Below are 72,089 nucleotides of genomic sequence, written 5' to 3' on the forward strand. Positions count from 1 at the left end.
TTTTAGTTTATACATGATTTAAATGTTATTGGAATGTTTCTTGCTTTATGTGGAATTGCTAATTTGCTTTCTGTACAAGATATTCTTGATTATATGATTTAAAAATCAATAAATATATTTAAACATAAAGAGCGCCAACCGACGTAGCATGCGCTAACGATTCAAGAGCACTAAAAGGGAAATTCTATAAAAGGTGCCTAAAGATAGGTGCAAGATAGGCGCCTATATACCTGCTCTGTTTTAAGGTTTTGGGGCTCCCCTCTTTTCTGCTTGGCGGGTTGAGGGCTCTCAGAAACCAGGGCCTCGACCAGTTCTCAGTCTAGTCTGAATAGTTGATGATGGGGAGGGGGGAGGGGAGGTCTTGTAGTTGTTTTGTTCTGAAAATGATGACAGTGCACCTTGTTACTTTCTAATCATGTCCTGATCCTTGTATTGACCTGTCAAGTTCTTTGCTTTTTGTTTTGCTGTTTATCATCAATAAAGTGTTTCAACATAAGTAAGTGCCTAAGTTAGCTGCCCAACTTAATTAGTAAATTGGCTTCAATTATGAGCTTTAATAAGGATAAGAATATGAAAAGCTCTCAAAATACCTCAGCAATACCACTCAGCAATACCACTCAGGGCTTGATTACTGTCATAGCCCGAAGATTTAAGTATCCAATCGTCACTGGTCCATGTTTATTTAGAAATACTTTTGTGTATTTAATTCAAGGTTAAGGTTACTTTTACCTCATTCACCATTATCAATTTTCTTATAAGTACTTATAAATATTTAAACATGTTGATGTATTCAACAAAGCAACCCTTAGCTTTCAAGCTTGTAGCGCTCGATCAGGGGGTGATTAGTCTGACATGTTTCATTAGTCGCTGAATCAAGGACACCCCCGAAGAAAAACAGAGTGATTTACTTTACAATTCTCCCTATCCCTAGGGTTGGAATTTATATCAAAATATACTTATCACTCCCCATAAACCCTGAGCGTAAACGCCTCTCTCGCCAGTTTCACCCTGGGCCAAGATGGCATAAATTGTAGGCATGGATCCTGCATCTTAATATATACCCAAATTTTTAAATTAAAACCAATTAGCCCTACTAATTGCTTGTTGAGAAGCCAATCATCAGCGCTAATTGGCTCATTATTTAGTTAAGAAGTGTGTGCAAATTGGGAATGTGCCCAAATTTGCTCGTAGAAAACAAAGCACTATTTATAAAATTGGGGGGAACAAACGAGGATTGTTCCAGGACAGTTTGAATTACGCGCCAATGGGAGCTAGGCGGCACTGAGTAGCTTGAAAACTCACGAGTAACCTCCTATTTTTCTGTTTGTTGATATCTGTCTTTGTCAAGGTGTGTTTTCGTGATTGGCTATTTTTCATCATGTGCGAACTCAATTGGGTAAGACCGCTACAGAAACTTATGAAATGTTGAAAGTGGCTTATGGGGAACATGTCCTGAGTCATGGAAGGTGTTTTGAACACATCAAAAAAGTTCACAAATTTTGCGCAAAAACGCGATGACAGTTCTTCCCCAGCCACCTGACTTGGCCCCTGCTGACTTCTTCTTGTTTCCTAAACCTAAATCCACACTGAAAGGAAAGCGATTCGACACCATTGAAGACATAAAGCAAAATTCAACGCAGCGACTTTTGGCGATTCCTGAAGACGCGTTTAAGGTCGGTTTCCAGAAGTGGAAACGATGTTGGAAAAAGCGTATCCGTAGGGAAGGGACCCTATAGGATAAGCTGCAAGACGGTTTAATAAATTTTTATAAAATCAATCCTGGAACGTTTTGAAGAGACCTCGTACACCGCCAGTTTCACATCCACTCTGCCTATTATCTGCACCTGAGAATGCCTATACTTATAGCATGACAAAGTAGGGGTTTGATGTTTTGTATCTACTCCTTATGCATGTACTGTATATCCCTGGGCAATGTTATAAGAACCTACTAGAAGGTATAAAACAATGCTTGACATGCCCAAACCCCTGAAAAATTACACTAAAAATTGTGCTTGATGAAAGAACCCACATAATTTGCAACTAAGCAGTCTATTCAAACCTAAACCTGTAATGTTCTCTTTTGTGGTTTTCTCTACTTTTAATATCCAATATCTTGTAAATACATAGTGTAAAGCCAGTCCTATTTTGTCTTGTGAAAATCCACCTTTCTTCCCACAAAATATTATCCTTTGTGATTAACATGTTTCAGCCCTAATCCAGTGGCAAACGTTCTTTCATCAGATGAGGGTATCTGATGTTTTTCCAACGCAAGAGACCTCGTAATTAAAAGCAAATGAGTACACTGTGCTCAAAACCTGCTCCAACCTTTGTTCTCCTCCATCACTAAGAGGAAGTTTCACTTGGACAGGAAAGAAGGAAGGGACAGCTTATTATTATGACCCAATAGCTGGAGCTGGCTTGGCTATCATATTTTATACAGCCGAAATGCAAAACTAAAAGCATATTCTGTCATTAACTGATTAGTTTAAAAGGGAAATAATGCTTCTGAGAACCTGCAGTTTTAAGGAAATCAGAGACTATAAATCAGTCTAGTTATTCATGCATCAAAGGATTGTGCTTTGCCGTTGAAAGCCCCTTGAATTCATAATCCATGAGATGAAACATTTCTTTGCAGAATGTGGAAAATACTGAGAGTGGCTTGTATAACAGGGTAAGCAAGCCGTTACTGAACCTGGTGACTTGTTTTAGCGTTTCTCAACTCGGTCCTGGAGTCCCCCCTCGCCAGTCAGGTTTTCAGGATATCCACAAGTTTTAAGTTTATTAGGATTTTATATACCGCCTATCAAGGTTATCTAAGCGGTTTTTACAATCAGGTACTCAAGCATTTTCTCTCTCTGTCCCGGTGGGCTCACAATCTATCTAACGTACCTGAATATGCATGGAGGAAATTTGCATAGAATGGAGGCAGTGTATACAAATCAAGTTTATGCAAATTCACTGTGGATATCCTGAAAACCTGACTGGCAACGGGGTACTCCAGGACTGAGTTGAGAAACACCAGTTTAAGGTGTCATCGTGTGCCCTAGGGGCATTTTTTCGTTAGTGAGATGGAAGGTTCAAGCCAACCATTTGTGATTCACTATGCAGGAATCTTGAACCTAGACGACTGCTGATCTGAGGACTCATAATCCCTTTTTGTAACATGATGTTCTAATTAGGATTTAGCTCTGGGGTCAGAGGTTGTCAATCGTGTTGTTTGAAAATGAACTTCCTTAAACATGGATAAAGAATAAGCTTATTTTAACCAATCCTTGCTGAACTCCAAAGAACACTGATTCAGTACATAAAAGAAGCAATAAATCCTTCCCACCCCCTTTGTAACAACGGGGAAAAAAAAATGTGATGACAAATGTGAAGACGTGATTGAAAAATCTGGCAGTGTTTCTCCAGCACTATGACACCTCTTGGCTAAATTCTTCACTTGGGGTCTTTTTATTAAGGTGCGCTAACCGATTTAATGCGCACTTTAAATATCGGGTCCTGAGCTGACAAAAACTCTAACACAGTGCCTTGTTTTGGCATTTTTAATAACTTAAATGATATTCAAAGTTAAAAAATATATCTTTATTTATTTCTACTGATGAAAAAACACAAGTAAAGAAGTTAAAAAGTTTTTAAAAAATGACATAATGGATCAATGACGATCTGAGCGGCATTCTTAAAATGCAATAATAGATTGCTATGCTCAGTTCTGAAGATCCTAAAAGTCTAAAGCTTAAAATTTAAGATCACTTGGTTTGCATACTTGATGTGATGTACTGATATTTTGGATGAAAGGCAAGAGAGAGGAAACCTGACAGAGATATTTAAATACCTCTGTGGCATAAATGCACAGGAGATGAGTTTCTTTCAATTGAAAGGAAGCTCTGGAATGAGGGAGGTCATAGGAAGAAAGCGAAAGGGGACCTACTCAGGAGTAACCTGAGGAAATACTTCTTCACGGAAAGGGTGGTGAAGTCATGAAAATGCCTCCTGGTGGAGGTGGAGACAAAAACCTGCATCTGAATTCAAAAAAGCCTGGGAGAAAGTTGATGGCTTGGATGGGAAGATTAGATAGGCCATACTGTCTTTTACTTGTTTTCATTTTCCTCTGTTTACAATTTTCACTGCAACAAACTGGTTGATCAGGTCTACCATATCACGTATTGATTGTTTTAGAGCAGGGCTGCCCAAGTCCGGTCCTTGAGATTTACTGGCAGGCCAGGTTTTCTGGATATCCACAATGAATATGCATGAGAGAGAGATTTGCATACCAAGAAGGCAGTGCAGGCAAATCTCTCTCGTGCATATTCATTGTGGAAATCCTGAAAACCTGGCCTGCCAGTAGATCTCGAGGACCGGACTTGGGCGGCCCTGTTTTAGAGCATTGAGATTCACAAGGTCCGTAGCTGCCACATATATTTTTACATCCTGCAGTAGCAAACCTAGGGATATACAATTATAAATTGAGGTGTTTTAATAGTCTAGGCTAGGGGTGTCCAATGTCGGTCCTCGAGGGCCGCAATCCAGTCGGGTTTTCAGGATTTCCACAATGAATATGCATGAGATCTATTAGCATACAATGAAAGCAGTGCATGCAAATAGACCTCATGTATATTCATTGGGGAAATCCTGAAAATCCGACTGGACTGCGGCCCTCGAGGACCGACATTGGACACCCCTGGTCTAGGCCTAACATTCCTACATTCAAATTTCAATATACATGCAACCGTATCCAATTCAATTCAATATTGTTTAAGGATGTTCGGAATGCAATGCAGTGATCTTTCCTTCATATTTTTTTTTTTTTTTTTAGAAAAGACTGCTTCAATCGTCATCGATCCTTTCTAAATATCTATCCATGCTTTTAAATTTTATTCTATACAATTTACGTTTCTTATAAATTTTCTTAAAACATTGAGCCCAAGCACGTATCTTATTTTGCTGAAGTTCCGTCGGCTGGGGACTTCTACCGACATGTTTCGCCCCACCAGCTGTATCAGGGCTGTCCCCTCATATACCTCCACACTGCCAACAAGCCCCTTTCATTCAATGGAGAAGAATTCCTAAGCATTTAAACTTGCCTCTTAAACTGTTGGAGCATGTTGACCCTGTTCTAATTGTCAATGTGTTCATGTAAGTTGCATGCAATCACTGATACTGAGATAGCCAAAGCTATTATCTACATTGTTCAATTTTTTTTTTTTTTATTGTATGAACCAAAACTTGGGAATGGAGGTGGGCAAAGAAAATCAGTTTTATTAATTAGGTAGGTGAAAAGAACTTGCAAAGACATCCTTGGAGAATAACAGAGCTATTAAAGCTTGTGTTTGACTGCAGTTCTCTGTGCCAAAGAGTTGTAAGCAGAAAGTAAAGTACTGTACGGGTATTTCTAGCACTTGGGCTCATTTCAAGAAACAATAGGAGACTTGGAAGAAACCCCAGCTTTTCATGTGGAAAGGATTCACTCATAAATCTCTAAGAAGAGCTGATGCAGACATATATTTCCAAACATGAAAGGGCAATATGTTTTTTAACTGAGGTGAGTCAAGGGAGGTGCTAACAATCAGACATATATCCCTGAGGCTGTACCAAATCCCACTGAAATGTTTGAAGCTATCAGAAATGCAATGGGACTCTGTATAACAAGCTTACAAGAAGTCAGAAATACGGTACAGTAAATGCCACTGCTGGATAAAATGTAAATCAAACCTTTCGGTGTGAGAAGCTCTGAATCTTATATATTTTATTCATGTCTGCAGTGGTGACATTGATCTTAAACCCGTTGAAAGTATATTTTCTAAAATCACCAGGACATTGTGCTGTGCATTAGAAAAGAAAATTATTTTTGGAATTGAAAGAGAAGTATGTTGACTAGAATTGACACTTCTAGCAAAGACTGTAGCAGCAAACATTGGAAGATGGCTTAGATCAGGGGTGTCCAACCTGCGGCCCCGTGAAATATTTTGTGCGGCCCCGGTCGAGGGCGATGCAGTGTTTTCCTCTGTTTACCATCTTGCCTGCTCCCTCCGTCTTGCTGCAGCGTTTGCGCATTTGTGCGGCCCCAGAAAAAAATGTTTTCGGCCAATGCGGCCCAGGGAAGCCAAAAGGTTGGACACCCCTGGCTTAGATGGTCTTTGCTGGTAGGATTCATAAAGCCCCATGAATCTGGTTCATGGTAGTAGTGAGGGTCACCCTGGGGAGAGAGAATGAATAATAGAGGGAGTGATGATCTATGAGCGAGGCTGTGATTCACGACTTCAAACCAGGTGGCTGAACTGGGTCACATGGTGAACAACGAAGAGCAGAGGACAAGGAACCGTATGTGCCAGGATTCTTGACTTTGTTCTAGAGAATGACCCGGGGACAAACTTTTCCCCGTCCCCGCGAGGTTTATCGCTGTCCCTGCCCCATTCCTGTAAACTCTGCTTTAATCTCACAAGAGTTTGAGGCTTGTGCAGATGAGGACGGAGCTTAGGCATTGGTAGAATGAGGCATTATGACATCACAATCTGAGCTCTAGAATGTTGCTACTTAGGATTTTAGAGACTTGTGCAGATGAGGACAGAGGTGGCAGGAAAAGAACTCGCCAGGACAGGACGGGATAATGAGTCCCTGCGGGGACGGGGAAAAATTTGTCACCGTGTCATCCTCTATGCTTGCTGATTGTTCACCCACCCTCCCTCCCTGTAGGGAGTGTAGGGGAACAAGAGAAGCGGCATATGTTAAGATAGGTTGAAGTTTGGGTGGTTTGTTTCTAAGGTTGTAATATATCACAGGTACCTGATCTAGCAGATATGGAAGAAGTTAGAGGCACAGATCTGCTTTTGGGGTGGGGGGGTGTTGGTGGAGAATGCTATGCCTTAATGAGGTTGAACTTCTTCTATGGAGTCTTGCTTAGGTGATAACAAGGACTTGATGATGATGGTGGTGGTGGTGTCGGGTGAGAAGGATGCAAATGCTCTGGGCAATGTGTGGCCAGAGATCATTCTAACTCTGAGAAAGGACCAGTGGGATGATGGGGGGGGGGGGGGTAGGAGGTTTTGTTTATTGAATATATTTCCAAGTTGGCTTAGGTGGGCCTTGTACAAATAAAGCTGTATCCATGACTTCAGTATTAGACTATTGCAATAACTTGTATGCAGGCCTCAGTCTTGTATCTATCAAGAGAATTCAGTCTGTACAGAACACCGCTGAGTACTTTGCAGGGCCCCACAATTCAACCATGTTACGCCACTATTTTTTCAACACCATTGACTTCCACTTCAAGTTCACATTCAGTACAAAATCCTCATTCTTTCACGCAACACTGTCGATGCTATTTCACTGATTTATCTATCTGCTTTCCTCATGCCTCATGCATTCTTCTTGAGAGGTCCATTTTTTTCCCTTTCTTCCCTATCATGGTTTGAAGATGCGTCACCTGGCCATGCATTTGCATGCTAATCACAGCTCTGGCTGTTGCAAGGCAAGGCTCCAGAAAAAGGGTGTGGGGTGATAGACTAGGTATGGGAGATGAGGGGCTGGATGTTGGGGTGTGTGGAAGATTATGGAAAAGGGTGGATGGGAGGTATATGTGAGTGAGTGGAGGTATTGATTTTGTGTCTTGCTATACAGACATTGTGGCCCCTTCCACCATGCACTCAACTGAGAGACTAATGGGAAGAAAGGGGATGTCAACTTCTGAATCTAACCCCCTCTTTTACTAAGGTGCCAAATTAGGCGAGTGTAAAGCTGACCTAATGGAGTGGCAGCTAGGTCTACTGTAGGACGCCTAGCGATGACTACGTTTGCTTAGGTGCCTCTAAGCGTGATGCTATAAACGGCGTCTAATGGTTGACTGACAACCACTCCAAGTGGCACCTACAACATAGGCGCTCATAGAATCCGGCCCAAAATGCATTGCCAAAAGTTGTGTGCTGCTTATCCTCGGAACCAGTGTACGGCAAACTGTGTGCCGCGACACTCTAGCGCGCCTCCTGAGATTTCAGGTGCGCCGTGAGACACTGGGGAAGAGGGGAGGCGCCAGCCGGCTGCCTGCGAGACATGCCTCTCACGGCGAGAGGCGCATCCTGTGGGCAATCAGCTGGCGCCGGCGCCTCTCCTTTCCACGCCTCTTCCCTTCCAGCGCCTTCCCACCACTTGGCAGCTCGGGACCCCGCTGGAGGGCCTTTGCACATGCATGGACGTCAATGGGATGACATCGCACATGCACATGATGTCATTGCGTCAACGTACGTGCACTGACGGCTGCCTCGAGCCGCGGCCACTACGTTTAGTGTGCTGCGGCTCGACAAAGTTTGCAAGGCACTGCTTAAAACTATCAGTAGACCCCCCTCCTGTTGTAATCACAATGGGGTCCTTATACTAAGGCGCGCTAGCTATTTCAGTGTGCGCTAAATGTTTCAAAGTTTCAAAGTTTATTAGGATTTTATATACTGCCTATCAAGGTTATCTAAGCGGTTTTACAGTCAGATACTCAAGCATTTTCCCTGTCTGTCCCGGTGGGCTCACAAACTATCTAACGTACCTGGGGCTATGGGGGATTAAGTGACTTGCCCAGGGTCACAAGGAGCAGCGCGGGGTTTGAACCCACAACCCCAGGGTGCTGAGGCTGTAGCTTCAACCACTGCGCCACACACTCCAATGCTAACAAGTCCATTATAGTTAGCGTTTAGCGCGCCTTAGTATAAGGACCCCAATCTGCTTAGCATTTCTCGTCTCTGAAACTCAAACTCTGAAAGTATAGACATTGCACAAATGTTATATATCTAAATATGTGAAATCAGCAGATAAGTAGATGAATTAAGTGCCTCATTTTTTTTTTTTTTAAGATAATGACCCCCCTTTTGGAGTCTGTGGAAGGCTTCGTAATGGCTGATTGCTAATAGACTGCCTTCATCACCTTATAAATACTGTATCTTTCTTATCTGGACGGCTCTGTTTAATTAACTTGTTTTCCATCACATTTAATTGGCCGAGCCAAATGGTAATACTCTACCACCCCAAACACTTGGCTTTCAAATGCTTTTTATGAAACGCGGCGAGATCATGCTGCGAGAAAGATGAAAACAATTCCCGTGTAGATTATGGTTAAAGAAATGATACACAATAACCAATTTTGCAGGTGGACATAGGGTTTGTGCGCAGGATTCTAATTGACGTGTGTAAACCAGGAGTTTGTTTCTTCAGGGAACTGTTCATGACCACTTGAAGGAATGAGACAGATAAGTGGCTTTCTCCAAGTTTAATGTCTGTGATCAATGTGTCTGTCTGGATTTAAATAGGTGACATTTTTTTTTTTAACCTTCAAACTAATAAGCATCTAAATCTGTTTAAAAACAAGTTTTCTAATGTGGTAATGTGCATTAAAAATTAACATTGAATTCAGTCTTCCAGTATTACTGTACTATAAGATTTTGTAATCTTTTAAGTCAATTTAGTGCTCTGTGTATGTGTGCCACAATTATTTGTACATGTTCCATGTTTTATTGCCCGTTATAAGCTTTCTAACAAAAATAATTTATTCATACAACATAAAGGGCTAAGTCTATAAACAGTGTGCGGCCCTTGTTTGGGGGGGGAGATTTTCTTCTTTGGCTAAGTTCATCTGATCAGTGGCATACCAAGGGGGGATGGCCCGCCCCGGGGCCAGCCATGAGGGGGGGTGTTCCCGGCTTGGGAGTCATGGTCTGGGAACTTCCCTTCTCATAGCCCGGTACCAAGGCTCTGGATAGTCCCCGTGGCCCAGCATGTTCCCAGCCTTCTCTCCCTTTACCTTCCGTGAAGCTAAAAATACTGCCGGCCTCGGCAGCGATTCAGCTACGTTGTCCGCGGCTCCCCTTCCTGCTTTCCGCGTCTGCCAATGACGCAACTTCCTGTTTCCACCCGGGTGGATTGCAGAGGCAGACACGAAAAGCAGGAAGGGGAGCCGCGGGCGACGTAGCCGAGGCCGGCAGTTTTTTCAGTTTCACGGAAGGTAAAGGGAACATGCTGGGCCACGGGGACTATCCAGCACCTTGGCACCGGGCCGTGAGAAGGGAAGTTCCCGGACCATGACTCCTAGGCCGGGAACACCCCCTCATGGCTGGGGGGAACATTACTAAAAATATTTTTTTGCATTAGGGGCTGTCAAAAATGATGGCAGGGGGTGTCAAAAAACAATGGGCCCCGGATGTCACATACCCTGATGACCTATTTCAAGCCTAAACTGAGATGTAAACATCGATTTATTTATTAGCATTGATATACAGTTATAATCTAAGTCAGGGGTGTCCAACCTTTTGGCTTCCCTGGGCCGCATTGGCCGAAAAAATGTTTCTGGGGCCGCACAAACGTGCAAACGCTGCAGCAAGACAGAGAAGGGAGCCGGCAAGATGGTAAACACCCGGGGGCAGCAGAGAAAACACTGCATTGCCCTCGACCGGGACCGCACAAAATACTTCACGGGGCCGCATGCGGCCCTCGGGCCACAGGTTGGACACCCCTGGTCTAAGTGGTTTACATTCAGGTACTGAAGCATTTTTCCCTATCTGTCCTGGTAGGCTTACATAGTGCCTGGGGAAATGGGGATTAAGTAACTTGCCCAGGGTCACAAGGAACAGTGTAAGATTTGAACCCACAACCTCAGGGTACTAATCGCTGCACCATACACTCCCAGGACTCTCGGAAATACTTCTTTGCTTTCCGTATTTCAAATCATCATGTGCTTCCCCATATGAGCCTGGACACAAATCGGGATGGCCTGGGGCAGTTACTTTGCACATTAGGGCTGAGGCAATCCTGGAAGCGTTCCCAGAGAGGGGTTTTGAGGCATTTGGTTGTGCGTTGAAATTCAAAGCCACTATCTGGGGAATGTGAGACTGGGGCTGGGATTAGGAAAAGTGGGTTTAAGGGGCGGGGTAATTCATAATATATGAGAACACACCGCCTCCTAAATTAATTGTTTTAATTGGTGCCAAACGATGTGTCATTTAAAACCAAATATAAAGTAATTACCCCCCAAAAGGTGCCACTACATGGCCTCTGGTACTGGTGCCTAGGACCCTGGCAGATAGCGACGCTTGATGACGCCGGAGCCTGGAAGTGGGTGTGGTTAAGGGGCGACATCAGACTTCGGCATCACTATGCTCCTCTGGCTGCGATTCTGACAGGACCCTAGGTGCCCGAAATGTAGGCTTGTGAAACCATGCCCTATGTTTACAGCGCCTAGGATCCCGTCAAACCATGATTCGTGAAGCGGCAGTGGCGCACCCCTCCCCCGCCCTCTTCCCCCACCTCCCCTGCCGTATGGGCACCCTCTTCCCTTTCCCCAGACCTTCTCCGGCATGAGCAACATGCCGACATTGGTGTTGACTCACCCTTCGATGTCACTTCCTAGGCGCAGGTCCCGGAAGTGACATCAGAAAGAGCGCCGATGCCGCTCTGGGCAGCAACCTCACGCCGGGGAAGTAAAATGGTATGGGAGAAGGCAAGGGGCGCGCCAGTGGCAAGGAGAGGAGGGGTGCCACGCCCTTAGGAAGACTGCGCCCGGGGCGGACTATCCTCCCCCCACAGCCCCTTATCGCATCGCTGGGAAGCGGCACCTGCTGGTGATTGACGTGCAGCAGGCACCCGTTTTGTAGGCACCAGCGACGGCAGGCGCAGCTTACAGAATCAGCTCCTAAACGTTTTAGGGCCGTTATAACCAAAGGGGAATGGACGAGCTGTCTAGTGGTTAGTACACCCAGGCTAACAACCTGCAAAGCCAGATTCAAATCCCTCCGCTGCTCCCTGTCATCTTGGGAAGGCACTCAACCCTCTATTTCCTCCAGTACAAGATTAAATTTTAAGCCTCGGAGGGACAGAGAAACGCACGGCATACTTGAATGTAATTCTCCTTGATCTACTCCTGAAAAATAGGTGTGAATTGATCTAAGTAGATAAATGCTAATTCTGTACCTGGCACAGGTCTCTTGTCTTGTTCTCTGATGAACTAAAACAAAACAAAACAAAAAAGGAAGGAGAAAATTACGAAACCAAAAAGAATGTGTCCCAGTCTAGACAGCCTTTATCCTACAGGGTAAACACCAAAGATTAACCTCCATAAGTAGAGTCTTCAGTCTTCAAGGATTTTCCACATTATATTCCTATGGCAAAATCCCTTTAAAAATACAGATTTCAAATTTTTTCTTTAAATATACTGTATATACTCGAATATAAACCTAGCTTTGGGGGCCAAAAAATGTGACTCAAAAATGTGGATCTTAGATTATAGCCAAGTCTTCCTCTCTCTCAAACCCATCACAGGCCTCTCCCCGGGCCTATGTTAAGCCCCGGTGGTCTGGTGGTGAGCCAGGGCACAAGCAATCTTCCTATGCTCTTGCCCCATGCAATCTCACGACTCAAAATGGCTGACACGAGTTCCCACGGTGTTTGCTATGTTTATTTACTGGTTTTTCAAGAAGGGATTCACCCAAAACAGTTACAATACATTTATTTTATTTTAAAAAATTTTATACCGCCAAAAGTCAGTGCTTTACAGAATTAACACACATAAAAGTATCAAATACAAATAAAGTAAAACAAAAAAACTCAAAATCATCATACCTATAACTTCAACATCAGATGTCTCCCATGGCGATATTATCAGTATAATTCTTTGACAATTTCAGAATAATAGCTATTAAACCAGGTCAAAAATAAGTGTCAACAAATAACTTTGAATAGTAATCAGGTACTCTTAAGTATTTTTCTTATTTGTCCTTGGAGGCTCACAAATTAACTGTGGTACCTGGTGCAATGGAATGATTAAGGCCCAAATTCTGTAACCAGCGCCTAAAGTTAGGCAACTATTTCGGAGACGCCCAACTAAAGAGATGCCTAAATCGAATAACAAGCTCAATTAAGGTTTTTAATCAGCACTGATTGAAACCTAGGCGCCTATCAAGAAAGCGCGATTCTGTAACAAGGCGCCTCTAAAAATGTAGGTGGCCTTCAAAAACATAGGCACTATGCATGTTAGGCATGGGAGTGGATACATGTTAGACACCTTCTTACAGAATCACTGCTCTTAAGCGAGCTTAAGCACTCGCAGGGGTGCCTAACTTTTAGTTGTGCCTAGAGCTGGCCTATTTCTTGGGCGCCTCCAAAATAGGTTCCGCTCAGCGTAATTCACTAAACAGCACCCAATTGTACTTGAATCGCGCTGAACAGTACCTAATTAGACGCTTCTTATAGAATTTGCCCTTAAGTGACTTGCCCAGAGTCACAAGGAGCTACTTGGGATTGAACTCACAACCCCAGGGTGCTGAGGCATCAAGCTCTAACCACTCGGACACTCACTTTCACACTAACCTTGCAAGGCTGACATGCATTTGGTTTATAGTCAAGTCGCAGTTCGCTCAAGGAAAATATTCACCTGCGCCGTTTTGGATCCTCTTCACTGATAAAAGTCGTGGAGCAACTTTTTTGTTACAAAGATGGTGGATTATCTTCTCGTGATAATAAAGCCTGTATCAGTAACAACGGATTCCACAGTCCCTTTTGCTTTATATTCAAGTCAACCTTTCCCCCCCTTTTTCTTGGGGGGGGGGGAGAACGGTTACTTCAATTTATATTTGGATGGGTTTATATTCGAGTATATTCAGTATTTTGCTTAAGTAATTACCCTGTAAGTAAATGCTTGATGAGTTACGATATACAGTGGTACCTTGGTTTGCGAGCATAAGTCATTCCAGAAGCATGCACATAATCCAAAGCACTCATATATCAAAGCGAATTTCTCCATAGGAAATAATGGAAAACCAGACGATGCATTCCAAAACCCAAAAATTTTAATAATAGTGTACTTCAATATATAAAATAAAAAGGTGAAAGACGCCGAACCGCCAGAGGAGGAGGAAGAGGAGAAGAGCTGCAGCCTGGGTGGCTTCCCAGTGCTGCTTTTCCTGCGTGTATGATGTGCACACAAAACGCGCAAGTAAAATGCACAGGGTGAGATACGCTTTTAGGATGTGTTCATAGCATGTGCGCATAAGATGTGCGAGATGCCGGTAGAAACCTTCCCCCCCCCCCCATAAACTGTGCTCATTTGAAGTGCGGGGAGCTATACTTGTGCCATCCCACTAAACGACCACATGCGCGCGCGTTACGTATAGGCACGCACAACGTCGATGAGAGCGGCGTATTGATGCTGTGCATGTTTATACGGGATACGCACGTTTCTCGAGACAACGCTCGTTTTGCGAGTTATAATTTGTTAGAGCAGTGTTCTTCAACCACTGGTCCATGGACCAGTGCCGGTCCACAGAAATTTCCTGCCGGTCCACAGGGTCAGCACGTGCATCAGGCCCATAACAATGTTCTTCAACCGCCGGCCCACGGTGCGATCGATGTGGCGTTATCTTTGAGCCAGGTCTCTCTTCCTAACTGATTCACTGCACAAAGTCACAGGCAGCGGCTCCTACGGGCATCCTGCGCCTGAACCGGAAGCCTTCTCTCTGACATTGCAACGTCAGAGGGAAGGCTTCCAGATGAGGCACGGGACATGCAAGGTGCAATTAGTACTATTATGGGGGCGGGGTCTGGGGTGGAGATTGGGTAGAGATGGACGGGGTCTGGCCCACGACTTAGCCCAGTGTTCTTCAACCGCCAGTCCACGGACCGATGCCGGTCCACAGAATAATTTTTTTATTTCTGCCGGTCCATAGGTGTAAAAAGGTTGAAAAACACTGTGCTAGAGTGTTTTGCTCGTCTTGTAAAACACTCGCAAACCGCGCTACTCACAAACCGAGGTTTGACTGTATCGGAAATTGAAGCCTTGTTCCCTTGTTATAGCAGTCAAAGATAGTGTTTCTTCTCTTTCTTTCCTGCATGATGGTATAATTATGGAAAGCTTTCACTGCAGCTGTGCTCAGGTGTCATGTAAACTGACCTGTGTTTCCTCCAGAAATCCAAAAGAGCAAACAGAGGAAAGAGATTACAGACAGGCATATTGCTGGATGATGTAAAAGAAAAAAAAAACCAAAACGGGAATTAGTTTTGGCATAAATTACATCCTCCGGAGATGACGATAAAAATAGGTACAAGTTTCCAAAAGCTTATCATCTGTTCCATTAAAGGTGATGACAGAAATGGTTTACTGGTAGAGGATACAGTTAGGGAGTTTACAGAATTCAGCACTAGCAGGAGTCAAAAATGATAAAATTACTGAAACAATTAGAAACCTAACAAGGCATGAAATCAATGTGAAAAGGAATAATAAAATGAAAAAAAAAAATTGTTTTAAGCGTTGTTGGGTAAGGCCTACTTGATGAGGTCATCCAGTTATTGCTAGAAAATCCTGGAAATGTCTCATTTTCATATATTAGCATGAAGTGCAATTTATTTATATATTTAATTAAATCCACACACATACACTTTTTACTAAACCGCGATAGAGGTTTCTACCGTGATCCAGATTGCTAAATGCTCTGATGCAGCTCCAATGCTCTTCCATGGTTTAGTAGAAGACGGTCTTATTTATTTTCATAAATATACTTACTGTACAGCATGTTGGTATGACACATGCCTGCTTTGAAATAGTTACACTTCTCCCTCTGTATTCGCGGGGGTTAGGGGCAAAGCCGGCCCTTGAATACAAAAAAAACCCGTGAATAACTTTTTTCTATCATATTCATGGTATTGTGGTTAAACCTATCGTGAATCGTAGTAAGCAGGAACACGCTACAGGGCTTCAAAGAAGCTTTGGATAAGTACCTGGAGGACAAAGGGATAGAAGGGTACAGATAAGAATAGAGGTAGAGTCAAGTTATAAAATTAGTCAGAGACCACTGTTTCAGGCAATATGCCTGATGGGCCGCCGCAGGTGCGGACCGCTGGGCAAGATGGACCTATGGTCTGCCTCAGTGGAGGCAACTCTTATGTTCTTATGTTCTTATGAATGCCGTGAAACCACAAATAAAACTTATTGTTGACTAGTCTTTAAGCCCGTTACATTAACGGGTGCTAGAATAGATGTGTGTGTCTGTCTTTTTTTCTTTCTCTCTCTCTCCTTGGATGCTGTCTATCTGGCTGTTTGTTTTTTTCTTTGTCTCTCTCTCCTTAGACGTTGTCTGTCTGTCTCTCTGGCTCCCTGTCTGTCTGTCATTCCCCTTTCTCTCCCCCTGGTCCCCTGTTGTGTCATGCCTGCCTGCTCCGTGGCCCCCTTCTATTCCCCCCTCCCAGAGTAAAGCATGATTGCTGTCTGCTCCCCAGCACACCCCTCCCCCCAAAGCAGCCCCCTTACCCTCTTGCCCTGGCCCCCTGCCTGCCTGTATTGCTCCCAAACCCAGCTTCCTGGTCTCTTCTGGCCCACTGGCACGAACCGCTGCTGCCCCTTTTCAAAGCAGCCTGCTGAGGATCGCTGGCCGGCTGTAGTGAACCTCGCAGGCCGCACTCCACCTCGGTAGCACGTCCCCTCTAACGCGATCCCACCCCTTGGGATCACATCAGAGGGAACGTGCTTCTGAGGTGGAGAGCAGCCTGCGAGGTTCGCTACAGCTGGTCGGCAATCCTCAGCAGGCTGCTTTGAAGAAGAGCAGCAGCGGCAAATTTTGGGGCCTTATAATGAGGGAGGACGGGAGGGGGGAGTCGCTGGCATGTTCCCTGCCTCCATGTTTGAAAATGGAATTCAGCACGGAGGGACACAGCATGGCACAGCGATCACAAACCCCTAAGGGCCTGATTCTCCAAAGTGCGTCCCGATTTTAGGCAGCTGTAGGCGTCCTACAGCTGTCTAATCAGCCAATCGGGATGCACGTTTTTTTTAAAAAATGCTCCCCAGGCAGTGCGCCTATATTGAAGGCGCCTCCGGGAGCCTAGAGAGACCCGCAAGACGCCTAAGCTCGCCTAAGGGCCTTAGGCAAACCTAGGCGGCCCTAAGCGTCTCCCTAGGAGAGGAAAAGAAGCTTAAAATGTAGGCCAGCAAAATGCTGGTCTACATTGTAAGTAGACGCGGCCGCTATACTTATGGCAGCAAGGGATCTCCCTGCTGCAATAAGTATAGCGGCCGTGGTCGCGGTCGCCTGTCCCATCGCCGACAGGAGGATGCCCAGTCCTCCTGCCGGAACCCCCCCTGGAACCCCCCTCCCCCCAAACTGGTAATCGCGAGCAGGAGGATGCCCAGTCCTCCTGCCGGAACCCCCTGGAACCTCCCTCCCCCAAAACTTGTAATCGCGGACAGGAGGATGCCCAATCCTCCTGCTGAAAAGCCCTATGACCCCCCCACCCCCAAAACTAACCTCCCTCCCCCCAACTAACCTTTACATGTTGGTCGGCTGGATGGGTCTTGCTGCCGTCCAGCCGATGGGCCCGCCTCGTGGAAATGAGACGGGCCCGCCCCTTCCCGGCCCATCCCCGCTAAATCTACGACCTGATTGGCCCAGGCTCTAGAAGCCTGGACCAATCAGGCCTTAGGCATAGCGGGTCCGCCCATCCCCACTAATCCTAAGACCTGATTGGCCCAGGTGCCTAGCCTGGGCCAATCAGGTCTTAGGATTAGTGGTGATGGGCGGACCCGCTATGCCTAAGGCCTGATTGGTCCAGGCTTCTAGAGCCTGGGCCAATCAGGCCGTAGATTTAGCGGGGATGGGCCGGGAAGGGGCGGGCCCATCTCATTTCCACGAGGTGGGCCCGTCGGCTGGACGGCAGCAAGACCCGTCCAGCCGACCAACATGTAAAGGTTAGTTGGGGGGAGGGAGGTTAGTTTTTTTTTGGGGGGGGGGGGGTCGTCAGGCTTTTCGGCAGGAGGATTGGGCATCCTCCTGCTCGCGATTACCAGTTTGGGGGGAGGGGGGTTCCAGGGGGGTTCCGGCAGGAGGACTGGGCATCCTCCTGTCGGCGATGGGACAGGCGACTGCGGCCACTATACTTATTGCAGCAGGGAGATCCCTTGTACCATGGACGCCGGTTACAGAATCGGGGTTTAGTGTAGGAACGATTCTGTATAGGACACCTCTCCTGGGCGTCCTATACAGAATCAGGGCCTAAGTGCACATGCGCACTTAGGGTTTTATTATAGAGGATATTTGTAACTGTTTTTTTTTAAAAACATTACCTGTTCCTGAAGGAGAGCCAATACTGTATCAGATATAGGTTAGCATCTCTGCTTTGCTGAACTTTTATCTCTGCACTCTCCAGGAACAGCAGCAGGATTAATTAGGCGCACAAGCTTTCCCACCTCCTTTAGTTTGCTCAACCATGCTGAAGCATGCGCTGAAATTTTCCCTCCACATGCTAGCGTTTGCCGGACCACGTTGAAGCAAATGCTGAAAAAAGCGCCAAACTTTTTCATGGCACTCCAGGATGACGCGATTTAGGGGGTGGAGCCAGCAAGGTAAAAAACGCAAATAACCGAAGTCGCGAGTTCTGAACCGGAAAATACGGAGGGAGAAGTGTGGTTCTTTTGGGGCAGATTCTACGAACATTGCCGTAATTTAGGTAGAGGTAAGGTACCCTATAGCCATCTAAATGGTTTAATTTGTGCACTAAGGGGTTGATTCTCGAACCGTGCATACTGATTTTAGGCAGCGGTAGGCGTCCTACTGCTGCCGGCAGCCAATCGGGATTCATGCTTTCAGATCAAATGCTGCCAAGGAAGGATGTCTGCGAGGAAGGCATCTGTGGTGTATATACAGAGACACACAGGTATGCTTAAGCCCACCCAAGGTGGGCTTAGGCGTGATTTTACCCAGAAGGCATCTGTCCAGGAATGTACATCCAATTGGCACAGGACTGGGAAGAGGTGAATGGGCATCACACTTGCCCAAAGATTCTGTTAAGGTATCCCTTTGAGGGAGCGATGGCTACCGTTGCAGTTGGGGGGGGGGGGGAGAGGGGAATGGTGTCTTGGCCTTGTGGGATATGGGTGGGGCTTGTCCCAAGAGGGGGGACCCAGAAAACCAGGAGGGACTCTGCTCAACCGTCCTGGGAGCACTGGGCCATAGTTTTGCGGCCTGATATTCCTGGTCCCCACTGTAATAATACCGCTTACAAGATGGCTCACAAACAACATTATTCTCCTAACCCAGGATTTGGCAACCTGGGGAAATCAAGGTGTAGTAAAGCAATATACAGTATTACTTTGATGACTCCACCACCTCCCCCCCACTCTTTATTGTTTTATAAAAGCAAATTGCCCAGTATCAGTGTATATCACCAGCTGATCCCAAGACAGGTTGGTGATAATAATAATAACAACTTATATACCGCAGTACCGTCAAGTTCTATGTGGTTTAGAAAAGATTAAAAATACAATTGAATAAGAGATAGAAATAAAATGATTAGAATAACATTATACGAATCTAAATAGATTACTAAGCTTACAATTATCCATACAAGCTAATTACCTCAGGATGGATACACCTGAGGTATCTAATTTGCATATTTCTATAATAAAATCTGCAGCTAGAGGGAGAGTTTGGCGTAATGGTTGGAGCTGCAGCCTCAGCACCCTGAGGTTCTGGGTTCAAATCCCATGCTGCTCCTTGTGACCCTGAGTCATTTAATCCTCTGCTGCCCACTGGGACAGATAAAGAAAATGTTTGAGTTCCCCCAAGTGGTATATAAAAATCTCGTTCTCTTCCCCAAATTTATGGTGGGGATTTTTTTGTTTGTTTTTTTCTTGGGGGGGGGGGGGCTCATGTTTGTGTCAGCCTGTTGCTGTGGGTGAAGTTGGCATGAGTTCCAGATGTCTGATGCAAAAAAAAAGAAATTACAGCAGACTGTGATATTAAAAATTCTTGGACGGTCTCCCTGGAAGTTCTAATTTGTAGTGCATGTCTCAGCATCATGAAAAATAAAAAGAATATTAAAAAGTTGTAAAAATTATCATGATTTTTCAGGGGTTTTTTTGAGGGTTAAGATCAAATATAAGCTGATGGCGGTCACTTCTTGGCTAAGCTAGAAGAAATAAATCTTTTTAAATACAACCTGAAACTTTCTCAACACGCTTGCTCAAAGTCATCATTTTCCTAATCGGTTGTAACTTGAGAGGGGAAGATCAAACCAAGATTTGATGCCAGAATATTAATGTTCTGGTCTGTTGTCAAGTACTGCTGGAACAATACAGAGAACGTTTTTCTTCCTGCAGAGTTACACGGTGTTTTAAGTTTCTGAATGCCAACAAGGATGTTGCTATAGATACAAGGGTGAGGGAGCCTTTGGCTAAGAGATAAAGGGAACAACGTTTCCAAAAGGGAGGAGGGAATGATACTGTAACAGAACATTGGTATGAAAACAAAACACGCAGCATGATGAAGGCTTCTGCTCAAAAAAAGAGAACAAGTCATTTGTATAAGGTACTTCCCATGAAGACAGCATTAGCCACTAACCCCTGGAGTCAATATATAATGCTTTGAGTTGTGCGTACAAATTTGGAAATGCACCCAAATTTGCATGCAGAGCCAGGGGAGAGTGTGGCACAGTGGTTAAAGCTACAGCCTCAGCACCCTGAGGTTGTGGGTTCAAACTCACACTGCTTCTTGTGACCTTGGGTAAGTAACTTAATCCCCCTATTGCCCCAGGTACATTAAACCATTCTGAGCTCCCCCTGGGAGAACAGTATAGCAAGTTGAATAAATAAATAGTGTGACAAGTTTCAGCCTCTGATAACCAGAGCTGGTATTGTGACATCATAATGCCTCATTCCACCAATGCTTAAGAGCCAACCCAGTGGCGTACCAAGGGGGAGGTGGGGGAGGGGGGCGGTCCGCCCCGGGTGCAAGCCCCGAGGGGGCGTTCAGCTGGCCACTTACAGGGCAATAGTCCGCCGCCGGGGAAAGGCTGCCATTGCTGTCAGCAGAAAGAAGCTGGCACCGAATTCTCCCTCCCTACTGCTTCTCTTCCCCGAGCCGAGCAACTCTAGCTGTCCGACGTCAATTTTGACGTCGGAGAGGACGTTCTGGGCCAGCCAATCGCTGCCTGGCTGGCCCAGAAAGTCCTCTTTGACGTTAGAATTGACGTCGGACAGCCAGAGTTGGTCGGCCCGCGGGAAAAGAAGGAGGGCGAATTCGGCGCCGGCTTGTTTCCGATGGCCAGAGGCAGCCTTTCCCCGGCGGTGGTGGCAGCATGGAGGTGGTAACGGCGGTGGCATGGGGGAGGGAAGGGAGAAAGAAAGAAAGGGGGGGGGGAGCCAGGGATCCAGAAAGAAAGAAAGGGGGCAGGGTGAAAGAAAGAAAAAAATGGGGCAAGGGGAAAGAGAGAGAAAGACAGACATACAGAAAGAAAGGGGGCATGGAGAGAGAAAGAAAGAAGGGGATAGGATGAAACAAAGAAAAAGTTGGGGGAGGGAATGAAGTCTGGAGGAGAGGAAGCATACAGGAGGCTGAAAGAAGGGAAGAAATATTGGATGCACAGTCAGAAAAATAAAGTGCAACCAGAGACTAATGAAATTACCAAACAAAGGTAGGAAAAATGATTTTATTTTCAATTTAGTGATCAAAATGTGTCCGTTTTGAGAATTTATATATGCTGTCTATATTTTGCACTATGGCTCCCTTTTACTAAACTGCAATAGCGGTTTTTAGCGCAGGGAGCCTATGAGCGTTGAGAGCAGCGTGGCGCATTCAGAGCAGCTCCCTGCGCTAAAAACCGCTATCGCAGTTTAGTAAAAAGGGAGAGGGCATATTTGTCTATTTTTGTATAGTTGTTACTGAGGTGACATTGCATAAAGTCATCTGCCTTGACCTCTTTGAAAATCTGCAGAATATAAATGATAATTAACATTTTCTCTGCGTACAGTGTGCTTTGTGTTTTTAAAATTTTATTGTTGGTAGATCATTTTGACTTGGCCACGAAGGTAACGGGGAGGGAGAGAGGGGAGCTGCTGAAAGACATCTAGTAATCCTTGCAGACTTGACTGCAGGGAATTATTTTTGTAAAATCATGTTTTGTTATGTGACTGGCATTATTTAGACTTTAATTTCTATGAATGAATAGAATTAAAATGATATAAAATTACTTGCTTGTTTTTATGTGCGTGCGCTGAAGGAAAGTGGAGAGAGAGTAGGCTGAGGACGCTGAAGGGAAATGGGGAAGAGAGAGTGGGGAGAAGACGCTGATTTATAAATTGACAATTGTACATAATATTGTTTCTTTTTATACTTTAATATAATAAGTTCAATATAAAACAATTCAAGGCTTGTGTGGATGGAATCAGGTGGTTTGCGGGGATGGGGACCGAGCTTACGGGGATTGGTCCAATAAAATGGTATTTTCATATTTCTCATTATTTGTTTTATTTTTATTTGTTAATTTGTAAAGTGGTGATTGTTATGTATCAGTTTTTCAAATTTACATCTACTGTCTTTATATTTTGCACAGTATTAGAGGACATGTATTACTGTTTTTGTGGTGTTGTGGTGTTGCATTGTATGCAGAGTCTGGTTTCTTGGCAGTTCAGTTTAACTTTTGTCTACATATTTCTATTTTTAGTTTGTGATTATTCCATATTGGGCAAAGGTGTATCTGTCTGTGTGTATGAAAGGGACATGGCTTTCTGATAGCATCGACTGTACAGGATCAATTCACTGTGCAGGATCTGGTTTGTTTAGTTTTACAATGTATGTGTTGGTGTTCTAGTGCTCACTGCAGTGTTTAAGATGCTGCCTTTTCCTAGGGACACTCTTGTTGTGCGATATGTAGATTGTTACTAAAAATCATATTTTTCATATAGATGGGGGGGGGTCAAAAAATGATGGGCCCCGGGTGTCACATATGCTAGGTACGCCACTGAGCCAACCTCATCAGTGATATCACAATGGCTTGATTTCCCTTTACCTGGCTCTCTTTTGCTACATTCTACAGTGGTGCAGTGGTTAAAGCTACAGCCTCAGCACCCTGAGGTTGTGGGTTCATACCCACACTGCTCCTTGTGACCTTGGACAAGTCACTTAATCCCCCCATTGCCCCAGGTACATTAGTTAGATTGTGAGTCCACCAGGACAGACAGAAAAAAAAATGCTTAAGTACTTGAATATGTTCATATAAACTGTTCTGAGCTCCTCTGTGAGAACAGTATAGAAAATTGACTAAATAAATTAACTAAGAAGTAATTATTGTTGCTAATTAAAATTTATGTATGCATCTTTTTAGGCATATTATAAAAAGAAATGTGCATAAATTCTAGTGAGTGGTGGAACCAAATTGGAGGTGTGGCCATGGGAGGGGCATTGGCTGGGCATGGACATTCTAAAAATTTATCTTGTACAAAACAATGAGCTACTCTCCAATATACCTAGCATATATGCACAAATAATTGCATAGAACAAGTGAAGGAAAAACATAGGTGGAGGAAAAAAGCCTAGATGACACAAAGAACCATTTCTAATGCACCAAATGAGCTGAAACTCCCAAGTTCTACTTCATGCCATCAATCATTGGCAAAGAACCCCCATAAACCTCCACTTCAAACGTAACTTGTCCACAACATGTAATTAAACTCTGGAATTTGTTGCCTGAGAATGTGGTGAAAGCAGTTAGCTTAGCAGGGTTTAAAAAAAACCCAGTTTGGATAATTTCCTAAAACAAAAGTCCATAAGCCGTTATTAAGATGGACTTGAGGAAATTCACTGCTTATTCCTAGCACTAACAAATCGATCCTGGAAGACATCAAACCAGCTATGTCAATCAAAGCGCAAATGATGAAATTACGACTGCCTTATTTTGGTCACACTGTCAGAAGAGAAAGATTATTGGAGAAGGACATCATGTTTGAGGAGATTGAAGGAACCAGTCAAAGAGGGTGACCTGCAATCAGATGGCTGAACATGTTGAAAACAACCATGGGTAATTCATCAAGTCGCTAGGACTCGAACACAATTCGATGGCACCTAATTAACTAATTCCTAGGATAAAGAGCATAAAATCTGGTTTGCTCCTTGTGATCTTGCCAGGTACTTATGACCCAGGTTGGCCACTGTTAGTAACAGGATACTAGACTTGATGGACTTTCAGTCTGTCCTAGTATGGCAACTTTTGTGTTCTTATTTTCTAAGTAAATGCCTTGTGTAAATGAACTCATAGAATTCTGACTGGTGGAAAAATATAAGCCATATTTTGATGAAGTATGCTTGCCAGTGGGCATGTGCATGGGTGGAGTTTGGGCAGAATGTAGGTGGAGCCTGTGATTACACATGGCAACCAAAATGACTAATTCCTCACAAACGAGAAAAGGTGCAGTGGTTAAAGCTACAGCCTCAGCACCCTGAGGTTGTGGGTTCAAACCCATGCTGCTCCTTGTGACTCTGCGCAAGTCACTTAATTGCCCCATATAGATGGGGGGGGGGGGTCAAAAAATGATGGGCTCCGGGTGTCACATATGCTAGGTACGCCACTGAGCCAACCTCATCAGTGATATCACAATGGCTTGATTGCCCTTTACCTGGCTCTCTTTTGCTACATTCTACAGAGGTGCAGTGGTTAAAGCTACAGCCTCAGCACCCTGAGGTTGTGGGTTCATACCCACGCTGCTCCTTGTGACCTTGGACAAGTCACTTAATCCTCCCATTGCCCCAGGTACATTACATAGATTGTGAGCCCGCCGGGACAGACAGAGAAAAATGCTTGAGTACCTGAATAAACTCATGTAAACCGTTCTGAGCTCTCCTGGGAGAACGGTATAGAAAATTGAATAAATAAATAAAATAAAGTTGATTCTCGGAACTATCACCACTGGGGACAGGTCAAATGCGCGCAAGACAACAGCGCGCAGACAAATCAGAACAAAGATAATACCGCGCAAAGATAATAGCGCGTGAAACAATTGAGCGCAAGGATAACTCAGCGCGAGACAATTGAGCGCAACGATAACTCAGCATGAAATAGTCTCTCAGAAATTTACCCCCGTTCCAAGATTGATGTAATCATGGGTGAATTCTATGTTAACATGTGCCTCAGAACTTTGCCCCAGCTGTGCCCAAACTGCACCCCAAAGAATGTGGACCACATAATAAACATATGTGTGTTTCTGTTGGTGCATCTACAAGTACAACTCCACAATTTCGTAAAGATCATTTATTGTATGTGAGATATATTTTTTTTAATATATATTTATTTAATTCATTTTCTGTACTGTTTTCCACAAAGAGCTCAGAATGGGTTACAGGTTAAGCATATATAATGTAACCTAGCATAGCATCGTACACTTCCCCCTCCGCATTCGTGGTAGTAGGGGGAACAGCCTGGCAGCGAATACCGAAAAACCGCGAATAACTTTTCGTATGTTATTCGTGGTTTTTCAGTAAAATAGCCCTTAAAAAGATAATAAACCGCGAATAACCTGACCTGCGATTTGCTCCCGTACAACGGGAGCAGCGATTTCCTCCATGAACCTCCGGGGAGCAGCGATTTCCTCTGTGAACTGCCAGGGGTAGCGATGTCCTCCATGACCTGCCGGTGAGTAACGATTTCCTATGTGAAACGCCGGGTTCAGTGACATAAATTAGGGGGCAGAGTCAGGGAACAAAAAAACATGAATAATCGAAACCGTGGTTAACAAAACCGCGAATACGGAGGGGGAAGTGTACTTATAAACCACATCACCGTAAGTGCAACGTGGTTAACAAAAGATTAATAATAAAATGACATAAGAAACATATAAATTAATTCACCAGGTACTTTGAAAAAAAGATAAGTTTTCAATTGAGTTCTAAAATGTTTGTAAGAACAAGCGCTACTCAACAAAGGTCGAAATTCCTTATCGTAGGAAGCAGACCGGAATGCTAACGTAAGATCCAATGATTTTTTTGATTTCACAACCCTGAACAGATGGAAAAAGAAACAAAGCATGTGATCCTCTTCTATGGGCTCATTTTACTAAGCTGCGCTAGCGGTCTTAGCACGCGCTTAGCACATGCTGCATTGCCCCATGCGCTAGACACTAACGCCACCATTGAGCTGGTGTTAATTGTTGGCATGTAGCGTGGGGGGCAGCGCGCGGCGCAATGTAGCACGTGCTAAAAATGCTAGGGCACCTTAGTAAAAGGAGCCCCGTGTTTATAAGATGCTATAAGGTATCTGTCAGTTATATAAATCAGAGCAATACCATACACGATATGACATAGGTCCTCTTTTACAAAGGCGCGCTAAGCGTTATAGTGCAGATTTAGCACGCGCTAAATCAATGCATGCGCTAACCGCTAGTGCGTCCATAGGATAATATATAGCGCGCGCTAAAAAGCTTAGCGCACCTTTGTAAAAGAGGGGGATAGTTTCAGTACTAATGTACAAGTTTTATATCCTAATTGACACATACTAGGGGTCTAATACCTATATACATAATATGGACCTGATTCCTAATGGCACTTACAATGAAATGGGCCTCGGGAAACAGTCCTACTGTGTGTCATTCTAAGTTAGGCCCACTTATAGAAATCGCGTCTTGCGACGCTCCTCAAACTAGGCGCCAGTAGGCATCAAAAACGTATGTGCTGATATATTAGGCCAGGGTTTTCTTGGCCTAAAATACCAGCACCTAACTCAACGCACACCCAAACTCCACCCGTAAGCACATCTAATTTTTAGGTAGGTGCCATTTGGCACTGGTAGGCACCTCGGTGCATACACCTACATGTTATCTATTGACTTGGGCACCTTTCCAAAAATTACTTTTTAATTCGTTTTTAATGGTACTATTCAATTAACTGAACCAATTGAACTAATTAAAAAATAAAGTTAGGCACCTAGATCGACTAGGAATGCCAATCTAGGCATTTTTTAAAATAGAATCAGGGCCTATATGCTTAAAATGCTTCCATATCAACATTAATTCTTAGAGTAGAGTTCTGTGAGTGCAGATGGATCTTTAATGTTTTCAGGGATCTTCAAGCCAACGCTCAAGTAACATAACTCACAGCGGTCCTAATCCTCATTAGTCCCAATAACATTAGTCATAGGCAGTAGAATTCATCTGAAGTATTTTTTCTTTAATTTTAATTCATTTAACGGATATAAATTACTTAGCTTTCCTTAATTAATTCCCCTTGCTTTCCAACGCTTTTCGAAATACTTTATCAAGGTTGGGGATACTACAACAAAAAGAAAAGCTCATATTAAAAAATTTCTCCAAACTAACATAACATAACATTGTGCTTATTGACCGCGTAACCAGAAGTTCAACGCGGTTTGCAAAAAGTTATAAAAGTAAACCTGTTACATGAAATAAGATGATTCGTTAAACAGTCAAATATTTAGAAAAAAGATGGGTCTTCAATTGTTTTCCAAAATGGCCATAAGAATGGGTAATAAGCAACATACACAATAAGATAAAATATAAAAACAGTATTCTTACCGTGAACAAAATCACTCCTGAAAACTATTCATAAACAATCGCCATAGCACCAAAATGGCCACGGCGTTGTATGCTCACATAAATATAGGGAACCCCGCAAGCGTCATTGCCCCATGTGACCCACGGAACCTTCCACTAAAATTTAAAGAGACTACACTATCAAAGTAAGGTAAAATTCCTCATTGCTAAGATTGAAGGATGGTATTATTATTCTGCTTGCATCATCCAGTCGGTAACTTCATTCAGCCCATACGGAGACATTGAAAATTTGAACAGAACTCTTGCCTCAACCAGTACATAAGAACATAAGAAGTTGCCTCCGCTGAGGCAGACCAGAGGTCCATCTCGCCCAGCGGTCCGCTCCCACGCCGGCCCATCAGGCCCATTGCCTGAGCAATGGTCCCAGACTATCCCTATAACCTACCGCTACTCTTATCTGTACCCCTCAATTCCTTTATCCTCTAGGAACCTATCCAAACCTTCTTTGAAGCCTTGTAACGTGCTCCGGCCTATCACAGCCTCCGGAAGCGCGTTCCATGTGTCCACCACCCTCTGGTGTGAAAAAGAACTTTCTGGCATTTGTTTTAAACCTGTCTCCTTTTAATTTTTCCGAGTGCCCCCTTGTACTTGTGGTTCCCCATAGTCTGAAAAATCTGTCCCTGTCTACTTTTTCTATACCCTTCAGGATCTTGAAGCTTTCTATCATGTCTCCTCTAAGTCTCCGCTTTTCCAGGGAGAACAGCCCCAGCTTTTTCAGTCTGTCAGTATATGAGAGGTTTTCCATACCTCTTATCAGTTTAGTTGCTCTTCTCTGGACTCCCTCAAGTACAGCCATGTCCTTTTTGAGGTACGGCGACCAATACTGGACACAGTACTCCAGATGCGGTCGCACCATTGCACGATACAGTGGCAGGATGACCTCCTTTGTCCTGGTCGTGATACCCTTCTTAATGATACCCAACATTTTGTTTGCTTTTCTTGAAGCTGTGGCGCACTGTGCCGACGCCTTCAAAGACGTGTCCACCATCACTCCCCAGGTCTCTTTCAAGGTTACTTACTCCTAGCAGTGATCCTCCCATTTTGTAGCTGAACATCGGGTTCTTTTTCCCTACATGCATGACCTTGCATTTCCCTACGTTAAAGTTCATTTGCCATTTTTTGGCCCATTCTTCTAGCGTCGTTAGGTCCCTTTGCAGATCTTCGCAGTCTTCCATGGTTTCAACCCTGCGGTAGAGTTTGGTGTCATCCGCAAATTTAATAACTTCGCAATTTGTTCCTGCCTCCAGGTCATTAATAAATATATTGAACGGTAGCCAATGTAGTTGCTGATAAAAAGGGCTAACATGGTCATCCACCGTAATTCTTTTATATTTAAAGTTCTCTCTATATTTCCACCCTACCTTTATGTTCAAATCTTTTTTATTGAGAATGCCAAGCAATAGGCAGCAAGGAACATAACAAAATCAAAAGAACCAGCATCCAACAATACAACGTAAAATGGTAAGCCGCGCATGCGCAGTTCCTATGCGTGCATTCGTTTTCCGTGAGCTGTAGCACACATAGGAAGTGCGCATGCACGGCTTACGGTCTGGCCTCACGCGAGGCAAGACAAGTGGCATGCGTGCCCTTCCCTGCTCTCCACCACTGCCGGCTGCTAGCACCCCCTGCCCTCTCTGTCGCCCTCCCGACTCCAGCGGCGTAGGCAGCACTATAACACGCTGCTTCGCACCCCTTCTCTGCCGATTTCCTCTGCCGCGTCTCAGATGACATCATCGGAGACAGACGCGGCAGAGGAAATCGCCAGTAGAAGGGCCGCGAAGCAGCGTGTTTAAAGTGCTGCCTATGCAGCTGGAGTCCTGAGGTTTGTCGGGGGGTGGGAGGGTCAGGAGCAGGCCGTTATCCACAACGGCAGTAAAAGAAGGGGGAGGGGCCCGAACGGAGCAGGGAAGATAAGGTAAGAAAAGGGAAAGGGGGAGTGGGGAAAATGCTGCTACTGCTTCTACACAGGAAAGGGAGGGGATAGGAGGGAAATGCTGTTGCTGCTGCATAGGGATAGTGGGATGGAAATGCTGCTGCACCGGGAAATGGGGAAAAATGACAGACAGCGGGAGGGAGGGAGACAGAAAGAAAGAAGACACAGGGGCAGGGAGAGGGACAGAAAGACAGACAGAGAAAGGGGGCCAGAGAGAGAGTCAGCGGGAGAGGGAAAGGGGGCTGCTTTGGGGGGGAGGGGTGTGCTTGGGGCAAACAGCTTTGCTCTGGGAGGAAAGACAGAAGGGGCCATGGAGAGACAGGGAGAGGGATAGGGGGCTGCTTTGGGGGGAGGGGTGTGCTGGGGGGAGACAGAAGGGGCCATGGAGAGATAGGGAAAACGGGACAGACAGCTTTGCTCTGGGGGAAGACAGAAGAGGGCCATGGAGAGACATTTTGGGGGGAGGTGGGTGCTGGGGGCAGACAGCTTTGCTCGGGGGGAGGGGGAGACAGAAGGATACAGATAGCGGCCAAGGAGAGAGAGATAAAGAAACACAGACAGACAGACACATCTATTCTAGCACCCGTTAATGTAACGGGCTTAAAGACTAGTAGACAATAAAACAGAAGCAGCAATTCCCCCCCCCCCCCCCATTTCTCCAACCCCACCCATCCAGCAAAACCCCCCAAATCCCCGATAAACACACAAAAGATGGTCATTAAGATCCCAAAGGCCTGTACTCTTGTGGCCCATGGAACTACTGTGAGAAGTCCCCCACTCCTCAAAAGAAAAGACAAGAAAAAGAAAACAAGAAGGAAAGCCTGCAGCGACTGTTCCACCCTCCCTTTAAATATGAAAGAATTACGGTGGATGACCATGTTAGCCTTTTTTATCAGCAACTACATTGGCTACCAGCTGAGGCAAGAGTTCTGTTCAAATTTGTTTATATCTGCTTTAAAGTGGCATGCGGATTGGCTCCAATTTACCTCTCCTCTCATTTTTGAGCTGTGTAGGTCTACCAAGGCTACTCGAAGTTTTCACCTATTTGCCTACCCAAATCCAAAAGCTTGTCGATACAAGACATTCTTGGAAAGGACACTTGCGTTTCAGGCAGGCAAATTGCAAACTGGGTTAGGCGAAATTATTTCTCAAGCCTTACCTCATTGTTCTTTCAGGAAATTAGTTAAGACCTATTTGTTTGATAAATTTTTTAGCTTGATTTGATTGGTTTTAATGCAGTATCATTCTGTATTTCCTATTCAATTGTGTTTTCTCACAAAACTGGCCCCCTCTTTTACAAAGGTGCGCTAAGCTTTTTAGCGCACCCTAAATATTAGCACTAAACACTAACACATGCATGTTATCCTATGGACGCGTTAGCAGTTTAGCAGGTACGCTGATTTAGCAAGTGCTAAATCCATGCTAAAATGCTCGGCGCGCCTTTGTGAAAGACGGCCTGTATTTTTCACTGATTGTCCGGTTTTATTTTATATGGACTGCCTAGAACTGCTGGTGTTGGCAGTATCCAAAATAAAGTAATTATTATTATTATTTTACTAAGGCTCGCTAACCGATTTGGTGTGTGCTAACTGATTTAGCACATGCTAATTGATTGAGGGCATGCTAAAGATTAGCACACGCTAAATGAGAGGAAATAGAATATAATGAGTACCTTAGCATTTAGCGTGCGCTAAAGTGATTATCACGCCTAGTAAAAGGACCCCATTGTGCAGGTTACTTCAGTTCATTGCCCAGACCTTACAGGTGATCTTAGTCCAAAAGAGGCTGAGAAGTGATCAGTACGGTTAGCGCTGTGCAAGGAAAACATCTTGCACTTCTGGTTTGTTTGTTTTTTCGGGGGGGGGGGGAGGCGAGGGATAGATGTTCATTTCATTTTTGTTTTGCTTCAGTCATTTTAACAGGTGTTGGAATGACAGAAACGAAATGACATTGTGGGGGTTATTTCAGATGGGAAATGATGCAAAAGGTTTGATTCCGATTCACTAGAGGATTTATGCTAGAAGTTCCAGCTTATTTTCCTAACATTTTAGGTTTTTTACCATCCAAGACTCACTTTGCGATCAGAATCCGCTATGCAGCAGAATGTTCCTTCTGCATCAGCTCATCGTTATGCTGAGACTTATGCCCATGTGTTTTCTGTGTCTGATGTTAGCATGAGGAACAATTTGCCAGAATATTTGAGACTTTGCTCAAACATTCAACAGTTCCGAAAAGGCTTAAGAACTTAAGAATAGCCTTACTGGGTCAGACCAATGGTCCATCAAGCTCAGTAGCCCGTCCTCACGGTTGCAAATTCAGGTCACCAGTACCTGTCAAAAACCCAAAGAGTAACAATATTCCTGAATCTCAAAGATTAGCAAGATTCTAGAATTACATTAGTGATTTCTATTCCGCCATTACCTTGCGGTTCAAGGCGGATTACATAGGAAGTTATCTGGACATTTCCAGAAGTATTACAGAGTAGAGAAGGTTGCTTCAGGGGATTGAGATGATTCCTGTGGTGATTAGTTTGTTTTCAAGGATTTCTTGAATAGCAGGGTTTTTATTTCTTTTCTGAAAGTTTTGTAGTCTGGGGTTGTGATCAGTAAATTGGAGAGTTGGTGGTCTAGTTTTGCCACCTATGTGGCTAATAGCTGGAATTGTTTTCTATCGAAGAATTTCCAAACTTGCCTTAGGTTTCTCATGACCGTGAAAGATTTCTGCATTGTTTTGTTGATTTGTGGCTGCATGGTACAGCATCTGTCTATCATCATTCCCAAAGAGTAGCAACATTCCATTCTACCGATCCAGGGCAAGAAGTGGCTTCCCGCGTGTCTTTCTCAGTAGCACACTACAGACTTTTCCTCCAGGAAATTGTCCAAGTCTTTCTTAAAACCAGCTACATTATCCGCTCTTACCGTATTGCTTTGTAAAGGCTCTTTGGGGGAGTTAGGTATTCAACTGTGGAAGATCTACTGATTTCAAATGATTTCATAAGATTCTGTCTGATTTGTATTCAATTTGTGTTACATGTGTCTTTGAATGATATCATGTATGTTCTACTGTGACTCGCTTTGTTTTTTGATTTCATGAAAGTTTATTGAGATGTAAAATAAAAACAACATCAAATACAAAACAGTATAACAGTGAAAGTAAATAAATGTGTATAACATTGTCACATAATCAGAATGGAAACTCCGAGATAGGAAAATGCACTATAGAAAACATAAGCAACATAAGGAATCAATTCGGATTCTGTATAGGACATAGTGTTGAAACACTACTAGTGACTATTGTTGATCAACTGAAAAGATGGATGGATCAAAACAATACCATTTGTTTTGTTTCGCTGGATGTGTTTTCTGCCTTTGACACAGTGGACAGCCATATCCTACTGCAGACTTTGAAGGATATGGCTGTGTGGGGGACTGTGCTACAATGGCTTACATCATACTTTCAAGATCGTATGTTTAAGGTGCAAAGTGGTAGTAAATTATCCACTAGTAAGCCAATGACTAGAGGCGTACCTCAGGGCTCGGCCTTTAGTGTGTTACTCTTTAATTTGTACATGTCATCATTAGATGAGAGTCTTTGGAAAATAGAAGTAGCATATTGTATCTATGCTGACGACATCCAGTTTTTCTTTCCAATGCAAGACTGGAGAGGTGAGTTGAATGAAAGATTGACTGGATGTATGAAAAGCATGAATGAGTGGATGGTTAAGCATAAATTGATTTTTGAATCTTGCTAAATCAGAAGTTATGTTGATCGGGAGAAAGGATGATCCACAATGGCCTAGAAAGATTAAGGTTTGTGACCAGATCTTATCGATACAACGAAAGTTGAAAATACTAGGAGTCTGGCTGGATTCTACACTTAGCATGAAGGATCAAATTTTGTCTGTAGTTAAGTCTGCTTTTTTTCCAGTTGCATTTGTTAAGACATTTAAAATCGATGATGTCGACATATGATTTCCGTGTGGTGGTACAGATGATAGTTTTATCAATACTGGACTATTGCAATGCCCTTTATTTAGGGATTACAACAGTACAGTGTAAATCATTACAAATGATTCAAAATGCGGCTGCAAGGTTGATTTGTGGTGTTAGAAAGTTTGAAACTCCATTGGTTGCCTCTACGCTTACTTATTATTTTCAAGACATTAGTACTGGTGTTCAAAGTCCTTTACCATGGGATTCCCTGGTATTTATCGCAGGCTATGGAAATCTATCGACCGCTTAGAATTCTGCAGTCTGAGGGCACAATACGATTGTTGTTGATGGACTTCTCAAAAGTGCACTATGAGAATACGAGATCTTCTGCTATTTCCATCATAGGAGTACTCTGTGGAACAAATTAACTGGCCATAAAGAGCTCTTTCTGATATTCAGAAGTTTAAGAAAATGCTCAAGACCACATTTTTTTATAGAAGAATCCCAATGAATGATGATTTCAGTTTATTCCGTTTTTGTGATTAATATATTATGGAGCGCTGTGAATTAACTGTCTTCATTGAATGACTTGTAATCTTTGATGTTTGTTTCTTTAATTTATATATGCTGCTTTTTGTAAAGCCACCTAGGAATATGCGGTTGAGAAATCTTTTAAATAAATAATTAATTAAATACCATTTTCACCAGTCTCAAGAACTGACAGAGGAAAAGTGACCTAACATGCATATAAATGGAAATGAGTTTTCAACAAGAAAAGAGCACCAAATTTCTCAGTGAGATGATCCAACCAGATTACTATGAAGTGCTCAGAACCTTAACGGTAGAGAAAACACAACCGGAGATGCACCCCTAAATGTGCCTCTCTTGGTCTTTCACCGCTTTACTGAAACAAATTTTCATTATTTGATCAACTCATAAAAGGCAACACTTATCTTGAATTTGTTTTGAGAAAAATACATGGGTTCTGATGCGTTTCAACAGAACGTCTTCCTCAGAGAACCCAAAATGTTTTATTCTGAGTTGTGCTGATCTCTCTACAAAACATACAAAGTGTGCATTCAATCACCATACTACAAATACACTTATTTCAGAAAACATTTCGATGGTACTGAAGGGTACCTCATGTCCTAGTAAATATATTTCCTTAACATGTATAATCTATAAGCTCCATCCCTCCTTGTTTAAACCCCGCTGACACTGGAAGTGACATCACAATTTAATGCAGAAATGCCCACCACTTGACCTCATGATTGAGGCCCGAGCGGGGGACATCATCTGCCAATAATATATCCAGGATTGTTCTTTCTTCCACAAATATGCTGGCAGATTTCCGCCGCGATGTAAAGTAGGTGCCTACAAATTTGAGGTCATTCAGGGTATTTTCTTGCCATTGTGATGTTAAAGGGGCTATAACATCCCCACACCAAAGTTTGCTTAAGTGCTCAATTATTCTAACCTGATCTAGTCGTATGTCCTATGTAAAACAACTGGCTTGGGCATTTAATAAGATATACAACACCTACTGGTTTTGGTCCTCAAGATGTGCGCTCATTTTGTGCATGAATGCACTACCATGTCAGTTTCTATTGCAAGTTTGCATATCCTGCAATGTTCGCAATGGTGATGTCCTTTTTTCTTTTCATTGTCCTTTAGGATATATTCCATGAAGTGTGACCTAGATACTAATTCACTTATATTGCTCCCCCTGGAATAGGCAAATTGAGGTGGATGGTCAAATACTTCATGACACAGCATAAAGATAGATAGTAAATGTGCATGAACCTCAGAGCTATATTATTCAATGTGACAGTTTTTGTTTCTGGAAAAAGCATCCCAGAAACCCCGGCATCCTCTACCAGTATGCCACTAGGTATGTTTCCAGTTGGAATGATCATATTTGCGTCTGTTAATTAAATCTATACTTTGCTGGTTTGGGAAAGGAAGGCATCTCTCAACCTCTAGCACTGATCAGAAAGTATAACAGCGCGGTGCTTGCTTTGGAGGAAGCCCTCCTGAATTTTTTTTCTTTTTCTTAGATTAGTCCTTTGAAGAAGATGAAAGGGAAGAAGCTGATGCTAGCATAAATGGTCATCCTCTGCCTGAACTCCTGCAGCCTAGATTTCCTTGTGTATAATCAGGAGAGGAACTTAGGGAACAACCTGAAGACACAAAGTAAGAAGATACTTTGTGATATTTTAATGAAGATTACCAATACAGAAAAATGGGTTCCTTTTACTACGGCGCGCTAACCGTAATACCCTTCTTGATTATACCTAGCATTCTATTCACTCTCTTAGCTCAGCGGCCGCTAAGAGAGCGAATAGAATGCTAGGTATAATCAAGAAGGGTATTACTACCAGAACAAAAGATGTTATCCTGCCGTTGTATCGGGCAATGGTGCGTCCGCATCTGGAGTACTGCGTCCAATACTTGTCGCCGTACCTTAAGAAGGATATGGCGTTACTCAAGAGGGTTCAGAGATCGACACAGCTGATAAAAGGTTTGGAAAACCTTTCATACGCTGAGAGATTGGAGAAACTGGGTCTCTTTTCCCTGGAGAAGAGGAGACTTAGAGGGGATATGATAGAGACTTATAAGATCATGAGGGGCATAGAAAGAGTAGAGAGGGACAGATTCTTCAAACTTTCGAAAAATAAAAGAACAAGAGGGCATTCGGAAAAGTTGAAAGGGGACAGATTCAAAACGAATGCTAGGAAGTTCTTTTTTACCCAACGTGTGGTGGACACCTGGAATACGCTTCCAGAGGGTGTAATAGGGCAGAGTACAGTACTGGGGTTCAAGAAAGGATTGGACAATTTCCTGCTGGAAAAGGGGATAGAGGGGTATAGATAGAGGATTACTGCACAGGTCCTGGACCGCTGCGTGAGCGGACTGCTGGACACGATGGACCTCAGGTCTGACCCAACGGAGACATTGCTTATGTTCTTATGTTTAGTGTGCGCTAATCAATCTAGCATGTGCTAAAGATTATCGTGTGCTAAATGCTAAGGCATCCGTTATATTCTATGGGCGCCTTAACATTTAGCGTGTGCTAAATCAATTAGCACGCCTTAGTAAAAGGACCTCTATGTTAGCAATATATATATAGTGGAGACTTCTAAGGCTTTTTGGTTGGTGCAATAATTATTTATCTGTCGATCCTGCTGTAAGGGGTTTTTACTCATAAATATGTGTAACAGGTGTTATAAAAAAATAATGCATGAAAGTACACACAATAAGATTATGTACTTTTATGCAATCTGGTTTGCTTATTTTTCTTCTGTTCTGCTTGTTTCTCTTGTTGTCTCCCAATAAAAATGATTAAAAAAAATACTACATGCATAGGTTTTAAAATATTCAACAATGGGAGGAATTCAATAAATGATGCGCAAAGTTAGATGCCAAGAAGATATGAGCTAAGGCAGTGTCCTGAAAAAGGTACGTTGCAAAGAGCGGTCTTTGCAGAGTGCTAGTTTTGGCGTGAATCGTGCACCTAACGTTGGTCACAAACACTTATGCCTGCAGAAACCTTGTCTAAATGCTGGCTTGTGACTAACGGTGGTTGGACACATAAACATTCATTATTGATTATTGCTTTTGGAAGCTTCGATGCCACCGCTAATGACTGGGGAGTCAATTCTGAGCGGTTTGCATGAGCTTCAGTAAAGGAGTTACAGTGCATGAGCTCCAGTAATGGTGCTACAATACATGAACTAAATATAGGTGTATCTTTCCTATTTATACCATCTATATGCATATACCATAATTACTGTTTCTGTATTGTCATATGCTCGTCTTTTTTTTGCATTATTTGTCATTTCACTCTTTTGTGTTCCAAGTGAGGGGTAGCCTTCTGTTTCCTCCATGTTGCTATTCCCCCTACATGTTTCTTTATTTGCTAAAATGTTCTGTGACGAATATCGTCTTTATTCTTTTCTTAAACTTTTTGGTGTCGTTTTCTAGTTTTAATTCCTTCGGAAGGGAGTTCCACTACATTGGGGTCATCACCGAGAACATTCTGTTCTTAACGCTTTCGTGTTTGATGTCTCTGAAGGAGGGTATTTCCAGTAGGTATTCTTGGCTCAAGCGTAGGGCGTGTGTTGGGGTATGGTTGTCCAGTCTAGTTGCTAGGTATTGCGGTTCTGACAGATGAATGATTTTCTGTGTCTGCAGCATGATCTTGAATTTCACCCTGCTTTTAATCGGGAGACAGTGTAACTCTTTCAGTAGCAGGGTGGCACTCATCTGCTTTGATTTAATAACATAAGAATAACCTTACTGGGTCAGACCAATGGTCCATCAAGCCCAGTAGCCCGTTCTCATAGTGGCCAATCTAGATCCCTAGTACCTGGCCAAAACCCAAGGAGTAGCAAAATTCCATTCAGAATCCTAAAGAATAGCAAGATTCTAGAATCCCAAAGAGTAAGAAAAGATTCCGGAACCCCAAAGATTAGCAACATTCCATGCTACTGAACCAGGGCAAGCAGTGGCTTCCCCCATGTCTTTCTCCATAACAGACTATGGACTTTTCCTTCAGGAAATTGTCCAAACCTTTCTTAAAACCAGCTATGGTATCCGCTCTTAACCACAACCTCTGGCAATGCGTTCCAGAGCTCAACTATTGTCTGAGTGAAAAAAATATTTCCTCCTATTGGTTTTAAAAGTATTTCCCTGTAACTTCATCGAGCGTCCCCTAGTCTTTGTAATTTTTGACGGAGTAAAAAATCGATCCACTTCTACCCGTTCTACTCCATTCAGGATTTTGTAAACTTCAATCGTATCTCCCCTCAGCCATCTCTTTTCCTCACCTGTTGCGGTTCTGTATTATTTAGATCCGTCTGATCATGTGCTTTGGAACGCCCAGCGGGATTGCATTGCACCATTAATTCCGGGAGCATCCTTGACCGGTCCATGCCCTTCCCACAACCGCACCCTCTTTTGACTTGTGCAGACTTACTCCAAATCAGAGTCCATTAACACCGATTATTAATTGTTAATGGTTCATTAACTAATTAGTTTGCTCATGGATCTAGGATCAAACATCCCCCCCCCCCCCCGACTTGTGCACACAGCTTTAAGTGACCTATATAGAATCTGGGGGCACGTATGTAATTCAGCCTCTGTACAGTCGCATTGTATTCATGATTTCAACTGCTATTGTGCTAATATTTTCAAAGACACATACTGGAGATCCCTATGGCCCATACTTTATATATGGTGTCTTTATATATGGTGCCAGAAAGTGCCCTACTGGCGCTTAACCTAAGTGGAAAACACCGTTTAAAAAAAATTAATGGTATATAAAGGGAAAAATGTAGGGGCCTACCAGTGCTTAAAAAACTGGTGCCTGCATTTTATAACACCTAATTCCACTATAGGCATGGCTAATGCCAGAATTAGTGTTATGTGTCGTAAAGCGCCTTCGTCGCCGCTAGTCACATGAAAGCTAGGCATCAGAAGTGTACACCTTGAAAACCCAGCGCCTACCTTTCACTAGGGTTACCCCAGGCCCACTCAGTTCCGCCTTATTCCGCCTGTGTCACGCCCCTTTTTGACCCCCCCCCAGGGGCCACCTCTAGTCGGCATCCGCATATGCGTGGATGCAACACAATGATGTCATGCGCACGCGTGATGTCATCACATTGCATCTGCGAATGCGCGGAAGCCCCTTCCCACCGCCATTTTGAGGGAAGCTTTTCAAAACCTGGAGAAAGGAGGGCAGGGCCGGGGAAATCCGGATGTATGCTAACCTTTCACGAAGCCTCGATTCTGTAAACAGCACCATTGTGTGACTGACACACGATCGGTGGCCGTTTCTTAGGCGGCCGACGTTGACGGTGCTGTTTATAGAATCTGGGCCTATATGTCTTTATAGAATAGTCTCAAAATACGCTGCTACATAAAATTACCATCACTTGGATTATGTAGAGTGGATGATTATGCAAGTCTAAGTCACCCGTAAATTCTCGTCACCCCTAAATTCTATAAATGGCACCTAAAGTTGTGTGCGTACATTGGTGCGCGTAGCTGATGTACGCACATAACTTGATTAATTGGCATGATTGGTCCTGCTAAGTGGCAATTAATAACTTGTAATTGATGCTAATTGGAAGTAATAAAATTTTACACCCACAACTCAGAATGCACGATTCTGTAAAAAGTAATCGCCAGTACCGGTGCGTGCCTCTGAAAAGGGGGCGTGGTCAGGGGGCAGATCGAGGGTACTGTTTTAAGTTATGCACAAGTTTATAGAATATGCACCGAGGTGCGCACAGCTTAGGCACACGCATTAAAGCCAAGAAAAACCTGTTAGAAGTGCTGGAGACAAAGACTGTGGGCTCCTTTTACTAAGGTGCGCTAGCGGTTTTAGCGCGCACTTAGCGCACGCTGTAATGCTGCACGCGCTAGACGCTAGCGCCTCCATAGAGCTTGCGTTAATATTTTTCATTTAGCGCATGGTTTGCTCATGCTAAAAACGCTAGCGCACCTTAGTAAAAGGAGCCCTGTGTCTGAATTAAAGAAAGTGTGGTAGAGGCACCTGGGATTTCTTAGGGAGGAGAGACGGAATGCTGTGGGTGGGCAGACTGGACGGGCCATTTGGCCTTTATCTGCCATCATGTTTCTATGTTTCAGTGTTTTCTTTACTATCCTCCCTTAAGACAGCTCTCTCTTTTTTTCTTTCCATATTCTGTTCCATCTGTCCTGTCTGATGTTATAATTCTTTTTCCCATTTCCATTTATTTTATTGTAAATAAATAAATGAAATGAACTCACACATTTATTGTGTTCCAAAACAAGATATATGGATCAACGTGGGCTGTCTTTGATTTCTATACCACCACCTTTTGAAGATTCAAAGTGAGCCTCCAACTCTTTTGGTTGCTTGAAAGATTTCAGAACTGCAAAATTCAAACTGAGTCAGCGTTGCCTCGGAGACCGATAAGCAGTGTGACATCAGCTTCAATTAGATCAACGTGCGTCAGGACAGTGACAGCTGCGGTTCAGAATATCTGATTTATGCCATATTCCTCATTCCCCCAGTCACTCTTTTCGTATGACTCAAAAATAAATCTAATCTGACTCACCCTTGGTTATCATCTTATCAACTGCATTAAACGAAAATCACTGTTGGGGATACACCTGAGCATGGAATTGAATCTAGATCCCTCCGCAATGCATAGAATGGTTTTTTATACCTCCATCTCCAACATTAAAGCCAGGTTGTTCTATCCTGATGCTCATAAAGAACATTCAGAAAAAGTTCCAAACTAATATCATTCTCTTTTATTGACTTAATAAATTTTTTTTTTTTAAGCCTCCAAAGGTACCTATCTGGAATCACTATAAAGCCCCTTAGACACAGGGGGTCTTATTGATTTCTGCCTGAAAACTGTTAAGAGTTGGATCCTTTTCCTGAGAATGGAATATCACTAAAATAGAACTTCATGAAAGCTAGAAAGCTGAATTCATTGTGGAAAATATATCAACAGAGTTTGTAATCACCTTTTAGAATTTTTCTGACATCAATGTATGATTTGAAGCTTGCTTGTATTTCTGAATTGATTGAATTTGCTCTCTCTCCCTATTATAACATAGACATGTCTATGTTATATGTGATAATTGGAGATTTGATGTATGTGATATGGAAACCGCATAGTTGTATGCGGTATATAATTTTTTAAATAAATAATATATTACTGAGGTGCATCTTATAGTTTATTGTTTATTATAATTTAATGTGGTGTGGTATTTTAGATAAGACCTCTATGTCTGAGGTTGGACGTTTTGGGCAAGATGTCCACAAACCCACAGAAAAAAAAATGTCCACTTTCATAACTGCCAGACGTCAATCTTTTATTTTTGAAAATGACCTATGGATAAGTTTTGGTCCTTAGAGCGTCTATCTTTTTTGGCCATTTTCAAAAATAAAAACATCCACATGAAAAACACACAAAAGCAAGTTTTGTAGACGTACCCAAATACCTTGTCTGATCGTGGCAGAGAAATCCCCATCAACTGAGCCGGTTTCAGGGATTCCTGTTGGCTCAGCTGATGGGGATTCCCCCTGCCAGGATAAACTGAGCTGTGGAGCCCTACACCCTTCTCCCCAACATCCCCCAATATCCCCCTGACATCCCTGGACCTCCCTCTGCATTCCCCATATCCCCCATCATTTCTGGACCCCCTGCCCCAACATCCCTGGACTCTCTCCAACATCCCCCCACATTCCCAAAATTTCTAGACTCCCCCATATCCCCGGACCCCCTTGACATCCCCAGACCCTCCCCAACATTCCTCCACATCCTACAACATTTCTGGACCCCTGGACCTTCCAAAGACAAATCATCAGGAAGGAAGCACACTCCCTTCTGCATTCAGAGCCGCGTGCTGAGAATAGCAGGATTTCCCCCTCCCACTGCTTCCTGGGAGGCAGTGGGAGGGGCCTAAGGCTATGATTGGCTCAAAATGGCACCTGACATAGGCATCATTTATAAAATCTGGTCCTAAGGGCTCCTATGCTAATGTAGATGCACTAAGAGCCTATCCAATGGCAGAGCACTTAAAAAAAAAATTAGGAGGTCCTTTTACTAAGGATCGTTAGCCATTTTAACGCACAATAAATATTAGAGCACACTAAATGCTAACGCATCCATAGACTTTAATGGACATGTTAGCATTTAGCACGCTAAAACAGCTAACACGCTTAGTAAAAGGACCCCTAGGTGTGCTGTTCTAATGCGCTTTCCTCACGCATACTTAAGGCATATAAAGGCGCATAGTGATGCCCAAGTACACTTAAGGCAGGTGGATGCATGGTTTGTACCAAACATTGCCTTACACATACTTAGACATTGCTATGTACCCCTGAACCCGCAAGGTAGGCCTGAAAATGGCTGGCCTACATTTCACGCGCTTACACAAACCTGTAGGTGCAATTCTACTACACACAACTAGCAGTGGATTGAGAACTGCGCACCTGGATGCCTACAAGATAGGAGCGCTAAGACGCATGATAGAGAATCAGGCCCTAGTGCAGAAAGGCCCACTCTCTACTCCCTAGACACGCCCCTCAACCAGAAAATAGAAAAATAATTTTTATTGCGTGGGTATCACATACAAATTTGGCAATGTCTAAGCACATCCTACAGCAAGCCCTGTAAAGTTGCTGTAAGCAGCATCCGCACTAAAATCTAACCGCTTTAAAGTCATCACAGTGTTTTGTATAACTGAAATTTCTACGAGCATATTTCAGATGAATTCCTAATATTTGACTTTGCATACTTTTTAGACACACGTACTGTGCAGTGAGAGGATGTCTATAAAATGTTTTGCAAAAGAGATAACTGGCATTATTTCCCCTTTCCAGCTGATAATATAGCACTCGCAAATTATTCTTGAACCGTAGAAAGTGCTAGTAAACCAGCCAACTTTATACTAGTTAAAAGGCGGAGGAGTTTCATAATCTAAGAAGCTCGAGTGTCCAACAATATCTGTTCAGCATCTTCCATAATCCTTAAGCTCACTTAAGGGGGAGAAAAAGCATCATCGGGTTGTTCCTTTTTTTTATCTGTCATTGATCGTTCAATCGAATGTTAATGCCATTTCGATAATAAAGCACATCTCTCCTTAAACATGTTTGGTTTTGTTAGCTATTCCACGTTATCATAAAGAATACGATCATTGCTTTCCAACCATGCTTGCAGCCATTTACTTCTCTTTATAATGCAATTATGATTTTATGCAGTGGGATATATGGTTTGCTTAAAGGTTATAGTCCAATAATGTTTCTTGATAAAGAACATTCCATCTGGAGCATTCTGTTTGATTGGCTTGTTTATGGCCACTGTAATAGCCGTGGTGTTTCCTGATGAAACTCCCCCGCCTTTTAACTAGCATAAAGCTGGCTGGTTTATTAGCACTTTCTACGGTTCAGGAATAATCTGTGAGTGCTGCGTTATCAGCTGGAAAGGGGAAATAATGCCAGTTATCTCTTTTGCAAAACATTTTAGAGAAATCTTCTCGCTGCACAGTGCGTGCATCCGAAAAGTATGCGAGGTCAGGTGTTAGGAATTCAGTCATGCACTAAATTATCTGAAATATACTTGTACAAATTTCAATTACATAAAACACTGCAATGACTGTTTTTGAAGCTTTGTTAGCTGTTTAGTGCAGGAATGAACTCACAGTAGGGGCCTTCTGCTAAGATGTGGTAGATTTTTTTGCACTTTCTGGGTGGTACTAGGTATAACTATAGTGCAGGAAGTGCAAAGCCACTGTGATAAATGGGACCAGGAAATGACATCAGAAGGAGAGCTTAGGCCAGCAGCAGGAACAGCTAGGAGTTGCTGCTCACTGCTGCCAAAGATTTTGAAGAGGTGGGTGGGTGGAGAGGAGAAAAGGAGCCAGCACCTTCACCAAGACGGCACCCAGGGCAGTCTGCCCCCTCTGCCTCTCCTCGTTACTCCGCTGGTTATGAGCAGGATGTCTCAATTCTAACTTAAATGACTTTTTGAGAATGCCCCTCCATGACGATTTTTTACATTACATTACATTAGAGATTTCTATTCCGCCATTATTTCTATTATTTTTTCTATTCCGCCATGCAGTTCAAGGCGGATTACAAAAGAGTTAAAGAAGGTGGGTTACAAAAGAAGAACATTGGTCATATCTAGTAAAGGTATAGAATAGATCAGGTGGTATCGGTGAGAAGGGAGGAGGATGGGAAGAGGAAGGTATTCGTGGTGTTAAGACTTTATACTTTATACCAGGGGTGTCCAACCTTTTGGGCCGCATTGGCCGAAAAAAATGTTTCTGGGGCTGCACAAATGCGCAAACGCTGCAGCAAGACAGAGGAGGGAGCCGGCAAGACGGTAAACACCCAGGGGCAGCAGAGTAAAACACTGCATCGCCCTCGACCAGGGCCGCACAAAATACTTCACTGGGCCACATGCGGCCCTTGGGCCGCAGGTTGGACACCCCTGCTTTATTCTGATGTAATAGCTTTCATGTTGTTGCAATATTGAATTTGCCACGTATTTCACTCCTTATGGAGCTCCCTCTAGATAGCAAGGAGTTTTTCTGCATTACCAGAGCCCCACCTCATGGCATTAGATTCAGCCATAAACTTTTCGACATCTTTCCCAGCTCTTGTGTTTTATAGTAAATATCGTTCTAGGATATTCAAGAGGGGTTTAGCAGGTCCAGGAAAGCATGCCAGCACCAGCCAGACTATTTTATTTTTGTGAAGGTGGTTCGGTATTGTGCAAAATCTCAGGCTGCAGGTTTACAAGGATTGTTTCTTCATGGAGAGGGTGGTGGAGGCTAAAAAACAGTGACAGAGTTCAAAAATGCGTGGGATAGCCACAAAGGATCTCCAAATAGAAAAAGGATGGTATCGACACAAAACAGATCAAAAACCAGAACTTCATTATGATGCACCGGAATGATGTCAATCGCGCACTGGCCTCCAAAAGGGAATCGCATCTACAGTCCCAGTTAGATGCCCGAAATGTAGGCCCGCATTTTGCGGGCCTACATTTAAGGCATCTGTCTCGTAAATGCATAGAGCCGCTTAAGCCCAGCCAAGGCCACTTCTGGATAAATCCGCGCCCATGCCCTGCCATGGGTGTGCTTAAGCATCACTACGCGTCTACTTAGGCATGTGCTGCATGTCTCCATAGATCTGCTCTGGAGGCCTACAATGTGGGCGTCGTGCCTCGATTTTTTATTTTTTACGTGTATCCCGATTGGCTGCCAAAAGGCAGTAGAATGCTTACCGCTGCTTGACATTGGGATACGCATGTCTGAGATTCTGTGTCCTGTATATGGCAAGATGGATTCGGGGGGAGGGAGCTGGAGTTAGCTGTGACGGCAACTCCAGCAGTAAGGTAGTGTGGGACGGGGTAGCCGATGCCGGACAGACTTCTACGGTCTCCATCCCTTATGTGGTAAGAAGGCTCAAGAGCAATTATATGTATTTTATACCACATTCATATCACCTGAGTACAGGTCTTACCTATCTTAAGGGGGAAGGGAAGGCATTTTATACTGATACTTAGCAAGTAAGACAAATACGGTTTTGCTGCCTTGCAAATGAATGTGACTGTTGGACAGACTGGATGGATCGCACAGGTCTTTATCTGCCGCCATTTACTGTGTTGCTAGGTTACTGTGTTACATGGCGCGCATTGCTACCAGACTGATAATTCAGGTGCATATACTTCAGAAAGCCACTTGCATGTCTCTCATCTCTATGGCTGCAAAAAGGGTTCCGAGCTTCCAGAATCTTTGATTGCTCTGCAAATTGATGTGCCTACAAGAAATAGCAATTATAGAATTTATTGGGCTATATGTATAGATCAAGCACTATACTGTATATTCTTAACACCCTTTAAACAATAAAACTCACAAATGACGAATAGTATAGATACATACAATATAGCAAAAACTTCCTATAATGGACTTTTTACATTAAGAGCATTTATAACTTTCTTCACACACAGCTAAGTACTAATTTTGGTGCTTTCTTTAAAAACTGTTTATAATCTGTTTGGAAGCAGTGGATGGTAGGGGAGCCTACAAGAACTTTGGCTTCTGTATTCTAATCTAATCTAATCCTTAGGTTTGTATACTGCATCATCTCCACGTTCGTAGAGCTCAGCGCGGTTTACAGTAGAAGAAATAGGAAGGAACTACAACAGAGGGTTAGAGGTAGATGTGTGAAGAAAATTTAGAGGACTTGGGATGCCAAGATATAAGAGTTTCCTTGATTCCTAAGTTGGAGGGAGACGGTACATGTTTTGATCTCATCATATGCTTTTTTAATTATTATTGCACATTGGGAATGATTGTTGTTTCATTTCCTAAAAATAAAAAGATTTAGAAAAAGTTAAAAAAAAACTTTAAAAAACCCCAAAAAACAAAATTGAGTTGCAATTAGAGCACCGAGTACCACTTTTCACTGGGTTTTATGAGGTCCGAGGATGCTTCACGCTTGAGTACCCCGTTGGGTAACATTGGCTTAAGACTCTTATTACAGGTTTGTCCTGACCAAAGAGGAGTGAATACTGAGAACCTCTAAAAACTCTTCATTTTTAATCCAGTATTTTGAATATATGCCATTAGGCATGTTCTGATTTCCCAGTGGCAATAAAATATTATAGGAAGTTTTTGCTATACATTATAATCTCGTTAAAACGGACTTCAAGGGACCTGGAAAAAAGGTTATATCCAGAGGTGCATTTTTTAAAACCTTTATTTAGGTCAACTTGAAACAACGTTCAGTCAATGAACAACAGTCACTGCACAACCATATCGGCAATCCTCACTATTGTTTTCTGGTTGCTCTATTGTGACATGACCAGTTCTTGTTGTATACTTATGCTTGAAAATGAATAAAGCTTATTGAACTAAAAAAAAAAAAAGAACAAAACTCAGCAAAACATTGGTATGGCACGAAACGATTGCAAAACCCGAACCCTAAAAGATGTTCTAAAGCATTATGTCGTACTGTACTGGAAAGTAAAATGCTCTGTCATTTTCTTCTGGACTGCATTTTGCTACTATATCACCGGCATGCCATGCGCCTTGTAGGCGGAGCCTGCATGTCCGTTCTAGCCGACGAAAACTACAGCTAAAAGCGGCTCTGGGGACCAAATTAGTTGTCCGTTATATCTGAAAGTCCTTTATAGGCGATTCCGCTATATGCGATGATTTTCTGGATGGTTAAAATGGCGCACGGCCGGGACCAGTGGACTTCATCCACTATAGGCGAAGTTCTGTTATAAGCGAGTCCGTTATAGCGAGATTATATTGTACTGTATATTCTTAACACCCAGCAGTACAGATGCATACTATACTACGATAAAGTTAAAAAATGTCAGATCTCTTCTTTCTGCGGACCTTAAAAATCACACTTAGCCAAATGGAATGACTGCACATCTCTGCCTTTCATGAAACACAAGTTAGCAGTCATTTCCTTGATCAGAGTCTTCTATTTCTTCTCATTTATAGTTATTGAACTATACGAGTATTTTTATGGAGCTTTTTTTCATAATTAACATTCATTAAATTTATTTAATTGGTTTAAGGGATAACTTGAGATATGGCATACTTAAATTCCAGCAAAGCCTTTGACACAGTTCTGCATATATGATTTATAAATAAATTAACGGCACAATTCTATAAATGGCATCATGGGGGGGGGCGAGGGGGATGGTCCGCCCCGGGCGCCATGTTGGTAGGGGTACCTCCGCTTCTTCCCTTCCCCCATAGCTCTAGATGAAGAAGTTGTTCATGGCGGTCAAGAACGTACTCTTCGCGACCTCGTTGACTATCCTGCTGAAGTCACTTCCGGGTGCCGCGCATAGGAAGTAATGTCAGGGGGAGAGCCAACGGGGTCGCGAGGAGCATGTTGTTGACCGCTGCAAGCAACGACTTCAACTAGAGGCATGGGGGGAGGGAAAGGAAGGAGGGTGCACACGACAGAAGGGAGCGGGAAGGAGTAGGGGGGCGCACGCAGCAGGCAGGATCGGGGATTGAGTGGGGGAGCAGAGATGAGGGCAGTAATCTATAAATTTACATCTGCATTTGACACATAAATTCAAGTGTCTTAGTATGGAGTGGGAGGGATAGTATTACGCAGTGGCGTACCAAGGGCGGGGCGGGGGGGAAGACCGGCCCGGGTGCATGCCCTAGGGGGGTGCACAGCCGGCCAGGTCCGGAACCTCCTGGGACTTGCACTTCAGCGCGACTGCCAGTCCACCCCCGCGGCCAAGAAAAAGGCTAGGAAGCCGGCGGGAGCAGCGAAAGTGTCCTTCAAGGAACACCCTCCCAATCTGGCTCTATCCCACCCCCTTTGTGATGCCACCGGACAGCGTTCTCAGCCATTGATCGACCTTGCCTGGGCTTACCAAGGGCGGGGGGGGTATCAAAAATGATGGGCCAGGGGAAGGAGGGTGTAAAAAATGATGGGCCCCGGGTGTCACATACCCTAGGTACGCCACTGATATTATGTTATCTACTTCTCTTTCTGTTCTCCTTATTTATCTCTTACTTGAGCGCCATCGTCCCCCAAACAGCATAACACAAGAATGTCAGAAAAGGCATGCTGAGTCAGACTTAAGTCCATTGAACCCTGTCTCCTGTCTCTAATAGCAGCTAGTCCAAGTCACAAGGGTTTGGCGAATCACAAAAATCTGATATTTTTTCTATAGTACATTTCCAAGCACCGTCTCCTTTTAGCTGATCGGGAATCCTCCACCTACAGTCCTGCCAGTGGGGGGTGCTGATTCACAGTGAGGGATAGGCAACCTCTGCAGGACTCCAGAATATCTGCCTGTTCCCAGTCACTGAAAACACAATATTGAAGAACCCCTTCCCCCAACACACACATACTGACAGTAATGCAGTTGGAGGATTCTTACTCAGCTCCCTAAAGTCTATCTGAACCAATCCTTTTGAGGAGCTTTTCCTTCCGTAACTTTTTCAGTTGTGGGGGAAGGATTAAGAGAAGAAAATAAATTAAAGGCATATGAATTACATTACAGTACATTACGGATTTCTATTCCGCCTATACCTTGCAGTTCAAGGCGGATTACAAAAGATTTGACTGGACATTTTCCAGTGAAGATACAATTTTTTTTTTTTTTTTCAACAGAGGAGATATAGCTGGAAAGATTCCGAGGGGATTTACAAGTTGGATAACAAGTTGGATACAGTATAGCGCCTCAATTAGTAGAAGTGTTCTTAGATCATGTGAGAAATGATCAGGAAATAGGGTAACATACAAACATAGTAAATGACGGCAGATAAAGACCTGAACGGTCCATCCAGTCTGCCCATTAGTTATACCCATTACAAATACATGATTAAATTAACTTGTCTCTTCTTTGATATTTCTGGGTCATAGACTGTATGGTCCACCTGGCATCGTCCTGGGTTCCAAATGCTGAAGTTGCCATCTAATCAAGCCTCCCCTGCCATCTAATCCTGCCTCCTCTGCCTTTTGACAAGCAAGAAAACGCATTTACATTTTTTTGAAATTCGCAGGGGTTCCTGGAATGGAACCCCCGCGAATTTCAGGAGAGTATGTACTTAGAACTTCCCTATCTGTCCCAAAGGCTCACAAACTAGCTAAAGTACCTGAGTAAACAATTATTAAAATAGAAAAGATATAGCAAAATTCCAAGAAATAAAAATAATAAAGTTTAAGAGATTGGAGATTGAGCAAAATAAATTCCAATCTGGTGCTAAGTCCAATCATCAATCCAGTCCAATAGAGCTCCACAACCGCAAGGAAGGATCGACACAGAGAAGTTATGATGGGCTGTGGGGTCGTCCCTGCCAGAGGTGAAGGAATCGACAGCTGCAATCTGGGCCTAAGAGCAGAAGGCAAAGAAACCGGGAATAAGAGGCAGGCCACGAAAGGTCATTCAACGCTGCACATCATCCAGGCAGGCCCCACCGATGCAAGCCAACAGCATGACCTCCATTAACCGTCCTTGGTCCCGGCCCGCTAGAAAAGTGGTGTACAGCAATCTCCGGGGCTGAGAGGAAGGAGCCAACAGTGCAGCCATCAGGCACAATGCAGTCCCGCCAGCACGGAAGGGAGGCTGTGGTCCCCAAGAACCGCTCCAACTCAGTGCCCGATGCAGCGGCAGCATCCACAGTGCCGCCAACAAGCAGAAGACGAGGTGATAGAGCGCAGGGCAGAACTGAGCCCAAACGCAGCAGCCACTCCACGCACAGTCACAACCTCGGCATCCAAAAGAGAGATTTAGCATTCACTAACGAGGTATCGCCCATTAATTAGTTTCTCCTAAACCAACCTATCTTCTTCTTAGCAGCTTAATTTCTGGCCAGGCTTTATGCTACATGATGAAGTTATTTTTTTTTTTTTAATACGATTCTCTATACAGCATCTACATGTGATTATCTAGGCTATGATTTTTGATATTTAATCGCTGGTTTGTTAATGTCAACATGCAAAGGCCAGTGTATGGTATTCAACTCAGTTTAAAATTAGCTAGTCACATTACCAAATGATCGTTATCTTAAAGCACTCTAGAACTATCATTAAAATAAGTTGCAATTATAATCTGATATTTCTTAATAAAAATGTACTGTTACTCTAAATTTTATGTGAGCCTTTTTAAAGTTCAGGTTCATGCTTTAGATATATGGGTTCTTTTTCTGACAAAGGGGCTCAGTTTCAAAAGAGAAAAAAATGTCCAAAAAATGACATAAAGTGACATTTGGACATTCTTTTGCTAAAAAACGTTCAAATTGCCCTTTTCAAAACATATTTTTCAGAGGACAGTTAAGAGCTCGGTTAATGGCTGGTTAAGTGACAATACTAAGTCCTTATCCAGCCAACGCTGGTTTTGACAAAACCGCGGTACATGTTTTTACCGCGGGCCGGCGAGGCAAATGCTCTGACGCTCATAGAATTCCTATGAGCACTGAAGCATTTACCTCGCCAGCGCACGGTGGGAACATCTATCGCGGCTTTGTAAAAGGAGCCCTAAGATAATTGCTAAATAGGACTGTATAACGCACAGTCCTATATTTATACAGCTCATCATAGCTCAGTTGCCGAAAAGACACCTGTTTTGTCTCATGAAGCGTGTAGGCTGATTATGGAGTTTCTTTTAAAATCATGCTGTGGCTGGTGTACTGATATATAGTGTGGAAAGGAATGTAACTATCCAGCTTCGTGTATGTGATGGATTTGGGTTTATGTAGTGTAATACGGTACTCCCCCAATATTCCAGGAACCCCTGCGAATTTCAAAAAACTGCTAATACAGTTTTTCACCTGTCAAAAGGCAGGAGAGGGCAGCTGGAGCGCCGGCGAGTGAAGGAAATCACTCGCGTTATGCTCCGACCGCCTCTTCCTGTCACTAAAGTAAGGGCTCCTTTTACTAAGGTGCGTTAGGGCCTTAACACGCGGAATAGCGTGTGCTAAATTGCCCCGTGCGCTAGACCTTAATGCCGGCATTGAGCTGGCGTCATTCTAGAAGCATACCGCGCGGTTTAGTGCAAGGTGATTTCGTGCATGCGCTAAAAACACTAGCGCACCTTAGTAAAAGGAGCCCCAAGGCTACACCAATCAGGAGCTGCTTTGACACGCAGTTCCTGATTGTTGTAGCCTGACTTTAGTGCAGGAAGAGGGGGTCGGAGGATACCACGAATTAGTGAGTCCGCGAACCGCGAATTCGCAGGGGAATACTCTATAGGGGTTCTTTCACTAAGGTGTGCTAGCCGTTTTAGCGTGCTCTATAATGGCTAGTGCACCTTAGTAAAAGAGGGGGATATTTTTATATTATTTTAGATGTTTGTATGGCATTTTATCGTGTGTGTTATTTTGTGATTTGATAAAGGCGGAATATAAATAAATAATGATACCACACTTAGGGGTCCTTTTATTAAGGCGCGCTAATCGATTTAGCGTGCACTAAATCGGCCAGCGTGCCTTCGTAAAAGAGGGGGTTAAGTGGGTATGTCTTATCCAGCCGAATATGCCTGAATATTCAATACCCGTGCCAGTAGCGTAGCAAGGGTAGGAGCCGCCCAGGGCAGTTGCATCCCCACCCCCGTGCCCTCCTCTTCACACTCCCACTCCTTTCATCTCAAACCCCCATGCCCTCCTGTTTGCCCCTCCCGTTCCTTCCGCGCCTCCATGCATCGCTCACTCCCTCCCTTCCCATTCCCGTACCGCTTTAAATCTTCGCCGGCGTGAGCAGCCTGCTGCTCGTGCTGGCATTGGCTTTCCCTACGAAGTCACTTCCTGGTCTGTGTCCAGGTTATATGACCACAAGTCAAGTTATTTTACCCCAGGGTCCCATTCTGTGCAATGAGTACCCTGTGCTAACGTAGCCCAACTTGTGGTCAGGTGACCCGTGTTAATGGTAGTCCGCACTGAAAACTTCCCCTCCCCCTACATGCCTTTATAAAATACTGGCGAATATGGCAGAATTTGCATCTCGAATGCAGGCATGAATATTTATACCAGCTCGAGAAATGGTGCCACGAAAAAGACATCATAGAGTTAACTCCAAAAACCATCAGGGAAAGAAGCAACATTTGAAACGAAGCTCTTTTGGTTTGCAAACCCTATCCCCCTCTTTTACAAAGGTAAAAGCTTTCTAGCACGCGCTACATGCTAATGTGTGCATGTTATCCTATGGATGCATTTGCGGTTAGCACATGCGTTGATTTAGCGCGTGCTAAATCCACGCTAAAACGCTTAGCGCGCCTTTGTAAAAGAGGGCCTACCTCTTACTACTAAGCTCCTGCAAACTAAAATTGTAGTGGAGAATGTATCCCAGTTAGGAGATTAATACCTCATTGCAGACTATCTATAATAATAAAACGTTACGCGTGCATGCGCACTCCCACCTCCGTGATCCGTGATCCATAGGTCTTTGGCTGGCAGGAGTGCGCATGCGCGCTTACAACCGCCTCACACTCGCGGACCACAAGGTAATGTGCGATCTGGCCAGCTCTCTTACACTCCATGCCCGAAGTTTATTTTTAAGTTCAAAGCCGCCGCCGCCGCGGCTCCTCTCATGAGCCGCACCTGTGTCGGAGAAAGCTTCTGATGCAGGCGGGGATCGTGAGAGGACCTTTAAACTTAAAAATAACTCCAGCAAGGGACTAAGGAGCCAGCCAGACCGCGGGAAGGGAAGGGAAGGGAGGAGGGGGAAATGCTGCTGCTGCACAGGGACGTGAAGGGGGAGGGAAATACCACTGCTGCTGCTCCTGCACAGAGAAGTGGAGGGGGAGGGAATGCTGCTGTGGCTTCTGCACAGGAAAGTGGGGGGAGGAGGGAAATACTGGTGCTGCACAGGAAAGTGGGGTGGGGGAGGAAAATGCTGCAGTACAGGAAAATGGAGAGGGGCGGAATGCTGCTGCTGTGGCTGCTGCATAAGGAAGTGGAGGGGGAGGGAAATGTTGCTGCTGCTGCTGCTGCATAGGGAAGTGGGGTGGGGGGAGGGAAATGTTGCTGCCCGGGGAAATGGAGGGGGAGGGAATGCTGCTGCGGCTACTGCACAGGGAAGTGGGGGGTAGGAAAATGCTGCTGCTGCATAGGGGGCAGGGAGAGAGACAGATAGAAAGAAAGACAGACAGCGGAAGGGAGGGAGAAAGAAATAAAGATAGACAGCGGGAGGGAGACAGAAAGAAAGGAAGAAAGACACAGGGACAGGGAGAGAAACAGAAAGACAGACAGAAAAAGGGGGCCAAGGAAAGAGACAGACAGACAGAAAGAAAGACAGCGGGAGTGAGAGAGACAGAAAGAAAGACAGACAGACATATATTCTAGCACCCGTTAATGTAACAGGCTTAAAGACTAGTTTCATATAAAATAAAATGAGCATTTTACCTAGTCATCCTTTCTCTCCGGATCTGATCATCTTAACAATTAAGTCTAGGCTGATGCACTAGACTAGTGCTGCTTTCCTGTAATAAACTGCTTTATATGCAATGATGTGGACCCTGATGGTCAGATAAAACATCTGCTGCTCTGAGAAAAATCTCCCTTCCTGAATGCCTTGCACCCTCTTCAATTCACTCGTATTTGTTCTGCTCCATTTGCTTAATAATCTATAGAGTGTTTACTAAAGACCTCACGTCTCAGTAATAAATCTCTGTTGATCATACTCTTTCCAAAAGAATTATTAAACATACTTTCTTCTACCTTGGAATTACATAAATCAAATTAAGCTTCTGGAAAGTTTTTTTTTAATTTTTTACATTTATGCTGGGTTTTATTAAGCAGTGCAAGAAGAGCATTTTACAGCAGACTGGTGAGGCAAATGCTTCGACGCTCATAGGAATTCAATGAGCGTCGGAGTATTTACCTCGCCGACCCGTGATAAAATGCTCTTACGCTGCTTAGTAAAAGGAGCCCTTAGTTTTAATGCATGAATATTCTAAACTGGGAATTACATATCACGTAGAATACAATGCCATACAAATGTATAAAAATCATATTCAAACAAGTACAGCTATCAGCTATTATTAATGAGGCCACTCAGAACCCTCTCTCTTAATAATATACAAACATGTTAACTGGTGGCAATACTTTTAACACCTTATCAGGCAACTAAACACTACTCAAACCCCCAACCTTTTCTGTTTAAACTATGGAAGCCTTTTATTGAGTTCTAAATTCCAAATAGATAGAACAGTGAAGCCCAGTTCAAGAGGATACAATATATAATACGTATATAATATATAAACACAGTAATAAAAAGGAAACACTGAACATAAATGAGAACCCCTTCCCCATTTCTCCTCAGCAAGCATCTATAAACACAAGAACACCAATCTTCACCCACCACCCCCTCACCTCCCCCACCTCCCAGACCCTAATGATAGAAACATGATGGCTAACGTGACCATTTACTTTTTTCATCAAAATGGGACATCTATTAATTGACAGTCCCACCCCCAATCCTGCCCTAGCCCCACCCCAACCCCACCCTAGCCACACCCCAATCCTGCCATAGCCCCGAACCTAATCCCCCCCAAAAATTTCTTCCATTCATTTTTCATGTACATATAATATCTTATTCATTCATAATGGTAACCATAAAATAAAAACACAAAGCACACTATACACAGAGAAAATGTTAATTATCATTTATATTTGGGGGGTTTCAAAGATGTCAAGGCAGATGATTTCAAAAAATGCAATGTTATCTCAGTAACTATAGGAAAATAGACAAATATAATGCAAAATATAGACAGCAGATATAAATTCTCAAAACTGACACATTTTGATCACTAAATTGAAAATAAAATCATTTTTCCTACCTTTCCTTTCTGGTGATTTCATGAGTCTCTGGTTGCGTTTCTTTCTGACTGTGCATCCTTTCTTTCATTTCTGTCTTTCTTTCTGCACTCAAGCCCAACAATTGTCCCTTTCTATTCCCTTCCTCCCTCCTTTCTTCCTAGTGCCCCCAGTGCCTCCTTCCCATATCCTTAGTGCCCAAGGTGCCTCCTTCCTATGTCCTTAGTGCCCCTTCCTATGTCCTTAGTGTCCCCAGTGCCTCCTTCCTATGTCATTAGTGCCCCTTCCTGTGTCCTTAGTGCTCCCAGTGCCTCCTTCCTATGTCCTTAGTACCCCCTTCCTATGTCCTTAGTGTCCTCAGTGCCTCCTTCCTATGTCCTTAGTGACCCTTCCTGTGTCCTTAGTGCCCTCAACGCCTCCTTCCTATATCCTTAGTGCCCTCAGTGCCTCCTTCCCACATCCTTAGTGCCCCTTCCCATGTCCTTAGTACCCCTAATACCTCCTTCCTATGTCCTTAGTGCCCCTTCGTGTGTCCTTACTACCCCCAGTGTCTCCTTCCTATATCCTTAGTGTCCTCAGTGCCTCCTTCCGAAGTCCCCTTCAATGCCTTCCAGCCTTTGTCCCACCCCCTCCCCCGAAGCCAGCCAGCCTGCCTGCCTGCCTACCTCCCTCCCTCCCTGCAACGCCAAAGCCTGCCTGCTCCAGTACCCGATTTAACCCCCCCTCCCCGCCTGCCACCGCTGCTGCCTGCCTACTAGCCTCCCTCCTTCCCTCCCTCCAGCGCCAATTCAAACCCCCACCCCCCGCCACTGCACCTTCTTCTTGCTGCCCAGAAGCTTTCTTCCCAACGTCAATTCTGACGTCGGAGAGGAAGTTCCAGGCCAGCCAATCGCTGCCTGGCTGGCCCGGAACTTCCTCTCTGACATCAGAATTGACGTCGGGAAGAAGGCTTCTGGGCAGCAAGAAGAAGGTGCAGTGACGGCGGGCGGGGGTTTGAATCAGCGCTGGAGGGAGGGGAAGCAATCACCTGTCCCGTTGTCCAGGCACACAGCTTCAGGACGCTGTCCCTGGAAACGGGACATTTCAGCTTTCCGAACCTCCGGCAGATAATGGCCAAATGGCCTATCTAGTCTGTCTATCTGCAGCATCCACTATCTCCTCCTGTCCCTACTGGCTAAGGCTCTTAACATTTGCATCTCCTCTCCCTATTGGATAAGGCTCTTTACACCTGCAATGTGATGTCATGGAACTTTAAGGTTATAGAAACATTGTAACATGATGGCAGATAAAGGCCAAATGGCCCATCCAGTCTGTCTATCTGCAGCATCCATTATCTCCTCCTCTCCCTATTGGCTAAGGCTCTTAACATTTGCATCTCCTCTCTCTATTGAATAAGGCTCTTTACATCTGCAATGTGATGTCATAGAACTTTAAGCTTATAGAAACATTGTAACATGATGGCAGATCAAGGCCAAATGGCCCATCCAGTCTGCCCATCCGCAGCATCCACTATCTCCTCCTTTCCCTAAGAGATCCCACATGCCTGTCCCACACTTTCTTGAATTCAGACAGAGTCTGTCTCCACCACCTCCATTGGGAGACTATGCCCACGCATCTCACACCTTTTCTGTACATAAAATAAAAAAGCATTTCCTTGGATTACTCCTGAGCCTATCACCTCTTAACCTCATCCAATACCCTCTCATTCCAGAGCTTCCTTTCAAATGAAAGGGACTCACCTCATGCGCATTTATGCCATGTGAGTATTTAAATATCTCTATCATGTCTCCCCTCTCCCACTGACGAAGACTACTAAGTATTTCAGTAGCCTTCCTCTCTACCGACTCCATCCTGTTGAAAAAACACACACTGCCAAGGATAACTGTGCAAATTGGATCCTGGAACATCTAATTGTTTGTACTAGATCCCTAGTTTGTATTAGAGAGTTGCACGGGGACAGAAATCGCACCCATCCCTACCCGTCCCCGCCAGGATACTCTCCATCCCCACCCATCCCCGCCAGGATCCTCTCCGTCCCCACCCATCCTTGCCAGGATCCTCTCCATCTCCACCTGCTCCCACCAGGATCCTCTCCGTCCCCACCCATCCCCGCAAGGAATTACCTCCATCCCCGCCCGTCCCCATAAAAAGCAACAATTACTTCTGACAGGATCATCAATTACACAGTTTCTTTTGTGTTTGTGCTGCTGTTTTCCTTGTGGAATCTCTTTGGTGGAACCCTTTTTTTGTTTTCTGTTCAGGTAATTAACTTATAAACCCCCTCTTTTACTAAGGCTGACGTGTCCATTCAGGGCCGCCATCAGAAATTTCTGGGCCCCTTACTGAGCAATCCTATTGGGGCCCCCCAAGCACCCCTTCCCCCCCTCTGACCTCCCCCCCCCCTTCTTCCATGGGCCGAATACACACATACTTTTCTGCTAATGCTCCACCTAAGCCAGTCCCTTAAAATCTTCTCACGTCCATTGGGTGATTTGGCATAGAGGAGATATTCATAAAAAGAACGTCTATCAAGATCTTTACTCATAGACTGTGCCATTTGCTTTAAATCATCTTCCATCATTAATCCAAATTGCACAATTCTTTCTCTGTCTTTGTCCTGAATGACATCTGGCCACATTGCTGGATCCTTCCAGTCAACAAATTTATGAGCAGGCGCGGAGAACGCATTTTTAAATAAATGTAGTTTATCCTTGTACTCCTTATGTAATTTTAATCATCTATGGATATGTTTGTATGTTTATTGTTCAAATTGTTTTATTTATTTCCCCAAATTTATTTTTGTTATAGGCATTGAAAATATTTGATATTGCATTTAAATCAAAATCTCAATAAACTTGAAACTTGAAACGAGTGCCCGTGAGATTGTGGGAGGGTTAAATACTCAAAACTTAGAGGAATAACAATTTACTTAAAGTTTTTGCTACGCCTGCTTTCTGGTATCTTTTCATACAGTGGCGTACGTAGCATATGTAACACCCGGGGCCCATCATTTTTTGGCACCCCCCCCCCCCATCTGTAAGAAAAACATGATTTTTAGTAACAAACCACACGTCACACATGAGTACCTAGGAAAAGGCAGCATCTTACATATTGCAATGAGCAGTACATCAATACACCCATTGTAAACCTAAACAAGCCAGACCAGCACAGATCAATCCTACACCGTCAATCCTAACAGAAAACCATGTCTTTTGAACAAACAGAACACAGAAAACACCTTCGCCTAGTATGGAATATGTCATCACAAACTGTCACAACTTTTACAAAACTGTAGTGTGGATTTTAGCCACAGTGGTAACAGCTCTGACACTCATAGAATTCTGAGCATCAGAGCTGATACCACCACGGCTGGCGCTAAAAAACGCTCCACAGTTTTGTAAAAGGGGGGATAAAATAGAAATACACAGTTTCTTTTTTTAATTGAAAAGCTTTTATTGAAAAACACTCCAAACAGCATATAACAATTGCACATGAAATGCCAGAACAAGAATGCATAGAGCAAAATAACACACTCCAAAATAGCACACATAAGTACAATCAAGAATATAAACATGTGCAAGTCCTACAAACTAATAAGAACACTCTATAATACCCATCCAAGCACAGCCAATACCCCCCCTCCCACCCCCCAGGGACAAAACACAATACCCACAGCTCTCAATAAGGTTGAGAACAGTCAATGTCTAACATAACCCAAATATTGGAAAGGAATATGGTTATGGGATCCCCCCAAGCCTCACCCCCCTATTCCTACTCCAAGGCCAACTCAAAGCCCCTGCCCACCCCTACCACAAACCCCCACAGAAGCCCGAAAATTACGCCACACATGAGCATAGCCATGTAGTTTACCATGTCTCAAGGCCGTTAAGTGATATAGGTTCTGCCAAGTCAGCAAACGGTGTTCCACCAGGGCCCACGTGGGAGGGCGCGCCTGATTCCACAGAGAGGCAATGGCTAAACGAGCAGCAGTGAATGCCAACTTGCAAAACAAAGAGTCACCCCAAGCCAGATCCAATTGATGCCAAAACAACAAGGCGTGTCGCCAATCGGCCGGTATCTGGACATCCAGGATCCGGGACACCCGAACAAAGACCTCAGTCCAGAATCCACACACCTGCCCACACTGCCACCACATATGAAAGTAGATACCCACTTCCCCACAGCCCCTCCAACAGAGAACACTCGCACCTCCCCGCCAGCGAGCCACCACCTGAGGGGTATAGTACCACCGAAAGAGGACCTTGTAACCATTCTCGATCAGCAAAGCAGCTATACCCGCCGAGGAAATCTCCGACCAGATGTCACCCCAAGTGTCCCAGGAAATAGTGGAACCACCATCTCCCTCCCAGGCCCTCATGTAGGGAAGGGGAGCCCCCCGACAATTAAGACACCTATATACCGCAGAGAGAACTCCCTTCCGGAGCACTGGACCCAATAGCAGCTCAAAGGGCATCTTACCACCCCTTAAATCCCCCAGAAGGCCCGAGGTCCTGATATAATGGAGAACTTGTAGGTAGGGAAACAAATTCCGTACCCCAAACTCAAACTTGCCCCTGAGCTCTGCGAAGGATCTAATCCTACCCAGAACTGGATCCCACAACTGTCCCACACAGACTAAGCCCCGAGCCTCCCAGTCTGTAAACACTCCCCTATCCCTTCCCGGTGGAAAGTCAGGGTTATGTCTCAACGGTGTATACCAGGAATGCCGCCTATGCCCCAATAAACTAGCACGGGTCTGGTTCCACACCCTCAGAGAAGTCGCAACCGAAGGTATCTCCCCCCCCCAGTCGCACCCTACCAGGCACCCACGGCCGATGCAACAAAGGCACCCCAGCACTCAAGCTTTGTTCAATCTCCACCCACTGTTTCGATGTCTGCGTCTGCCACTCCAAAAGAGCGCGCAGCTGAGCAGCCTGATAATATTTTACCACATCCGGGACCCCCAACCCCCCATCCCCTCTCCCCATACATAGGACCTTTCTACTTACTCTGGGCCGTCGACCAGCCCAGATAAAATTAAAGATATGCCTTTGAACCCCCTCCAACGTTCGCCTTCCCACCCAAAGGGGCAATACTTGGAATAAGAACAACAGAAATACACAGTTTCAACGCTCTAGCTCAGAGGTGCCCAAACTTTTTGAGCTTGTGAGCTACTTTAAAAAGACCAAGTCAAAATGATCTACCAACAATAAAATTAAAAAACACAAAGCACACTATACGCTGAGAAAATGTTAATTATCATTCCTATTCTGGGTTTTTTTCAAAGAGGTCAAGGGAGATGACTCTATGCATTGTCACCTCAGTAACAACCATACAAAAATAGACAAATATACCCCCCATCCTTTTTAATAAACCACAATAGCAGTTTTTAGCGCAGGGAGCTGCGCTAAATGCCCAGCGCTGCTCTTTAGTAAAAGGGGACCATATTGTAAAATATAGACAGCAGATATAAATTCAGAACTGTGCATAGTAAGTGAAGGGAAGTTTTCATCTCTGGGAATTTACCCAGTTAACTATTAAGTTATTTGGGCAAATTCCTTTGAAAACTGTGGTAATACTGCCTCCACTTTGCTAAATTTAAAATAAAATCATTTTTCCTACCTTTGGTGATTTCATGAATCTCTGGTTGCACTTTCTTCTTCTGACATCCAATCTTTCTTCCCTTCTTTCAGCCTGCATGCTTCCTCTCCTCCACACCTCATTCCCTCCCCCAACTTTTTCTTCCTCTCTTCATGCCCCCTTTCTTTTTTTCTGTTTCTCTTCTTTCCTTCTGTCTCCCTGCCTGCCCCCTTTCTTTCTTTCTCCCTGCCGTTCCCCAAGCCACTGCCGCTGCCATCAGGAAACAGGACCCACCAATGGATAACAGGCCCCAAAGCCGACGCCGACACATGCTCTCCCTGATTCGGGCCGACCAGCATTCCTCTCCCCGACGTCAATTCTGCCGTCGGAGAGGAAGTTCCGCCCAGCCAGGCAGCGATTGGCTGGCCCGAACTTCCTCTCCGACTGCAGAATTGACGTCGGGGAGAGGAAGACTGATCGGCCCGATAGATCACCAAGGCAAAGTGAGTCCTGGGTGATCGACTCACTTTGCCTTGGCGAGCTACTGGCGCCCCTGCCTTAGAACACTGCCTAGGACCCTGGGGGAACCCGGGCCCCCTGTCAGCTCCGGGCCCCTGAATGCAGGACCGGTAGTACTGCCCTTATGGCGGCCCTGTGTCCATTATATTATATGGACGAACCCTGCTTCCAAAGCCTTCCATCCCCGTGGGAGTCCCATGGGCCAGAGGAGGAGTCCCGTGGGTTACAGGGGGAGTCCCCGTGGGAGTCCCGTGGGCCAGAGGGGGGTCCCCGTGGGAGTCCCGTGGGTTAGGGGGGATTCCTGCGGGACCCACGGGATTCACGCAATCCCCGTTCCCGTGTAGACCTCTAGTTTATATCAAGTTAGGAAACAGCCTTGTGTAGTGAATTTGTCCTGTAATTATGGGCTGCTTCTTACTAAGGTGCACTACTGTTTTTTCCATGTGCTGCATTGCCACGCGCGCTAACCCCACGCTACGTGCCAAGAACTAATGCCAGCTCAATGCTAAGCGCGCGCTAAAACCGCTGGTGCAGCTTAGTAAAAGGAACCCTATGTCAAATTGTAACCTGTCAACTATATAATATGGATGTTTAACCTGTAAGCCGTTCTGAACTCTGTGGGGACAACGGGATAGAAAATGAATTAACCCCCTCTTTTACAAAGGTGCGCTATGCTTTTTAGCACGTACTAAATATTATCACGCGCTATACACTAACGCTAAACACTAACGCATGCGTGTTATCCTATGGAGGTGTTAGCGGTTAGCGCACGCATTGATTCAGCGCGCGCTAAATCCACACTAAAACACTTAGCGCGCCTTTGTAATAGAGGGCCTAAATAAATGAATAGATAAATATACTTGTGTATGTGTGGCTATAATTAAGAGTGATCCTACTCTAAGACGTTCTCTGACCTTTAACTGGCATTTGTGCCTAAACGTAAGCAAGGATGCCCTTAGGCCCTCTTATACTAAGGAACGCTAATCGATTAGCGCACGCTAAACGCTAACACATGCATGTTAGTCTACGGGCGCATTAGCGTTTAGCGTGCGTTAATCGGTTAGCGCACCTTAGTAAAAGATGGAGTTAGTCTATAACTACACATGTAAATGAACGGACCGCCCCCGATCTGTCCATGCCCCGCCCATTTCCACACCCCCTTTTTTGGCTCATGTGTACAATTTAGGCACCGATCCCACACTTAAATTTATACACTTATCTTGTAATTAATTCTAAATAATACCAACAATTGCCCGTTGAAACACCAATTACACTGTGCAACAGAGGTTTGGGGCATGAATTGTAGTGGGTGTTCTATAGTGATTTGGGGTTGCTGAATTCAAAACGGACCTTTATTTTTCGGTATAACCCTCTGGGTGCTGAAGCTGTAGCTTTAACCACTGCACCACTCTAGAAATCAAAATGTAGTAAAAGTGAGCCAAGTAAAAGACAATCAGGCCATTGTGACATCACTGATGAGGCATTGGCGGAATGAGGCATTATGACATCACAATACCAGCTCTGGATACACTATGCAACAGAGGTTTGGGGGCATGAATTGTAGTGGGTGTTCTATAGTGATTTGGGGTCGCTGAATTCAAAACGGACCTTTATTTTTCGGTATAACCCTCTGGGTGCTGAAGCTGTAGCTTTAACCACTGCACCACTCTAGAAATCAAAATGTAGTAAAAGTGAGCCAAGTAAAAGACAATCAGGCCATTGTGACATCACTGATGAGGCATTGGCGGAATGAGGCATTATGACATCACAATACTAGCTCTGGTTACACTGTGCAACAGAGGTTTGGGGCATGAATTGTAGTGGGTGTTCTATAGTGATTTGAGAGTCGCTGAATTCAGAACTGACCTTAATTTTTCGGTATAACCCTCTGATTTATGGCAAAAAACATTATAATGCAAACATTAACATTTTCACTATATTTTCTAATGCTTGGAGTAAATGTTATAGCGATCTCTGAAATATTGAAACTGTTTGCCTCAAATTCAATTTTTCCCCCTGATAATCTTGGTAGTGTTAGTGATGAGCACAGGGAAAGGTTTCACAAGGACATTGCTAAAATGGAGAAACGATATCAGGGCAGACGGAATTCATCAACGCTGGCTGACTATTGTTGGACATTAATTAGAGATGCTCCTAATCTCGTTTAAAGTCATCAGCAAAACGATTCTAGACAATAATATTTATAGGAACCCTTAAATCGGCGCAATGCGTTACATGATGACTTCTCATGCTTTAAATATTTGCGATTTGCTCAAAAACTATACGTGATAGGAGAAAACTGGGGCTATTTTCATACACAGGATGTCAAATTCTATAAAGCAAACTTAATTTTCCTTTTACCCCAGAAAAAAAGTTAAAATTTGTTACGCAATGTTATCGGAGCCAAGTAGCTTGTTATTCCATTAAATTGGGCACGCACCCAAACTTGCGCGTGTGATTTTCAGAGCTTTTTATAGAATTAGGGAGCAAACGCATTGTTAAACGGTGCATGCTCTACCAACCACAATCTAGGATCACTTCAGGAATGAGAGATTGCGTATCAAGCCAAATGTCCCCAGATTTTCCTCTTAGCCACACGCCCATTGGTGAAACTAGCCCAGCAAAAGTGATATATTAACCTACTTTGTAGCATGCACAATTTTTCTAGAATAATTTTCATTCATATAGGTGATTTTTCAAAACCATAATTATAAATGAACACTTCCCCGCCCTCCCCCTCAATACGCACGCAGAACTTGCCCCTAGGAATGCTTTTGCTCATTATGCTGAAAGACTGTGTTCAGGTTGTACGTGCATAATGCACAGCTTTATAAAAATCCAGATTTAAAGAAGCAATGTTACTGATGGGCATAGATATTTGCTGGTAGCTGAAAAGACAACATAATTAACAAACCAATCTAGTCTCCCACTTAATTTCCCAAGAGCAACAGGCATGCGATGTGTTCGAAATATCATCCTGCTTTGTTTTTGTTATGACTGTAAGTAAATAAGACGGCTCTTATTTTTTACCATTATCTGAAAACTGCGTTCAAACTACCCATATGAATTCATCCTGGCTGGTTAAAGATTAGCTGCCTCCGGAGCTTATTAAAAATGATGGATATATTCTGAGAACAGGGGAATGCGAGCCATAGAGGCGATGCATCTGAATAGTCTGTGATATTTGCAATCTAGCCTGTGTATACTCCATAGGAGGTTTTCAGAGGGAAACCGCTCGCCTCATTTCAATTTGCAACTGCCCACATACTTTGCCCCTCTCATTTTCGCTGGCGGTCAAGCAGTGGCAAAATAACAGCTGTGCACTGGAAAACTGAGCCGTGTGCATTTTTTTTTTTTTCTCCCCTGACTTACATGTGGCTTTAGGAGACCTCTTTTTCACAAGGCTAAAACATGCATACCAGGGAAACCCGTGCAGAGTTTTAGAATGGCTACGGTAGGGAACAATTTGCATGAAGTAGAATTTAATAAAAACAGAGGAGAGGGTTAGATTCTGCTCTGGAGGTAAACGTTCGGAGCTCCCCTGGGAGAATGGTCTAGAAAATTTATTGAATAAATAAATTTATGTTTAAGCTTTAGGTATGAGAAAATGAATGCCAACATACTAGGGCATTCTAATATATTTAACTTAGTTTGGGGGTCCATTGGCATCTTTTGTACATTTGTTATAGTTCTTTTATTCCTCTTTTTGTAGGTATAATTCAAACACATCTAGGGGGGGAGGGAGGGTTATATCTTTAATGTGATTCCTTGAGGTAATTGGGGGGGGGGCTTATATTATTGCATTGCTATGGTTTGTATTTAAGTGCTTATTTGTTATTGTTACAGATATGAATATTGTCTTGCACTTTTTGTTAATAATGGAAAATCAATAAAGATTTATAAAAATTAAAAAAAGAATCCCTCTTTAACAAATACCCATGGAAAATAGCAGATCTGTGAGCTGTTCACTAAGAGAAACCATATTACTTGCACATATGTGAACAGAAAGGTAGACTCCATTTGTATATGCATAAAATAATATTTTATAAACTGAAATCAATGCTTACAAATTTGTACCTACATTATGATATGTATATAAAGTTAGGGAGACAAGGTTAAGCTGGCTAACATTGTGCAAAGGTACACGGGGCGCAGAAAGAAAGAGAGGCACCGCCCCTCCCCCTCCCCCCCCCCCAATGAAGATAGCGTTCCAGGATGGTCTGACTCCCCTTACTAAGTCATTGAGTGCTAGATTCTCAAAACTTCACATGAAAAAATTTACACTGTTACAGTCGTTATTGTAGCAATTTCAAAAAAGTGAGTCATTCTCGAAAAAAACACGCATGCAAATAAGGTCATCGGAGAGTAGCGAAGGTTCGCTAAATTTGCACATGCCCATTGCTGGTGATAGTGATTGGCACAAGTGCAGAATAAAAGCACAAATCCCCCCTTCCCATCAATGATCGGCAGGAGGGATGCCCACTCCCTCCTGCCCTCCTGCGCTAAAGTCACGCAACCCCCCCTCCTCCCGGCAGCAGGAGAGATGCGCACTCCCTCCTACCGCTGATGTCAAGCAACCCCACCCCCTAGCAGTGGAAGATATGCGTACTCCCTCCCACCGCCAACGTCAAGCAACCCAATACCCATCCCCTGGCAGCGGGAGAGATGCCTACTCCCATCATCATGCAACCACCCCACCCCTCGTGCCTCCGATGATCCCGCCCCATGTGGTGGAATTATTTGGTGTGCAGGAGGAGTGGATGTGTGTGTTGTGGAGTGGCTGAGGTACAAAACCCTATGTTATGCACATTCAGTTTGTATGCTTGCAATTTTACTTGGATTGATTGGAGGTATTCTCAGAGCAATGAATCAAAATGGTGCATAAACATTTATATGTCTGAACATAAACATTTAACGTAGCCATTTCAAAAGCAAAACATTTATGTTTCCTGATATTGTCAGAGTCTGGTTTTACTCCCCTGTCTGGATTTTGGAGTGGGAAGGAAACATCACGCATTAGAGGATTAAGGGGGTGACCTCCCCTAATCCCTGTAGAGCAGTGGTTTCAAACTTGCGGCCCGGGGGCCATATGCTAGGTACTCTTTTGAGGCCTTTGGTATGTTTATCATAATCACAAAAATAAAACAGTTTCTTGATCATGTGTCTCTTTAGCTATAAATGATAATATTATTATTAAGACTTAGGGCTCCTTTTACAAAGGTGCGCTAGCATTTTTAGCGCACACACCGGATTAGCACGCGCTATAGCGCACGCTACCCAAAAAACTACTGCCTGCTCAACAGGAGGCAGTAGCAGCTTAGCGCACGCGGCATCTTAGCGCATGCTATTTCACACGTTAAGGCCTAATGCGCCTTCGTAAAAGGATCCCTTAGCCAAAAGGAAAGATTTATCTAATATAATAAAACCCTAAGCCGCACATGTGCACTCCCACCTGCGTGCTCCCGTTTTCTGTGTAGGGCACCGCAGGTAGGAGTGCGCATGCGCACGAATCTCTCTCTCTTTCTCTCTTCCCCCCCAAGGCAGATGTCGGCCGTGGCGGCTGTTGGCAGCTGCAGGCCGTGGCGGCGGTCGGCTGTTGGCGACTGCAGGCCGTTGCAGCTGGCGGCGGCTGCAGGCCACGGCGGCCGAGCACGGAGCACAGAGCCACCAGCAGCGGGTGGCGGTCAGCCCGAGAAACCCGTGACCTACAGGCCGGGCCGAAGTTTAAAGTACTGAGTGCAGAGGGGCAGGAGAAGCTAGACTGAGGGAAAAAATTATGATGCACATGGAAATGGAGGGAGAGGGAATGCTGCGGCTGCTGCACAGGGAAGTAGGGAAGGAGATAGGAAGAAAGACACAGGGACAGGGGCAGGGAGAGAGACAGAAAGACAGACAAAGGAGGCCAGGGAGGAAGAGAGACAGAAAGAAAAAGACAGGGGTAGGGAGAGAAACAGAAAGAAAGGCAGACGTATATTCTAGCACCAGCGGGAGGAAGGGAGACAGAAAGAAAAGAAGAAAGACACAGGGACAGGGAGAGAAACAGAAAGACAGACAGACAAAGGGGGCCAGGGAGAGAGACAGACAGAAAGAAAGACAGCGGGACAGAGAGAGAGACAGAAATAAAGACAGACAGACATATATTCTAGCACCCGTTAATGTAACGGGCTAAAATACTAGTAAACTATAAAGAGTTTGACCTCATGCAAAATTGTCATTTCTTTAATAAGACATTAACTATTTTTTCTGAGGCCCTACAAGTACCTACAAATCCAAAATGTGGCCCTGCAAAGGGTTTGAGTTGGAGACCATTGGCTTAACTGTAACCATGACATCCTGTTTGTCTTTGGGAAGCAGAGCTGAGATTGTGATGTCATAATGCCTCATTCCACCAATAAGAGCCAATATCATCAATGATGTCACAATGGCTTGATTGTCCTGTTCTCCCCTCTGCCCTCCAACCCATCCAGCAGATTAACCGTTCCCCTTAACTCAGTGGTCTCAAACTCACGACTCACCAGGTACTATTTTGAGGCCCTCGGTATGTTTATCATAATCACAAAAGTAAAATAAAACAATTTCTTGATCATATGTCTCTTTAGCTATAAATGACAATATTATTATTAAGACTTAGCCAAAAGGAATGATTTATAAACTATAAAGAGTTTTTACCTCATGCAAAATTGTCATTTCTTTAATAAGACATTAACTAATTTTTTGAGGCCCTCCAAGTACCTACAAATCCAAACTGTGGCCCCGCAAAGGGTTTGAGTTGGAGACCACTGTTATAGAGGGACATGTTTCCTGCTTCTCTTATGCATAAAAGAGAGCCCTGCTATAGCTGTAGTTTACTAAATAAACTGAACAGATGTGCAATTAATCACATGACATCAGGAACTTCAAGCTTCAGAATAACAAATTGCCTACTTCATAGATTTGTTTCTTCTTGGCATTACACTTTTCACTGATTTTGCTTATGTCTTATCAAAATGCATTTTATTTTCTATATTTTTACACTTTGGCATGAAAGCTTTTAATATGTTAATGATTCTCTAACACATTCTATTACATTTAAAATTTTACTTAAAGTGTTGTTTATCAGGTGTCTTTATTCTACTATTTCTTGAGGGGTGTCCTCCAACTGCATTGCTACCACTAGGGGGTGATACTTCAATATTGCCTTTTCAATTTCTAGGTACAAACAGGTTCCTTGGAGTCTGACAGAGCTTGCCTATCCCCCACTGTTGAAAATATAATAGTGAAAAGCACCACCCACCAGCAGGACTGCAGGTGGAGAATTCCCACTCAGCTTAGAGAGGGCAGTGTTTACCTCCCACATGCAATGTTCTCGCCATAAGAATGTAGAGGGAAAAAAAATATAGCAAAAGGCAACAGGAGAAACCGCCTTCACAACAGTGAAAGACACAAAAACAATGGGACTACAATGGGAACTCACGGCAGCCATTATGATGACGGCTCTGCACGGGGCAGGAGCGTAGGAAGATCGCTCCTGCCCCGCATCACCGCTAGACCACCAGGTAAAGTCCGGGGGCACAGGAGAGAGGCGGGGGTGGGTCAGAGCCGGCCCAAAAACGTATTTGCGATTTTTTTCCCTATTCGCGGCCTGGCTCTGCCCCTAACCCCCGCGAATATGGAGGGAGAGCTGTACATTTCAAGGAAAGAAAACAATAAGGTAGATTACAATAGAATTTGCAAGGGGAAGTTAGGGAAAGCTGAGCATCTCCAGTGAATGCAAACGGGCTGTTATGATGGAGACCTAATAACTAGTTCGCAACTTTTGGAAACATCCAGACTATAGGGGTCCTTTTATTAAGGCGCGCTAACCGATTTAAGGTGCCTTAACATTTAACACGTGCTAATCTGTAGCGTGCACTAATCCCATTTTACTAAATGCTAATGCGTCCGTAGACTAACATGCACGCATTAGCGTTTAGCGAGTGCTAAGACGCTTAGCACACCTTTGTAAAAGGAGCCCTGAATTGGTTAGCGCGCCTTAATTAAAGGACCCCATAGCCTTTTATGTTTAGTCTTCACATACACTTTGAGTTGGAAAATCTCTTGCTAAAGGAATAATGCGAAAATGATAGCCTGTCAGCGAACTGATTTGATGTTAATTAAAGTCTATCATTTCACATGTAGATCAAGAAAAGAAACACATGGCAAAGTGCTACTTGAGGACTACAATATGCTCTGATTTGGGACTAGGATATCTTTGGTACTGAATGAATAACAATGTGAATATTTTTTCCCCCCATTTATTCTGGGTTGACGACAAAGACATTCTTAAGCCATTATTTTGAATTGCAAAGAAATGTCCATTTCAATGTTAGAGCACAATCAGCATATTTTAATTGCACAAGGCTATAAAGAAGATATGTCCTTCAAGCTGTGACTCACTTCCGTTTGATATTATGCAGTCCTTGCAAGTTCCTTAGTGTAGAAAAACAATCGTACATGTTAGCCCAATCCAACATGAGCAGAACCATCGTCCCCACAGTACAAACACGCTCGCTCTCACTCATCCCCCATCCATAAGAACATAAGAAGTTGCCTCCGCTGAGGCAGACCAGAGGTCCATCTTGCCCAGCGGTCTGCTCCCGCAGCGGCCCATCAGGCCTACTGCCTGAACAGTGGTCTCTGACTAATTTTATAATTTACCTCTAATCCTGTCCCTATAACCTTACCTCTACTTCTATCTGTACCCCTCAATCCCTTTGTCCTCTAGGTACCTGTCCAGACCTTCTTTGAAGCTCTGTAGCGTACTTCTGCCTATCACATCCTCCGGCAGCGCGTTCCATGTATCCACCACCCTCTGGGTGAAAAAGAACTTCCTGGCGTTTGTTCTAAACCTTTCCCCTTTCAATTTCTCCGAGTGCCCCCTTGTACTTGTGGTTCCCCTTAGTTTGAAAAATCTGTCCCTGTCCACTTTTTCTATGCCCTTCATGATCTTGAAGGTTTCTATCATGTCTCCCCTGAGTCGTCGCTTTTCCAGGGAGAAAAGCCCCAGCTTTTTCAGTCTGTCAGTGTATGAGAGGTCCCCCATACCTTTTATTAGCTTAGTTGCTCTTCTCTGGACTCTCTCAAGTACCGCCATGTCTTTCTTGAGGTATGGCGACCAGTACTGGACACAGTACTCCAGGTGCGGGCGCACCATTGCACGATACAGTGGCAGGATGACTTCCTTTGTCCTGGCTGTGATACCTTTCTTAATGATACCCAACATTTTGTTCGCTTTCCTTGAGGCTGTGGCGCACTGCGCCGATGCCTTCAATGTTGTGTCCACCATCACTCCCAGGTCTCTTTCAAGGTTGCTCACCCCTAGCGGTGATCCCCCCATCTTGTAAGTGAACATCGGGTTCTTTCCATCCCACAGCTACAACAGCCCACCAAGAATTATAACCATCCTCCCTCCCTCCCCCCCCCCCCCTCCTCCTGCGGACTCCTCATCCCTGGCATCCCTGGGGCACGGTACCTCCCTCTTTCAACCCTGTCTCTGGAGATCAAGAAATTGAGTTCAGATGGCTAAGCATCTCTTCTGGTCTGGGTGGAAGTAAGCTCGATAGGTCCGATGTTCAAAATCCGCTCTTTCATGCTTGCCACCCATTGTGTTAGGGGCGGTGGTTCTTCCAATATTTTGGGCATGTGGTTTAACGCTCACTTTGTAGTTTTTGATATACCTGTTAATGTTGGATTTTGTTTTTCTGGTTGCTGGGTATCCTGCAGGTGGCTCACAGTTTGATACAGATAATGTAATGTGCCTTTTTCATGTATACGTTTACCCGGATACTTTCAATAAAAATATATTAAAAAAAAAATAAAAGTTCCTTATGTGGACATTGGCTGAAGACTCTATAATGGCTGTCCGCAGCACAGATTGCAAAAAAGCAACAGGCATTGTTGAAATACAGAAGTTTTACTGTTTTTCTCATTAAATTTATGCAGCCTACACGTTCCTTATAGAAACATGACGGCAGATACCTGTAGCTCAAGGATGGTCCTCAAAGGTCACAATCCAGTCCGATTTTCAAACGTTCCACAATGAATATGCATGAGATAGATTTGCATATACTGCTTCCAAGGTATGCAAATAGATCTCATGCATATCTATTGTGGAAATCATGAAGACCTAACTGGGGTGTGGCCCTCGAGGACCAGGGTTCCTTAGCCCTTTGTAGCCAATGTTCCCTTTAAACAGCTTTAAGCAGTGTGGGAGTCCTCCATCGGCATTCCTGCAGATTTGGGAAGGTGCTGGGATATCGTCTTTCTCTCAAGATTGAAAGTGCAATATTGTAGCCACTCCCCCCCACCCCCGACAGGAATGTAAACAGAGGGCTTCCTCACACACACAAAAAAGACCCCATTAAAAATTGCCATGATCTTTACCTTGATAACTTTGCATCTCCAAAATATGTGGGATGAGTGACACCCAAGTTTCCAAGTTTCCAAGTTTATTAAATAGCTTGATTTATCGCCTATTCAAAATTCTAGGCGATGTACAAATTGTTCAAAAAATATAGGTAACATATCATTCGTACATACAATAATTTGGGTAAGAAAAGTAAACTTACTTATACAGTTATCAATACATTTAGGTTGAAAATTTCTACGTATAATAGTAAAACAAAAGGGAAGTTATTTAATGGTTACATTCATTGTTAAGTTCACCCGTTATTAGTGTGTTTCTAAAGGAAAACTCTACAGGCAGTTGTATTTCAAATTCAACTTGCAGGTTCCTAAGTGGGAATCAGACTTTCTAAGACCATCTACTTCATATGAAATGATTATTTTATGAAGAATGGGGTGGCTTGTACATCGTTCTTCAGTCTGAGATCCAGGCTTCACCACTGAAGCCATATTAAGTATATTATTGTATTTTATAATGCATGTTGGATGGGAGTTGAGCAATAATAATTATATCAGGTTACCAGATGGTCCAGTCCTG

General features: G+C 43.9%; 1 long non-coding RNA gene across 1 annotated transcript; it reads left to right on the top strand.

The window, feature by feature from the left end:
- Positions 1–9,918: 9,918 nt before the first annotated feature.
- LOC117363410 lies at positions 9,919–40,810 on the top strand. The gene is made up of 3 exons (XR_004540050.1): positions 9,919–9,979; positions 35,269–35,404; positions 40,031–40,810. It is a non-coding gene; the product is annotated as an uncharacterized LOC117363410 (long non-coding RNA).
- Positions 40,811–72,089: the final 31,279 nt, after the last annotated feature.

Source organism: Geotrypetes seraphini, chromosome 7, assembly GCF_902459505.1.
Source record: "Geotrypetes seraphini chromosome 7, aGeoSer1.1, whole genome shotgun sequence".
In the NCBI taxonomy this organism is placed as follows: Eukaryota; Metazoa; Chordata; class Amphibia; order Gymnophiona; family Dermophiidae; genus Geotrypetes; species Geotrypetes seraphini.